The sequence below is a fragment of the Prosopis cineraria genome, unplaced genomic scaffold (genome assembly GCF_029017545.1).
Source record: "Prosopis cineraria cultivar Desert tree isolate PC_DT_omini unplaced genomic scaffold, ASM2901754v1 PC3, whole genome shotgun sequence".
NCBI classification, from domain to species: domain Eukaryota; kingdom Viridiplantae; phylum Streptophyta; class Magnoliopsida; order Fabales; family Fabaceae; genus Prosopis; species Prosopis cineraria.
In genome coordinates this window covers 39,256,077-39,327,075 of record NW_026555334.1, presented here as the reverse complement: position 1 = coordinate 39,327,075, position 70,999 = coordinate 39,256,077, and the positions used below count along the sequence as shown (strand labels likewise).

General features: G+C 32.7%; 6 protein-coding genes and 1 non-coding gene across 11 annotated transcripts; 3 read left to right on the top strand and 4 right to left on the bottom strand.

Annotated features, from left to right (window-relative positions):
• Positions 1-16,755: 16,755 nt before the first annotated feature.
• LOC129307036 (probable protein kinase At2g41970) lies at positions 16,756-20,302 on the bottom strand. 2 transcript variants are annotated; one of them, XM_054947890.1, is made up of 8 exons: positions 20,146-20,302; positions 18,630-18,843; positions 18,133-18,383; positions 17,916-18,042; positions 17,547-17,820; positions 17,315-17,447; positions 17,142-17,228; positions 16,756-17,042 (listed from the first exon to the last, which is right to left on the bottom strand). In XM_054947890.1, the coding sequence occupies exons 2-8, from the start codon at positions 18,727-18,729 to the stop codon at positions 16,917-16,919; spliced, it is 1,098 nt and encodes a 365-aa protein (XP_054803865.1). In that variant the 5' UTR covers positions 18,730-18,843; positions 20,146-20,302; the 3' UTR covers positions 16,756-16,916. The 2 variants fall into 2 exon arrangements, with proteins under 2 accessions (XP_054803865.1, XP_054803866.1); XM_054947891.1 differs by having other exon boundaries at positions 18,630-18,837.
• A 2,187-nt stretch (positions 20,303-22,489) lies between these two features.
• LOC129307088 (gamma-tubulin complex component 3) lies at positions 22,490-25,777 on the top strand. Of its 2 annotated transcripts, XM_054947952.1 has the most exons (3): positions 22,494-24,853; positions 24,967-25,405; positions 25,492-25,777. In XM_054947952.1, the coding sequence occupies exons 1-2, from the start codon at positions 22,590-22,592 to the stop codon at positions 25,250-25,252; spliced, it is 2,550 nt and encodes an 849-aa protein (XP_054803927.1). In that variant the 5' UTR covers positions 22,494-22,589; the 3' UTR covers positions 25,253-25,405; positions 25,492-25,777. The 2 variants fall into 2 exon arrangements, with proteins under 2 accessions (XP_054803928.1, XP_054803927.1); XM_054947953.1 differs by lacking the exon at positions 25,492-25,777 and having other exon boundaries at positions 22,490-24,853; positions 24,995-25,158.
• A 773-nt stretch (positions 25,778-26,550) lies between these two features.
• LOC129306176 (DNA-3-methyladenine glycosylase) lies at positions 26,551-29,388 on the bottom strand. 2 transcript variants are annotated; one of them, XM_054946603.1, is made up of 6 exons: positions 28,904-29,388; positions 28,187-28,258; positions 27,936-28,059; positions 27,487-27,557; positions 26,950-27,007; positions 26,551-26,863 (listed from the first exon to the last, which is right to left on the bottom strand). In XM_054946603.1, exons 1-6 carry the CDS (start codon positions 29,318-29,320, stop codon positions 26,697-26,699), a joined length of 909 nt encoding a protein of 302 aa, XP_054802578.1. In that variant the 5' UTR covers positions 29,321-29,388; the 3' UTR covers positions 26,551-26,696. The 2 variants fall into 2 exon arrangements, with proteins under 2 accessions (XP_054802578.1, XP_054802579.1); XM_054946604.1 differs by lacking the exon at positions 28,187-28,258.
• Positions 29,389-43,069: 13,681 nt separating this feature from the next.
• On the top strand, positions 43,070-44,775 carry LOC129306454 (uncharacterized). Its single transcript, XM_054947068.1, has 3 exons — positions 43,070-44,147; positions 44,242-44,321; positions 44,417-44,775. Exons 1-3 carry the CDS (start codon positions 43,278-43,280, stop codon positions 44,508-44,510), a joined length of 1,044 nt encoding a protein of 347 aa, XP_054803043.1. The 5' UTR covers positions 43,070-43,277; the 3' UTR covers positions 44,511-44,775.
• A 2,520-nt stretch (positions 44,776-47,295) lies between these two features.
• On the bottom strand, positions 47,296-47,377 carry TRNAS-GCU (transfer RNA serine (anticodon GCU)). Its single transcript has one exon. It is a non-coding gene; the product is annotated as a tRNA-Ser (tRNA).
• Positions 47,378-61,441: 14,064 nt separating this feature from the next.
• LOC129306537 (protein trichome birefringence-like) lies at positions 61,442-64,579 on the top strand. 2 transcript variants are annotated; one of them, XM_054947189.1, is made up of 5 exons: positions 61,442-62,783; positions 63,079-63,271; positions 63,365-63,558; positions 63,636-63,794; positions 63,870-64,007. In XM_054947189.1, exons 1-5 carry the CDS (start codon positions 61,825-61,827, stop codon positions 63,883-63,885), a joined length of 1,521 nt encoding a protein of 506 aa, XP_054803164.1. In that variant the 5' UTR covers positions 61,442-61,824; the 3' UTR covers positions 63,886-64,007. The 2 variants fall into 2 exon arrangements, with proteins under 2 accessions (XP_054803164.1, XP_054803163.1); XM_054947188.1 differs by having other exon boundaries at positions 61,450-62,783; positions 63,894-64,579.
• Positions 64,580-68,783: 4,204 nt separating this feature from the next.
• Positions 68,784-70,507, bottom strand: LOC129306538 (homeobox-leucine zipper protein HOX11-like). Its single transcript, XM_054947190.1, has 4 exons — positions 70,029-70,507; positions 69,553-69,878; positions 69,383-69,462; positions 68,784-69,285 (listed from the first exon to the last, which is right to left on the bottom strand). The coding sequence occupies exons 1-4, from the start codon at positions 70,282-70,284 to the stop codon at positions 68,973-68,975; spliced, it is 975 nt and encodes a 324-aa protein (XP_054803165.1). The 5' UTR covers positions 70,285-70,507; the 3' UTR covers positions 68,784-68,972.
• Positions 70,508-70,999: the final 492 nt, after the last annotated feature.

Sequence of the window (70,999 nt, the reverse complement as noted above, 5' to 3'; positions counted from 1 at the left end):
CTCAACTAACAGTACCCTTGTTAGTCATTAATAAATAATAAATAATTTCAAAGCTCCACCTAAATTAACAATGAGTTTTATGCCAGTAAATGATTATTTTACAAATTTAAAGGGATTTAAAGCTTACTCAAGCTAAGCCCCAAGCTTTTAGACGCTTCCTTTTTTGCTCTACTAAACTTGCCTAAAATGTTAAAGAAGAGGTGAGCACTACCATCTCAATAACTCAAAATTTAACCCTCTATACACTAGCTATAACCACATAATCATACAACAATTATACAAGTGTTCATAAGAATCATTCAATAATGATATAAGAATTTCATAAGATATATATATAACTTATAACATTCTAATATGCAATACTAATAATCTCTCTTATTATTCTATCAATTCTTATTATGCTGACTGGAACTATAGGCTTAAATACAGTTTGACCCACATGCTGAACTGGCCAAGCTTCTCCAATACTAGAGATGTACCTAGCCAAAGGTACAAAGTCTAAGCTTAAACTATGGCTCCCCTCCTCGAAGAACCCAACAAGAGGTATCACTTCCTACATTTCTCCTTTACAAACCTAGCCAAGTAAGTATTAAAAAATGAGGTTTTGAAAGAGGCCAACTACTGTGCATGTAGTGGAGGCAAATAACATGATCACTAATTCATTTATACATCAACATCATCATTTTCTCATCAACCATTCCCTAATGTATATACACATATATAACATTTATATCAGATACAAGAATGCTTGAAAGGAAATAGAAATATCTCATTCAATCAACTCAATTTATAAGCATATTTGAAAGAAATAAACTACTTTTCAATAATATACAATTTTCATAAAATAAACATTATTAATCTACATTCACAAGCATGCTTGAAAATAAATGCTAACAATAATATATAATCAAGTTACAAGCATGCTTGACAAAATTTAAATAATATATAAATTTTTTACAATTAAATTTATGATTATTCACATTCGTTATCAAACACAAAGTCACACACATGTGAAAAAACCCTGAGCTATTTGTTCTCCTTAAACTTACATGTAGTCACACAACAAATCCAAGTAGTAAGAGCTCTTAGTGAAAGTCTATAGAAGGCACCCACATATAAAAAGAATTAATATATAATGTAGAGTTAATGAGCAAATAAAACCCTAAATTCTTGCTCGAAAATTGTCTTGGACCTTGAAGTTTTAAATATGCAAAATAAATCCTAAACTTTTAAATTCATAATAAAATAAACCTTGACCATTAATTTTTTTAATATCGTTACTGTCCACGTGGATACAGTAATAGTCAAGGTTAAATTCACGAGAAAATAAACCCTAAACAGTACCTATGTAGACAGTAACAATGTTAAAAAGTTAGCGATTATGGTTTAGTTTGCTATAAATTTAAAATTTTTGAATTTATTTTATATATTTTAAGAGTTTAAGATCAAGAGCAATTTTCGAGCAATAATTTAGGGTTTTATTTGCTCGTTGACCCTATAATTTAAAACTACTAAAGAATTAACCTAAAGATATTATAAGGTTATCCTAAAGTTATTTAAGACTTGGAAAGTATCTCAAATCATTCAAAATATTTTTTTTAAGTCCATACCCCTTTTTCTATAGACTAGTTCCGCTTTATTTATATCTCTAATATTTTTGTATAACTCAAAAGAATTAATTTAAAGTCTCTATTCATCTTAAACCTTTATTTTAAGTCTCAAACCTTAGTCCTCAAACTTTATAAGAAGTTTATATCTAAAAATTAAACCTTTTAAGAACTCAAAATAGATCTATAGATATTTTTAGAGTCACTCTTTATTAACAAAAAGACCTAAAAATTCTAAATATATCACTCTTTAGATTTTTTTGTCTTTTAAAAAAAAAAAATTAAGAAAATAGATTGATAGAATGAATATTTTAAAACACTTACATTATTTTATAAATCCTCAAACCACCTTTAAAATATCGGATTATGCTGCTTCTAACTTTTCTCACGCAATGATGTACTAACTCTCTCTCACCTGCTCACTTGCGCGATCGCTAGGAAATTGTGTAGTATGCATGCGTGATGCCTAGGATAGTTATTAAATGGGGGAAGAGGAGTGGGCTGTAGGTCCACGCCCAAAGCCTCCTTTTTTTTTTATTATATACAAACACACACACATAATATTTTCACATTACAATTACAAATATCAATATATTCACACACATGTACATATTAATACACACATTTATATATATCTTTTCTTTTTTTTATTTATTTATATATATGCAATATATTTTATATTACAAATTAAAAATATAAATAAATAAATAAATAAATATTCAATGTTTTGTGCACTTGCTTTTGTGAGTGTGTGTTTGTGTATCATCATCATTATTATTAATGCTTGAAGATAGATTCATGTAATTTATTCTATTTTAGATAAATTTTCTTTTATTTTAAAAAAATTATTTTACTTACTTTCTAAATTCCTAATCTTCAATAAATGTTTAATAATTTCTTATGTTTCAAAATTCCCTTCCTATACATTAAAATTTCTTATAATTAATTTATTACATAGAAATTAAAATTTAAGATGTTACAAAACTATTTTCTAAGCACATGAGCAAAAAATGTCATTTACTGTATTTATTAACCAAGATGCAGCAACGTAAGAGCCTTAGAATAGATAATTCTAAATGTAAAGCATGACTTATGCACATTCCATATAAATAGAAATGGGGTGAAACATACTCGAAACTTAATGAAAGTTAGCTCTCATTTTTTAGGTGAGTTTAATTGGTGCATGTATCATTATAAGGAAGAAATAATGTTTGAGGAATCTTAAAAAAATTATTATCAAAATATAATGTAGTAGAAAATTCATGGTTGATGTCTATTTACAAGTTAAAAGAAAAATGGACATCATGTTGTATGAAAGACTCAAAGACTCTTGGTATGAGAAGTACAAACTTAGTGAAAGTATTAATTTATTTATAAAAAGTTGCATTAATCTTGAATTGAATATTAGTAAATTCTTCAATATCTTTGAATAAGTTGTTATGGATAAGCGATATAATGAATTATAGAGTAATTTTAACTTATGTCGGAAGTTGCCGAGGTTGATTTTGAAGAGTTTATCTATGCTGTAATAGCCTTCTCAAGTTTACAGTCCACCAATTTTTGACTTGTTCCAACATGAGTATGACTTACGTGATGTTATATGTATGAAAGAGAGGAAAGAAATAAAAATAGTTACAAATGATGATATTGTTGTAATTGATTATGCAATCACAATGGTTGATAAAAAAAGATAGTGGAGATTAACATTTAAGCTATCAAGAAAAGAGAAGGAGGCTGCCATTACTTATAATTGCAAGAAGTTTGAATAATAGGGAATATTATATTGTCATGCATTGAGGATATTGTATGACCAAGATGTGAAGCTACATCCCAAGAAATATGTTTTAAAGAGGTGGAGAAAAGAAGTAAGGTTTGGTGTAGTGCATGATAACAAGGGAAAGGAAATTGAAGTTGATTCTAAACTAAAATGCTCAAATCAATATAGGCAATTGTGCCCCATGCTCATAAAATTAGCAAGCGATGCATTTGAATATCCAAAGGCATTCTCTATGGTTCATCAAGCGGTGCTAGAACTTAGTGAGAAAGTATCTCAACTTCTTATTAATCACTCATTAAATATTATTAATAGTGAAGAGGCTGTTGATGATGATGATGATAGTAAGAATGATGGTTTAGGCATCAAATTCAAGAAGAGAGAATTAAAAAGATAAATCCAAGCTGGGTTGACAACCCAAGTAAAAAAGGGAAAAAACTTAAAACTTAAAAAAAAAAGTCTACTAATAAGCCTTCACAATGTTCAAAGGTATACTTTTTTTACTTTGAATTTTTTAATATCATAATTTTTTATGACATTTAACTAATATTGTTACAGGACACCTAAAATACATTGAAAGTGGCTAGATCATCATATATGGTAAGGCCCCCCTATGTCAGATACACATGTGCAAGTGCAATATAGGCCCCTTGTGCCAAATATGCGTGTGTAAGTATAGCATGGTCTTCCTGCGTCAAATACACTAATAACAATGCAACATGATTCACCATAACTAAGTCAAATATCATTCACAACATTGATAATGAAAAGGATGTTATATTTTAAGTTCTCAACTAAGTCCAATGTCATTAACAACATATTTCATGCTATTTTCATTTTATTTTTTATGTTTGTAGGATTCATTAAACATGATGTGAAGTCACTCAAAGCAATTGAATTTAGCCAAGTATTTAAGAAACTAAATATTATTTAAATGTATTGAAACTTCTATTACAATAGAATTACATTACATTGCTTGAATATAAATTCTACAATGTTACATATACAAATTTGAATATGAATACAAATAATAAGCTATGAAGTCTTTATTTCAGCTCAAGCTTCTTGCTTCAGTCTCCATTTTGTTCTTAGCAGTATATACTTGAGGGCTAGTCTTCTTTTTAGTCATACTAGCTCCTTGCTTTAGTGTTTGTTCTTTTGCTATAATGCTGCCTAAACACATTCTGTATGCTTGTAATCTTGCATAAGCTTGCTTCTTCCCATTTTTTAAAGCTCAAACACATTTATATATTTATAATCTGCACAATTTGCAATATGTAAAACAAAGTATTTTATCAACTCTACTATTATTGACATTATTTCCAAAAGTTAACTGATTGAATAAACATATATTAGAAAGCTAGTGTTGCTAAATAGGCAATGATTGAAACATTGTGCCTAACACACAACAAACCATTTGATGTAGAGAGTTCTAACTCATCACTAAAGAGTAGCGTGTCAAAAGAATTTTCTAAGGATAACTCACAATGACTAAGAATATAAGTTGCATACCCTCTTGAACCATGACCATACTGCAAATCTCCAAGAATTTGCTAACCAATTGAGCTTGAAAATATTATATATCAACAATAGATATATGAAAATTATTTTTTAAAGAAGCAAATTGATCAACCATTTCAATTAAGCCCTACAAACCATAAAATAAGAGAACATTAGAACCTTCTTAATCTTCAGCAACCATTCAGCAACAGGATTTTTCATATAATATAGTATGCAAATGAGGAGCTAAGTTGAGCCTTAATACATTAATATCATTGCCTAAGCATCGTTTTACCATGAAAGAAACTGTCTTCAAGCATATTATGATTTGGTAAACTTAAATGTAATAATTCAAGAATTTTAAGTAAAAATTTAGTTAAAAATTTAATATACAGTATTGTATTATTATAGTTATATTAATTTCGGGATAATTTTGATAACAAGGGAAGCTGGTGTAGTAGAAGTATGCATATAATGCACTTATTTGGTCCTAAGTTCAAACCTGATAAAGGCCAAAAGGAGAATTATTTTGCAATTTTTGACTATATGAAATTACCAAACTACCCTTCTCCTAATTTGATATATTCCTCTTCTTTCTTTTTTTCTTCATCAAATCTATGCGTGCTAGTTGGTGGGGAGAGAGCTTGAGGATTTTCCAAAAGCTTCAAACTCTCGTCCAGACTTCTGTCCTCTACTATCATCTATGTCATTCTATTGGTCGCTAGTGACTCCATGAATGCCATAATCTACATTATGGGAAAGCATAAATTGGTCGATATTACTCTCCTCTATTCTGCATCAATCTCCCTTATCCTATCGTCTATGAAACCATGCAAGTAACTCAGGCTTCCTCATCATTTTTTAGTCTGTTACTTGTGGCTGTGAGCTCACCAGCGTGCTTGCCGTTGTTGTTGTCTTATCTGCCCTTAATTAACTAAAACATGACCTCTTCCTCCTCTTCTGTTCCAAATTAGTCCCTTTCTTCTTCACCATTGGCGTGGCTATATAGGTGAATAAGAGAACTTGCTTCTTTTGTTTTGCTCGCTTTGTCAATCACTGGTTTGCTTATCTCTTCTATATGCTCAACATTGATCTTCCTCTCCTTCATTATGCAAACGCAACATTCTCTTTCTCTTCCTTGTTTGCGTGTTGTTGGTTTATTCAATGTGAGAATCTTTAATCTCTTTTCCTTAAAAAATTCTATACATGTGAGATGGTAAAAGGATGGAGTTGATGTTGCAATTTTACTTTCTTCTTGAGCCTGCTGCTATTTGTAACCTTACATGGATATATAAGAAGAGGAAGCTTGATTTTTAAATTGAAATTGGTGGTTGTATAAGGAAGGAGCTGATAGTATGGAATTGAGTTCGTAATTGAAAATGATTAAATTAGTGATATTGTAAGGTTTTAAGGAAGCTGAAATTTTAGAAGAAAATGTTAATATTAGCTTAATAACATATGCTCATATAGTGTTTGATAAAATGCCTAAGAAGAGAGTTGGCTTGGATTTTCATTTTTGAAATTTAATTGGTCTTTATGAGAAGTATGCTAGTATGAAAATTATGGACCTACAAATTAATTTATAGATTGCAAAAGAATTTAAATATGAATTTGTGTGAAACCATTTAAATTCTTAGGAATTGTAAGCTTATTAATAAATTGTTGGATGTTTTAAATCAAATTGGTAGAAGTAATGCACCTAAGGCATTTGGTGCAAAGCTTAAGAGAAAATTATGTCTCAAAGAAATAGATTGGCATGGTTAAAACAAGTTAGAGGAGACTAGTGATGTAAATAATAATACCTTGACCAACTCTAAAGCATGAATTTTTGTTTTGAAAATTTAAATGATGGTGGTTGATTGAGATTGTGTAATAAATTAAAAATTTATTAAAATATATCCTTATAGGGTGTGTAGAAGAATAGTACCCTGAAAAGAATTAAAGGAACAATATCTTTGAAAATTTAAAACTCCGATGAGTAAATGAATAGTATCCCATTTAATTATTTATTAATAATATTTTATTGAAATATCTTATTTTTATGAATTATGTTAGTTTTTTAAATTTTAGAACAATGATGAAGGACAATTACATCATGATATATGCATTTATTTTTCTCAAGAAATATATTTCTAATATTGATGAAGGCATCTTTGTTTATTAAATTTTAAAATTTCTTAGTTAAACAATTAATGCAAATTTGTACATTCGATTTGATTTATTAATTTGACATGTTTTATAAATTTAAAATAATTCATGCGAGTTTGATATTGAGAATGAAATTTTTATTTCAAAAATAATTATTTCTCTCGCATGTTTAAAACATGATTATAAAAGGACTCTATACAGAACATTGCTGCTAACGGCAATTCCATTAGCTTGTGGCACGCCGTAGTTAATACTTAGTTAGTTTGTTTCGTGGGATTTGTCCTCACATTTGTTATTCGTGAGCTTCGTACCAACATTTGGTTTTCGTGGCTTTAAGCTTCATTAAGTTATTTTACCCTTGTGGACTGTGTATCCATATTTATTTTATAGCATGAGCTGCAATTGATTACTTATCTTCGTAAACTGTATGTCCATATTTGTTTTTTATTGCATAAGTCACAATTGGTTATTTTACCCTCGTAAACTGTGTGTCCACGTTTGTTACCTATTCTGTTTAGTCCTCACAATTCTAAATTTGAACAAATTTATGCATTTGAAATTTTAATGGTTTCAGTTGTTAGTATGTTATTTTGATCCACGTATGTATAAATTATTTTTTCTTCTACCATGATGATATAAAATGTTTTCAATGTTTTCAATTTAATCTCATTTTGATGGTTATACTTAAGAATGTATAAAGTTATTAAGTACATTATATTGAATTCTTGCCCTTCTAACTAATTTATAAAATTGATTGAATTTATTATTTTAAATTCTATCTTTGGGGATGTTATTCATTAAAAAATTTATTTTAGTCTTAGATTCATTATTTGATGCTGATCCTACAGCCAACCTCTAAAGGGTAATATAGCTATATTGGGTGAAAATTTTATTTGGTACTGTTACTTTTTTTATGTAAATATTTAAGTATTATATATTTTAATTTAAAAAAAATTAGTTTCTCCACATAGATTGTTATTAAAAATTTTTTTATTTATATATTGTTTGCTAACTAGAAAGAGCTGAGCTTCTGATTTAGTTAATGTTTTGACTTAATCAATGTATTTTAGAAATTTTCAGAGATTTTATTTACAAGAGAGATTCTGTTAAAATTCCTACAAAACCATTGAAGCCTTGTTATGACAATTAATATCAAAAGTGTTATAATTTTTATATAATTTGATTATTTTTAAAAAAATGAAATGAATTTTTATTTTAAGGCTTACAAAAAAGTGTGAAGTGATGATTTGCTCATGTGTCAGTCATCCTTTATTTTCAAGTCATGGCATTAAAGAAGAGATCATTTCAATCAAGTTAATAACAAGTTGGAGTTTATCAAATGACCCATAGCTTTCAATTGATGATGTATATTCTAACATATGGACTAACTTTCTAAAATGATTTAAAGAGCATGTCTTAGAAAATATGAGTCTAGCTTGGGATTTACATGGAGAATAAATCATCATTGGAATAGTCGTCGATGCTAGTTCACTCTAAAAACTGTCACCAACATCCTTTCTTAATCACATCATTAAAATTTTCATCAATATATTTGGCACAATTTCTTAATCATAATGCCAAAAGTTAAGCTACAAAAAATAACAGAATAACAATTAATAAAAATAAAAGGCGTTAACCAAATAAATGTGTTAAAAAAGAATTTACCTAATTTAACAAGAAAGTAAATAGTCTCAGACAGAAAACACATATATTATAGCAGTGGTGCCTAAAAGGATAATAAATCCATTTTACAAAAATAAAGGGCAAAAATTACTTTACCATGCATATAGAGAAAAATAAGGTAAAGAGAAAAGGATGAAAGCCCCAAGACAAATACAAGAAATGTATATTTCCTAGAGAGCAATTAAAATCAACGTAATTAAAGTCCTGTTGATGTAAATGAAATTATGATCTACTCAACAACCTAAAGCAAACTTTATGAGGAACTATAGTAAATGACAGGTTCGTATCTTGTACAAAATTTAAAGTTCTTCAACCTCCCAATTTATGTTCAAAAAAGAAGTGTCCAATTTTTATATATAAGCAAAATTCTTCCAATTTTATTCTCAAACTCTTTACACAAATTTTTGGTACAGTATTCAAATAGTATAAGTAGTAAAAAAATGCATTATTGCAATAAAGTATCAGCCAATCTATCACTATTATAAAATGCAATTAAGGTGAAATTAATAACAACAACATTAATAGCTAAAAGCTAAAGCAGATTCACAAATATTAAAACAAGAACAGAGATCAAATATTAGCAATGCTAGATTTAGGCATTATGGTATGAATCAATACATGCCATGCTAATAAGTACATAAATCAAGCAATGCGTCGAGATCAAACTAAGAAAACAACATCATATTATGAGGAGAAGCATGGCTGGACCTAACTTGATGAACGACTGAAAGCCCCTTACAAAACAATCTTTCTAATAAAGTAATAATAGGCAAAGAATACTCCCCAATCTGAAGCATGCGCTGCTTACTAACGGCTAGTGTTGCTTGATGGACTAGCAGGTTTGTCCCTGTAACAACTCACTACAGTTCAAGGACGCTAGCAAGCATCCTTCTGAGATTAAAGCCATAGCCAACCTTGTTTGAACAACACTATATCCTCCATAATTCTCGAGCCATAACAGCTAATTTCGTGCAATGATAGAAGTTTACTCCTTGCTTCGGCCATTAAGCATGCCAACATTGAATCGACAAGGAAGGAGGAGAGTAGCACTAAGAGGGGGGAGAGGACTAAGTTAAGTGTGTGAGGATTGATAAGGATATAAACAGCTAGGATCACAACTAAAAATAAATGATGGAAATTTCACTACTAATCACAATGGTGTTGTTTTGAAGAAGTGGAGGCGAAATGCACCAAAAGGAAATGGAGACACCTTAAGCCCAAGATGAGCAAAGTCAATCAATGGTTGGCATAAAGACAAGACTAAAGACTCCATGTGTCACTTATCAATTAATGAATTATCAGTTAATATTAGGTTAATAAATGTAACATCTTAAGTTTCTCAATTGATAATTATTAATGTTTCTAAGGGTAATTTGGTTAATTTAGATAAATTATTGATTAACGAGATTTATAGGAAACTAATATAGTTTTTGAATCCTTAAACAACCTTAGAAGAGGGTTAGGTCGATGTTTGAGTGGGTCATGGTGTGGAAGGAAGTTTAAATTTTGGTAAGACTTTTTGTGCCATGTACCATGGCACACATGCAAAATTAGCACTTATCAGTTTGCAAAAACAGATCAAATATAGAAGAAAGGAAAGGGTGAACTCAAGAGCAGTGATGAAAAAGAGCTTATGGTTGGTAGGGCTTGCTTCCAACATGATTTTGGAGGCCTTACAAGCTTCATATACATTAGGCAAGCCTTCTTTTCTTCTCTCTCTCCCTCATTATGCAAAAATCTAGATATTTAGGATAATGAGTGATTTAATTTTGGTTCCCTTAGGTTTAGATTGAACCTATTGGTTTATTTAAAGTCTTAGGAAGTTAAATCAAGCTCCTAACCTTAGGTTTGTGAGTTTTATGGTGATTTGAGATTTTTATTTAGGGTTTAAACAAACTCTAAGTATAATTTAAAGATTTTGAGACAATGTGAAGAGTTGGATGTCAATTTTGGTGTATTGGGATATTTAAGAGGATGGTTAGAGTGTTTTGAAATGGTCGGTGTGGTTAGGTAAGGAATTTGGTATTATAAGCACTTAGAACCTAGTAAATTCAGGGTTTATCCGGAGTGATAATTGATAATTGTCACTTGATTGTATAGATTGAGTGTCGCTCAAGCTACCTCTTGTGTATAGAATATGTGGAGTTAATGTTAAGCCATGGCAACCCTTTTTTGTGACAAAAGGTTGAGGTAACCATATAGTTTATTGTGTTTATTAACTATTATAACTGTGTAAAAGTAAATACAAAGTGATGAACTTATTGTTTAATAATTTTGGACATGATTTGATATTGAAAAATAATTTTAGTATGAACATAAGTTTGTGAAATAGATTTCAAAAAGTCATTGATTACAATGGATATGTATGTATATATATATATATATGATGTAAAAGTAAATGTTGTGAAAATGTGAATAAGTAGTGATAAGTGTGAAAAAGCATGATCATAGGAGGTAGAAGTTCACTCAAGATATGTGAGGATATGTGTGTGAATATATGTGAGTAAAAAATTCATATGATCGAACTGGCACCATGGGACATCCAGTGCAGCATTATAAAAGACTATTACTATAGGATATTCGGGCAATCTGACAACTTCTTAGTACCCGTTAGGGTACGGTTAGGAGCCAACGACGCCTCTTTCACAAGTGTGTAAAAAGAAAAAAACCATAGTCCATAAGTGGGTTAGATTACCTCTGGCTGAATATTTCTACCATCGAAAGTGTGCTCAAATAAACAAGTGGTTGATTCAAGAGAGCTTATGATTTCATGTCAGGGAGCATTGGAGGTTTGGTAGTTAGATGATCATGTTAGTATGTAATTGTGTGGAACTATTATGAAAAGATGAATTTATCTCATAATTTGATATATGTGATATTGCCTTAGTTTTGATACTTTATCATGATTATTTGTGGTAATAAGTATTTGATGAACTTTATTAGTTATTGAGACATTTACCTCACCCCTTGGTTATATTTTACGAGTGAGGGATCTGGTAGGAACAAGAAAAAGGAAGGGGCATCTGAAGAGTGAAGAGTATAGTTGTATAACTCTTCTTTTTTTTAGATATTGCAATGAATATTGCTAATATATAATGCCAATTTAAAAACATGACATTTTTTTGGGAGATCACTTGTATGAATTTATGATAAGTGTGTATATCTTAGTTCAAGGTTGATGTGGTGGATAATATGTCTATGTTGTGCCAAGTTACAATTACGAGTGATGAATTTGAAGTGAATTATATGCCAAAATGACCAAGTTGATATATGTACTAAATTCAATCCACCCCTTTGTGTTATTGTCGAATGAGGGTTTAGTAGTTATTTTGAGTGTAATTGCTTATTTACATGATATGAATAAATTCTCATGTTGTGTGTGGTCCATTTGAGGTGATCAAAGTGTCTTTAGAGCTAATGGCATTTGGTATTATGAGTTAGACACTTTTGAATGTGTTTTGAAGTAGAAATAAACAATTTTAAGTTTAGGTTTTCATCTTTTAAATGAATGATTTTTTGAATGTAAGACTAGTGTCATTAGTTAGAAAGCTTGAAAAGTTTTGCGTGGACACTTGAATCGTCCAAATCGAATTCAGATGGCAAAACAATCCGCTCTGAAAATTGTTGCTGCAGCGAACAAGCCAGATTTTTAAAAGAATGGTTTGTTTTAGCTTGTTTTGAAGTGGTTTGATTTTCCATGCTTCCCTATTTGTACTTAATTGATTTTAACCACGGTTTGAGCTCAAACACTATTTTAAAAAGGGTTTTCTTAAGATATCATTATTTTAACTTGTTATCTTTTAAACCCTTGAGTTGTGATAACTCTTTCTTGGAATTTAACTATTCCCAATTATCACAACGATATGTAAAAATGTTGTCCTAGTAATGTCAAGTTGGATATTACAATAAGCATTTTGAATCATAAGGCATTATGCAAAAAGTACTATAGACCTAGAACTCCTAAAATGTATAAAATAGACTCTAAACTTTTAAATTTAGAGCAAATTACCCCTACCATTAACTTGTATATAATTCCATTAACTATTGATTTGTGGGGTTTAGGCAAATACTGATGTGTCATTGATTAAACACCATAGACTTTAACCTATTGAGTGAGTAGCATCTTGAATCTTAAACTTTGAAATTCAGAGTAAACTACCTTTATTGTTTATGTGTAGAACATTGACTTTTATGTAGATCAAATTAGTCTCAGCATCGTCCACTGTGGCAAATGTATCGTTGGCCGTGGCGAATGACCCAGAATTTCATAAAATTACCTTTTTGCCCTTTTTTGTAATATTTTTCAAATGATTGGTATATTATGCTTTTGTATACTATATAATTTTGATTTAATCTTATTTTAAATAATATTTATTTATTTAATGGGGAAAACTTGTGATTCTATTTGAAAAGAAGTTTAAGTATAAGATGATTTTAATTAACCGGTTAATTTAAATTTGAAATTTATTGATGAAATTATCAATTTTCGCATCTATCGTTTGTAAAATCCTCTGATATTTAAACTTCTTTTCAAATAGGATCCTAAGTTTTCATCATTAAATAAATAAATATTATTTAAAATAAAATTAAATCAGAGTTATATGAAAGCATGAGATACAATCATTCCAAAAACATTGAAAAAAAGGGAGGAGATACTATTTCACAAAATTCTAGATTGTTTGTTGTAGCCAACCATGTGTTTGCTGTGGGAGACCATGTTGAAGCTTTTGGTTTGCATAACAATCAACATTTCACACATAAATAGTAGGGATAATTTGTTTTTAATTTTAAAATTTAAGATCCAAGATGCTACTTGCATAATAATTTAGGGTCTGTATTACTCATTAACTAATGACACGTCAGCAAGAGACTGTCACATTAGCATTTGACTGGACCTCACAAAGTTAATAGTTAATGGTGTTATCTATAAGTTAATGGTAGGGTGTAATTTACTCTAGATTTAAAAATTTAGAGTTCATTTTGCACATTTTAAGAGTTTAGGGTCCATGGTATTTTTTTTTATACTTTAAAGTCTATAATGCTTATTAATCCATTAATGTTTATACATTGTATTGTTGTAGCCACGGTTATTTTTGTTTCAAGCAAAGCAAATAGCAAGTTATATCATTATAAAAGTTTAGAATCCATGAAAAAAAATTAAAAATTGAAAAGAAAAGATCTTTGTGAATAAGCTTAATATTAAAATGTAAGAAATGTTGTAGCAGAAAAAGCATGTCCTTTTTTTTTTTTAATGTAAGGCCACAAATAAACTATGCTAATTGATATGATAAATCATATTAGCAGACAAAAGATTTCTATAATCAAAAGGCACAATATTAAAAAAATAAATATTAAAATTATCAATAGAAGCTTGGTGAATCAATTAACCTACACATTTATTTGTTTTCCTAAAAATGTGGTCAAAAAGTATATGCTTTGGAGAACAAGTGAATAGAGCTCAGGTGAGGCAAGTCTTGGATGATGAAAATCTTGTCGACGTAGTTTAATTTATTTATTTATTATAATCACAGTTATTTGAATTGCATAAATGACTATTGTTATTTGTTTTAATATGCAGGGTAAGATAATGCTTGAAAAAAATTACTATTGTTTTAATGTGCAAGGTTCAACCCGCAATTTGTTATCGACAAGGCCAAATTTCACGTCACTGGGTCATATGATCATTAATGACTTTATATCGTATACTCTTTTCTATTTTTTATAAAGTATCTTTTAATTAACTCTTTGGAATCAATAAATAGTAATTAGATCATAAATTTGTTTAAAATGGAAAAAATTAACAAGTAACTCGTTTTTAATCTCATGCATCGAAAAGATAATGAATTTTTTATAAATTTATATTATATTTTTTAATAATTAATGATTTTAAATAGGAATGATATTGAAAAAAATAATTAATACCTCATCTAATGATTCGTAATAAAGATCATCTAGTGCCTAATCATAAAGATCAAATAATTAAGCATTGATTCATAACAATCAAGATGTTCACGATCTTCTAACCGGCGGAGAAAAAGAGATGGAACGAGTCAAACTCACGCTTGACATTTGTGGAGTAGAGTGAGAAGCAAGAGCCAAAAATATAGACAAAAATATAAAAGAAGAGGTGCAAATAGTAATTTGCTCTCTCATAACACAGGAATACTATATGCATAGGCATAAAGCTAAACACAGGAGGATGTAAATTAATTGAAATCGAGACTTAAGGAATGTAGAATTATTAAAATGCAAAGTCAATGTTAATTGAAAAAAAATTGTGGTCTAATATCTCCGAAATAAAAGGACCCAAAATTGTAGGGATTGTTTGGTTTCTATATTAAAACAAAAAAATTAAAAAATTATTAGGATAAGTGTTTTAGATTTAATTATTCTCAAAACTATTTTCAAAACATTTTAAAATTATTTTTATTTTTTGTTTTTAAAATATGTTACTGTTGATGCTAAAATTTAATTTTGACCCCAAACCCAACTACTTGGGCTAAAAATAATAATTTTAACCCAAGCTCACATGAGTTTTTTGAAAAAAAAAAATAGTTGCTTACTATAAAAATGAGCTGACATGCCATTTTAAAAATTTTAGCCCAAGCCCACATGATCTTTTAAAAGAAAAGTGGTTGTTTACTATGAAAATAAACTGAGACACCCCTTCAAAATTCAGTAATGATAAAGAGTTAGGAATGTTATTGAAAAAACTATAACTAATGGCTCTAAACACGCATCGAGTCATAGAAAAATTGTCACTTTATACCTATAAATGAAAGGCCACCAAACACATTCGATCTACACGCATCTTTACAAAATCTCTCTGAACACTTTAACAAACTTAAATCCAAAATTAACTTACCTAGTACAAAAACCTTAACCCGATGTCATCTTTCACTTCACCTAATAAAACTCTTTTTATCCTTCAACATATTTAACATAGCACCCTTAGCATGGCCACACATTTAGCAAAAAGCATTGAAGTTTTTCAACAACCAATAGAACACTAGCTCTTAGCGGAATAACAATAACAGTGCCAATGCTTTTCCTTTTAGTGTTTCATCTTTTATTTCTTATAATTTCTTTTTTACCATTATCAACATCATGACCCTTCTCATTATGCAAGTCTTCCAAGTTTCTCCATTCCTTATATTTTTAAGCACTTGTAACTCACCATTTGATTTAGAAGTAAGATATATCACATTTTTTGATGATCCGCTCCTTTGACACATCTGCACAAAAAAAACATGGCCAAAACAATTATATTTAGTAGATGGACTTAGTAATTTATAGTTCATTTCATAAAATTGTACCAATTCAATTAAATAAAATTTTATATGTCATTATTTTTAATGATTTTATTTTTATAAAACAATGTCTATTTAATTTTTTATTTTCTCTCTCTATTATTATTAATGTCAAAATTAATTTATATTTAATGATATTTGAATGCCATATTTTTATTGGATGAACCATGGATGAAGTGATGCATCAGGTTTGTATAAAAATTTCTTAATTTGATTATTAAAAACTACAACCACTTTGATCAATTATTATTAGAAGTTATCATCATTAACCACTAGCAGTCATCACCATCAATCAATTTTATAGTTCTAAAATGGTTTCCATATCAATACAATCAATTCTTTCTTCTCTTAAATATTGTTATTATATAACTTTTATTTTTTATCATTTTACTATACATGTTTAACTTTTTTTTATAAAAAAATGAATTGTAAAATAGTTTTTCCAAAAAATGAAAACAGAAATCAGGCCGTAAAGTCCATAAATACTCCCAGATATAATGCCTGCTGTCACAAGCGCTCGAGTCTTGAAGCAAATACCGGTTCACGTTTCTTAATCTCGAAAGAACTATACGGTCCCAAACCCAAACAAAAAAATCCATCCACTTGACCCATGGCCTGGGAAAAGAAGACGGCGATTTGTTCGCAACATTTTTTTGGGCTAGCAGTTTGTTCATAAGATCGGAGCTTTCGTCTTCCGATGAGGGAAAAAAAAAGTAATTTTAGCCATCATTAGTTCACTATTTAGTCATTGAAAACCATAATGAAGTGGAAGTCAAGGGGAGAATCATGAATAATACCATCTAGAACAATGAAAGAGCTATGATTAAAACTGAGGTTATTAAGTTACAGGTTGCACAAAATTTGATCACACTGATACTTTTGACGATGAGAACGTCAAGCGCCAGATTCAGGGCCAGCCGGCTTTGAATTGAGAAGTGGCTGCAGAGCTTTGACCACTATCGTCATGTTTGGCCGGAAGTCAGCTTCATATTGAACACAAAGCGCTGCAACCGCCGCTAACTACATTCACATCTCAAAAACCATGAAGAATCTCATTAAGTACTTTGTTTCAATTTTCTGAAGAGAAAAAGAAGGCTGACTGTTAGGAGAGGGGAGGACCTTAGCAACAGCCTTAGGCGGGTACTCATTGTTTAGCTTCTGATCCACACATTGTTTCACTTTGTCTTCACTCAGCCTTGGAGTTGCCTGTGGCAGTAAGAAACTTTAGCAGGTGGATAATTGAAATAGGGAGCCTCAGGTCACTCAAGACTGAGTGTTTGACCGTGACATACCCACGTTACAAGACTTTGTTGTCCCTTGGGCATTGTATGGTCCACTGGCTTTCTTCCTGTCAAGAGTTCCAAGAGCACCACTCCAAAACTATAGACATCGCTTTTCTGGGTAATCTGTCCAGTCATGGCATACCTAAACAAATGCGTTATTGCTTTTAGGTGTCTGTTGGATTGTGATTACTTGTTTCACTGCAAATAGGCAATCGGGAAGAAGGTAGAAATAGGGGCATACTCTGGAGCATGATAGCCAAAAGTTCCCAAGACTCTAGTTGAATGAAGCCGAGCTGCTGTGTCAGAACTCTGGTTTGTCAAGTTGAAATCGGCAATCTTGGAGTCGAAGTCATCAAACAACAAGACATTGCTAGATCTCACGTCACGATGAACTATGGACGGTTGACACTTCTCATGAAGAAACTCGAGGCCTTTTGCTGCGCCAAATGCAATTTTTACTCTCTGGTTCCAGCTTAGTGTTGGACCAGGTTCGGCCCCTTGTACTCCTTTCCTTCCTGCATCAGCCAGATTCCACTATTTAATCAATACAGAGAATTAAATTTTTGAAATAACTAATAATAAAGTTGTAGTTGCGCACTCTCTAGCCTACCATGTAAAACGTCATGCAGAGAGCCCCTGCTTGCATATTGATAAACCAAAATTCTGTTGGGATCTTCGAGACAGTATCCCATCAACTCCAAAAAATGGTCGTGCTGTAGTCTTGAAACTATAGATAACTGCATGATCCGTAGTGTCACAATACAACGTTTGAGTGCCAAAAAAATTGCTGCAATCGATTTACAATCTCAAATGAACGAGAGCCTCACCTGTGCTGTAAAATCAGAGTCAGATTCTGGAGAAGAATTGTTATCCAGCTTTTTTATGGCTGCATCCTGGCCATTTCTCAACTTGGCGTAGTAAACCCGGCCATAGGAACCTTCTCCAATCAAAGCATCGGAACCAAAGTTGCCAGTGATGCTATTTAACTCCTCCAGCGAAATAGCTGGCGCCTCAATCGATAAATCTTTCTGTGGACCGCCTGACTTGACAACATTGCTCTTTGGCTGTGTCCCCCCTCCTATATTAAAACATGGTTACTCTAAATTAGTAGTCATAACCTGGAAGAGGAAAGGCATTTCTCTGAGAGGTTTATGATATAAGATATACTGTGCTAAAGCATAATGCTTTTTCCTAATGAAATATAGACATTCAGTGCTCTCAAGGAGCGAATGATGTAAAACTGAGTCTGAACATTAGACGCACGAACCAATTAGGGGAAAAAATAGAACACTAGATAAGAAATAGAAGAACATGAGCATGATACCTCCTCCGCCACCATATGCATTGACCCCTCCAGGTGGTGCAGCGGATTGGTTTGAAGGTGGGCCAACGATCTCTTCCTCCGTGCCTCCACAGCACATCATACTTTAAAGTAGGGCTGCACAAAAGACTGGACAGGACTGGACTTTAACCTAACCCGGAGTCTGGTCCTTTTCATGAAAAGGACTGGGTTAGGTAACCCGTAGTCCGGTCTGGTCCTGTGAAAACTCGGAGATTAATAAGACTGGATTTGGTCCATAGGACTGGGAGACTGGTCCTGTTAGTCCAATACTCACTTGGCTTTTTTTTTTTCTTTTTTCTCTATGATGACCAATAATCTATTTCAACTTAACAAATTCAATTAAGATAATAAAAATACTTATAATCATAATAAATCCATAATAATTTCTAACATCAAGAAAATAATATTTTAGTTACAGTCCAAACTCCAAATGATTTAAATACATAACTTCAATAAAAAATTAGAGGAAAGACCAAAAATAGATCAGAGGAAAAAAATCAGCAAGAACAAAAGTAATAAAAATTAGCCCACAAACATGTTCCTTCAAAATTCGAACAGATCAAGATCAGAGTGCAAAGTGCAAGACAAGGGCTTGGGCTTTAGCGCACTGAAGAAATTGAGAATGAGAGCAAAGTTGAGTGAGTAGCTGAGACGCTAAGTGCTGTTGAGTAACAGTGTTGAGGTTTTTTTTTTGATCAAAGTGCAAAGTGCAAGGCAGGATTAAGACTTTTTTTTTCTAAGGCTTATTAATTAATAATTTATAAATTAATTTTAATTATATTAAAATAATTATATAGGACCAAACCGGACTACTTAGTCCAATGCTTGGTCTCTAGTCTGGTCTTGCCCCAAAAAATAAGTCCTATCTTTTTGGTCTTTTTGGTCCTATAGGACCAACATTTTACAGGACTGGACAGGACCAGATTTTCATGGGTCGGACCTGACAGAACGCGACCACGAGACTTTTACACAGCCCTACTTTAAAGTAGTCGAAGCAGGGGTCTCAGAGAGCCATTCTGAGTAAACGATGATCAATGAACAACCTGAAAGTAATAGATTAACAATTTTCCAAGCTCTCAATTCGTCTTTGGAATTGTTCGAATTGGACAGATCAAAATAAGGTAAGCCCTCATGTTGTAAACTTGGAGAAAAACGTGTGTCTGAGAACGAAAGGATTGAGGGAGGGGACGATTGTGATAAGATTGCAATAATGTTAAATCTTTTTATTCCACTAACGACGTTGCTTTTATTCTCCCATAATCATGAAATATAAATTCCCGGGCGAAAAGGCTTCCCAACCGACCATAAAATCAGAGAAGTAAATGTGGAAATTGGATACTCAAAATGTGTTTTTGCAATCATAACCATTGACAAAATTCCAACCAAACAAGAAAACAGTATCATAGAATCAAAACCTTCTCATAAATGAAATCCAAGAGCTGGTTGTCCAAAGAAAAGAGGAAATCTAAGCTAGAAAGAAGAAGAAGATTGCATAAACCTGTTCCTGATCAACCGAAAACGCTCAATGAGACCAGGTTGGAGGAGAGATGAGGACCTGGATCGCAGAGGGAGTAATAGGCCAAACCTCCGATGAGGTTTGTTTTGGGAAGGGTTATTTTTTCAATTTTCCTGGAAAGTCGGTTCGTTGAAGCAGAGTCTAACCGCTAAAACTAGAATACGGCTTTCTTCTTCCCTCGGACATTGCACGTCCTTCGCTTATTTCTACTTTAAAATTTTAATGCATCTGCTTTTGTTGCTCTAATCGGACGGTTCCCATCCCCACAGGGTGACTTCATGAGGCGGGATCCGTCCATGAGAATTCCTAATTCAACCTTGCTATTTGCCTCTGTTTCTGCTTAATTATCATGATGTAATTTTTTAACTGATTTCCCAGCATTGCGTAGAATTAGAGAATAATTAAGCTACCATATTTAGGATTTATGAACCATTTCTATGAATTTTATTTATATAATCAATTTTTTGTGCGCAAGCTATTTGAGAATAAAATTTATTGTTGATAAATTATGAATAACATTGTTTATCATAAATTTGTTTTTATAACACAGATAAATTTCAAGCCTATTGTATCTACATCCCATTGTTTTAAACTCTAAGCTTCCAGTTTGTATTTTTTTTTAAAAAAAAAAAACCTCTAAAGCTTGTTTGTTGGGTACGAAAGGGAGAGCTGAATTCTTTTTTTTTTTTTTTTGGACAATAGTGATTCATTCAACTCAAATGAGTTACACAGTTAGGGGAGTGCTGATTTTCAAGAGGAGTAAATTTCATAATTTTCATTGAATAAAATAGGCCTCTCGAAGGAAGGACTTGGGATTTTCGACTTAATTGGGGAGCTAAATCGTTGTTAGACTAAATTTTAATTATTCATGAGACCAAGTTCTAAGCTTTGTCACTTAGTGTGCTTGTATGTAATGCACAATAACATTGATATTATTATATTATTTATTTTGATCTTATTTATAATATATTTTTATAATTTTTAACTTTATCTTTATCTTTTTATTCTTATTAAATATTAAAGTACTATATTTTTAAAATATATATATATTTAATAGAGATAAATTTACAAATTTGTTTAGTTTCTAGATAGAGTTAATGAGGTTTGATTTTTTTAGTTTCAATAAAACATATTAGAAGTTACTTATAAATATTAAATAGCAACTTAATGCCTACTTTTGATCATCTAATTTTATGTAAAATTTCAATTTAATTGCTTAATTTTATTAAAAAAATTCAGTCATCTAACAATAATATTATTAATTTTAAATTATTATTTTTTATGCTAATAACTGTTATTTTAAAAAATAAATTTAACATATCAATATTTGAAAATATTATATTTTATGATTATTTGAAAATTTTAATGAAAGAATTTCTTGCAATGATGTTAGGGTTATGGATTAAAAAGACACTTTATAAAATTAAATGATTAAAATAAAATTTCATGCAAAGTTAAAAAATTAAAAATACATTTTAGTATAAATAGCATTATAGGATGGAATATAGATTTGACATTAGATATGAGTATTAAATTAAATTTTTTGGAACATTGTGCACATCTCATGAGTGGTGAACACCTTTACAGATTGAGATGCTTTTCATATTTTTTCTCAATATATTTCTTCACATCCAATCTCACCCATTCATTTAATCATTGTTTTAGTTTAATGGTGTGAAATTGCTAATTATAGCAAGAAAATAAATACAATATTTATTTAATGGTTAACATTGATAAGCATTATGGTCTTAACTTTAAAAGCATTTAAGTGATAATAGTAAATAATTTATTTATTTTGATGCGATAATTAGCTATCTCATGTTATTAAATCAAAATAATAATTAAATGAATAGTTGAGATTGGATATGAAGAGATGGATTGAGAGAAAATATGAAGATAATCCAAATCTGTACGTTTACCAGTTGTTTTAAATGATGTTTTACAATGTTATCAAGTAGTAATATTAACCAATAACTTAATTTCAAAAAAATGAATATTTAGCAATAAATATTCATGCCGTAAATTTTCCAAAAAAGCCAAAACTGGGGTAGAAAATTTTCCAAAAAAGCCAAAGCTGGGGTAGAAAGGTTTATTTATTTTTCTATTTATTTTTCGGGTACTGTTTTATTTTAATCGAATAGACATGCTTGCTTTATTGAATAAATAATTAATCTTCATTTGATTCTGTATTTTTTTTTTTATAAAGATGGAATCAACTCGATCGGAATTGCCATGGGATGAACAATAATCATCAGCGACCCATTATTACGTTTGTTTGGTTAGAGATGATCCTATTAATGCTTTTTTATGCATAAAAGTTAAAACCCTCATTTCCGCGCCCACGGAGAAAATAAAAAGAAGAGCACTCGCTTCAGTGTGAGAGTCCACAATTCTGCGAGGGGCTTTTTCAATTCACTCAATATACAATGGATGAAGAAGACCAGCAAAAGGTTGCAGATCTGGTCAGGGAGTTGGTACTTCGATTGCTGTCCCAGAATCAAACATCCGATTCAAGAAACGCAATCCCTAACTCCCACGAGTTTCAAAAGTCTCTTCGTTATGCATTTCGCATCCTCTCCAGCAGATTGATGCCCTCCGTTGCTCCAGACGCTGCCGCCATCGCGGAGTCCGTCAAGCGCCGCCTCGCCACTCAAGGTAGATCCGCTGAAGCCCTTACTTTTGCTGACCTTTACTCCAAATTTGCTTCAAAATCCGGTGTCAATAACAAATGGGCGGTAATTTATTTACTCAAAATTATATCCGAAGATCGGAAGAACTTGAAAACCCAATTAGATACTTCGGTTTTGTTGCCCAATTTGGTATTAACTGAAGGTGAGTCGGGTAAGGATTCAAGGATTTTGCATAGCCATGCTGCTCAGGATAAGGGATGGAATAACGGGGTTCTGTTGGTTACCAAGGATGCAGATAATCGTCGTGACATTGCTTTCCGGGAGTATGTAAATTTCGTTAAGGAAGAAAATGAGGTGTCCGAAGAGGTCTTGGTTAGGGATGTTTTATATGCATGTCAAGGAGTTGACGGGAAGTATGTGAAGTTTGATAATAACCTAGATGGCTATGTTTTGTCACAGTTGATTAAGGTCCCTAGAGCCACTAGGGCCATGGTGCACAAACTCTGTGAACTGGGGAAGTTGTTTAAAAAGGTTACAGGGTACATCTTGCAGATTACAGATCGACTTACAGCTGACGATGTAGGTACTGTGGGGCAGGCATTTTGTGCCGCATTGCAAGACGAGCTTGCTGAGTACTATAAGTTGCTGGCAGTGCTTGAAGTACAGTCTTCAAATCCCATTCCATTGGTATCAGACTCAGCTAGCTCATCAAATTATCTTTCATTAAGGAGGCTAGTTGTTTGGCTTGCAGAGCCAATGGTGAAAATGAGGTTAATGGCTGATTTGGTTGATAAATGTAGGGTTTTAAGGGGTGGTGCGATGACTGGCATGATTCATTTGCACGCCCAACATGGCGATCCGCTAGTTCATGAATTCATGGGGAGATTACTGCAACGAGTGTGCTCTCCACTTTATGAAATGGTGAAGCGGTGGGTTCTAGAAGGGGAATTAGAAGATTTATTCACTGAATTCTTTATTGTTAGCCAGCCAGTGAAAGCAGAATCTCTATGGAGAGAAGGTTACAGGCTCCATGCGGCCATGCTTCCTTCATTCATTTCACCTTCTCTTGCTCAGCGTATCTTGAGGACAGGCAAGTCCATAAATTTTCTTCGTGTTTGTTGTGATGATAGTGGTTGGTCTAAAGCTGCAACAGAAGCTGCCCCTGCCACAGGGGCTACAGCAAGAAGAGGTGGTTTTGGCTATGGTGAAACTGATGCTCTTGAATCCTTGGTTGACGAAGCAGCAAAAAGAATCGATAAACATTTGTTGGATGTAATATACAAGAGGTACAAATTTAAAGAACACTGTCTTGCAATTAAGAGGTACTTACTGCTTGGTCAAGGTGATTTTGTTCAATATCTGATGGATATTGTTGGGCCTGACCTTTCTGAACCTGCTAACACTATAAGCTCTTTTAAACTTGCGGGATTGCTGGAAACTGCAATTCGATCATCCAATGCTCAATATGATGACCCTGACATATTGGATAGGTTGAGGGTCAAAATTATGCCACATGAAAGTGGTGATAGGGGCTGGGATGTATTTTCACTCGAATATGATGCAAGAGTTCCGCTAGATACTGTATTTACAGAATCTGTGATGTCAAGGTACTTGAGAATTTTTAATTTTCTCTGGAAGCTTAGAAGAGTGGAACATGCACTTATTGGTGCGTGGAAGACCATGAAACCCAATTGTATTACTTCTCATTCTTTTACCAAGCTGCAAAATACTGTAAAATTGCAATTAGTTTCAACATTGAGGCGCTGCCAAGTTCTTTGGGTTGAAATGAATCACTTTGTTTCAAACTTGCAATATTATATAATGTTTGAAGTCTTGGAGGTATCATGGTCAAATTTTCTAAATGAGATGGAAGCAGCCAAGGATCTTGATGACCTACTTGCAGCACATGAGAAATATCTACATTCAATTGTAGAGAAATCTCTCCTTGGAGAGCGTTCTCAGTCCATTTACAAGTCTCTGTTTACAGTGTTTGACCTTATATTAAGATTCCGGAGTCATGCAGATCGGTTGTATGAAGGAATCAATGAGTTGCAATCAAGGTATAAGACCTTCGGTATCATCTCCATTATAATTTTTTCTGACTTTAAACAAGATTTTCCTAGTTTTACACATGCCTCTATCTTTGGTATATTTGACCACGTCTTTGATTCAGGATCATGGAATCCTCCTTTCTTGACCAGAAAAAATCACGAAAGAAAATAAACAGGACTGTGGATCATGATTCCTGGATTGCTGATGGCAGGAAAGCCCTAACTCAACGTGCTGGTGAATTTCTTCAAAGTATGGAACAAAATCTGAATGTGATTGCTGAGGAGTATTCATCATTTCAAGAGGAATTTGTTTCTCAGTTGCCTGTACAGCAGCATGTTGATCTTAAGTTCCTCTTTTTCCGTCTTGACTTCAATGAATTTTATGGGCGGTTGCGTCCAAGCATATAGGTCTATGAACACCAGGAGGTTCAGTTCAAAACATTGTTTCTGAGAAGACGAGCCATAAATATATGCTTTGCCACATGCTAGCCTCCATTGTGATTGACGGAGCAACTGTATCAGTACTTACCAAATGTTTCATTGTCCAGGAATGGATTATTGGTATGGTGGATTCTTTTCCTTTCTAATATACTATATCCATCAAAAATATTTAATTGTGGGATCTGACTCACTCTCTCTTCCTGCAGATGGTTTTCACTCCTTTCTGGTGTTTGCGTGGTAGCTTGCAATGAATGTGAATGTATTAATAGTCCGATTTGGTGTGAGAGGCGGGCAGCAGTATGCACACTAGTATCTGATATTTTATGATTTATTTGGCATTTCCAGCGGGTTTTGCATGCTAGGCAATTCAGTGATTGTACATCTGTAACATAGTTTTAGTAGCACTGGCTTGATGAAAAGAATGAGAAAAAATGTAGTCTTGGCATTACCTTCTATCTTTTCACGGTAATAATAGCTTCTCCCTGATCTTAAGTGCTAGGGTTTTGCCCGGGTGATTTAAAAAGAGAGCCATGTGTGGAGTGTGGTGAAGAATCGAAGTTACGCCTTGCTATAGGATCCTATTTGCGGGGAAAATGACCAGTTCTTCTCTGAAGAAAACAAGAATACCGTTGCAATTCAAAGTGCTTCATAAATGTTTCTGAATATATTGACAGAAAATGTAATTTGCATCGATGTAAGCTGAGACAGGGAATTGTAGAGTGGAATTCCTTGCCCTTCGGTCTTTTTAATTGTTGGCCGCATGTGAGAAATAGGCTGTTAGCAGAGTAATCTTTGTGACGTGTTTAAAGAGTAAGTTATACTATTTGGTCAAAAAATAAAACAAAAAAGCAAGTTATACTAAGCCATTCACTGTATTTCAATTTTCAATCTGGATATCTGGGTTATGATTCTGACTTTCTTTGCTCTGAGAAAGTTTTCAAACTCCTTCATTTCTTTTAACTATGGTTTAATATTTCAATACACAGATTAAAAATATACAGCAACTTTTAAATTCAGAAAAATATAATCTTCCCTTTTAATCCCTGACTTAATCTCTTCTGCTTATGGAATCATTTTCAGTTAACTTTTTCATCAATTTTATAACTAAACTTACGCGTAAATAAATTTTTTAACGTCTTTATTAACTTTGCCGCACCGATCACAATAATAAATAAAAAATTTCTTGTAATTCAAATTTAAAGAAGTAGATTCAGTTGTATATTTGCCCCCAACTGTATCGCACGCGCTTAGGTTGACATTTAGACTGTAACACCAATAAAACGTACTAATTACTAATTAGTCATAATTCAAAGATTAATGTCATTGGAAGCTCCTATTTAAGGAACAAAACCTGCTTCCTAATATCACATTGTTGCAGTTTACCAAAAAGGGGAAACATCATTGTTATGGCTTATGAGGGAGGCCTGAGGGTGTTTTTGGGAGCACTTATCCATGGGGTGCCTGCGATGGCAAATCTCCACAAAGCACTCACATGCTCTGGCGATGCGTATTCAATGCCAACCCTTGGTCCTACCAACATGCTTTCTGGCTTTGGACCATCTAACACTTCCAAACCACCTGCATCACAAAGTCACCCGTTTTCCTCGAGATATCGCTCTATCCATTTGTCAAATTTACGTTTCAGTTCAGACCTATGAGCATACCTGGTCTATAAAGGGGATGGTTGGACCATTCTGTTGAAAGACCCAGTGCCTGACCAACCTAAGATTTTGGACAGCAGTAACACAAGTCAGTTTCAAAACCAATCCTGATTTGATCATGTCACAGAAATAAACTCCCACCAAATGTCTCAGTAACAATCATGGCCAGAGGAGGATCATATGATGAAGGAACCTTAAAACAGTGAATAGTAGTTTCTGTACTTTCTTCCTTATATTTCTCCTTCCAACTTTCCGTCCAGCTAGAACCTCCGTCATCATAAGTATTTTAGTCAATTTTGCAATAGCAGATTGTGATGCATATAAAATATTTTACTGATGATTGCTACGTCGTTGAAACAACGTGTGAGATAGCATGTACAATGTGCATTTGAGATTGCTCGTTCTTGGATAATGGACAGAGTTCTAAGAACTTCTTAGAGAAGAAGGGTAAGCAGTAAGCAATTTATTAACAGAGTTGGGTTCCTCAAAGCATCTCAAACTGATTATAAGCGGGGGCAACATGAAAGATGAGAAACTAACCTTCCCAGGGCCAGTAAGAAGTACAGGTTTCTCAGTTTTCTGACCTCGGCGCTGCTGAATGACATCCAATCCTGCCATAGTCTCGAGCATAATGAAGATACATCAATGAGTAGTATAAACAAGGGCAGTTATTTGAAGGAAAATGAACCATGAATCAGAGGTTGATGTAACAAAGAAGCTAATGATATTTCAACTTTATGAAGCCCAATAGTGATCCTGAAAATTTAGCAACATATTATCTCTTTGATTATCTGTGAGTTGAAGTCTCCACGCTACTCACACACCCACAATTATGAGGTTGATAGATATTTACAAATAAAGAGTGTTATCCTAAGGTAAGTGACTAAGAATCACTTCTTCTCATCAAAGGCTAGCCTGCATGACAGATGGGCTAAACTCAATAAATGATACGACGAGTTATATAACCAGAGGTGATGACAGAGCTTTACCACTAACGGGGGCACAAGAACGAATCAAAACAGCAGCCCCAGCTCCCTCCTTGTCAGCAACAACATTCAGCATTATGTGGAGACCATAGCAAAGATAAACATACGCATGTCCACCCGGCCCAAACTACAAGTTAGAAACAAACCATTAAAAAAAGTAATCTATAAATTACTCAGAATCCTCAAATCTTCAATGAAGGCAGAGATTAAGATGGGAAAATGCATGTAAAACGAGGGCAAACGAAGCCTCTTACAACAGGGGCAGTTCTTGCTGTGATGCCAAATCGACCATGACAAGCTGAATCATTTTGTCTGTATGCTTCCACCTATCTGAGATGAATTCCTCGTTAAATACCAAATAAACTGTCCCACACCCTCAACACGCACGTAATGAGGCACAACCATTGCATGGAGCCAAGGAAAAGACAAAAAAGGAAAAAGACGCAATGCTTAGTGATTTCATTTCCTCTCTAGATGAGGTATGTGGAACTAAATGAGAGAAAAGAAGATTCAAGATTTTTTTTTTAAAAACAGGACAAAACAACTGCAGGGCTCTGCACCGAATGAAGTTCAAGATACGTTAGCTTTGGTTCAAGTAACTGCTGATTTCCTAACATCTCAGAGCAACTATTGTACAATTAGAGGTCTTCAATAAGAGTGATTCGCTGCTTTACATTCATACTTCGGAAAACTTGACTGAGAGATACTCCATATACTTGAGTTGTTTACCCCAAAAAAAGTATACAATCGACATAAAATAACTCGCTAACAATTTGAAAAAAAGCGCAGATCTTTATTGCACCAATTGAGCATGGCATGGGGGGCAACCAGACTTGTCGCAATGAGCTGTACCACAGAGTTATTTTGTCGGGCTGAAGAAAGCAAAAGAACGATGTCCACAAATATAGACGCTGTCCTACTGCAATCGAACGATGCATTGGAAAAAGAACGATGACGAGAATCTTATTTACCTCAGTAATCTGGAGAATAACATCGTCCCTGCGGATAAACTTTCCCAGCAAACGGGGGGCAAGGTCTAACGCATCAATTTGAAAGAAATCTCGTGGCAATATTTTCATTGTTCCAAAACATGTACTTGATAGTGGCAAAGCATTCAATGTAGGTTGGGGTTGGGTTTGGAGTTGAGGCTTAGATTTAGCCCTAAGCCTAGTTGATTTGGAACGCTGACTCGTCCCAACTCGGCTGTCATGGCCCGGTTTGGTCTCCGGAATGGACAAACAGGGCTTTCCTTCTCGTTTGAATCGCTGGGTTCTTGGTGTTCGCTGGCCGCGAAAACAATAGGAATCAAACAACGAATCAGGTACTGATGCAGAGGGTGACCCGCCCTGGACTTTGGCGGGCCTTGACTCCGGCTCCGGCATAGACATGGGGCGGCTCAGATCATGCCAAATGCAGTGCAAAATCTTCCGCCGTTGGAGCCCCCCGTGATTATCATTTTTCGGGCACCTCTTTTACGTTTTACCTCATTTATTTAATTTAATATATAAAAAAAAGGGAGAATTACAATTAAATCTTTCGCAAAAAAATTAATTACTATAAAATTTATTGATATTGAATTAAATTATATTAATTATAATATAGTTTAATTTAATTATTAATAAATTTTATAGTAATTAATTTTTTTAAATAGTCAATATAATTTAGTTCAATTATCAATAGACCTTATAATAATTAATTTTTTTATGTGGAACCTTATGATAATTCTCCAAAAAGAAAGAGTTAAAATTCAATTTTATCTCTGTATTTATTTTTTAAAAAAGGTTGGGCACCTTATATTTTTAAGTGAAGTAATTTTACATTTGAACTATTTTTTCAAAGAACAAAAATTCTTTCTATTAGTTAATAGTTAATTTTTTTTATTTTCTATTAACATAGCATGTGCGTTGGGCCCACATATATTCTTTGATACTAATGTGTACCTAAACTCTTATTCTAGAAGCATTGAACATCCTAAAGTCTTTTTTTAAGAGTGTTAGCCTCCTTGAAATTTTATTGAAATAAATTTAATAAATATTGTTAAAATATTAATTATTTTAACATTTAATAATTTAAATATTATTATTTAAAATATTACACCACCTAATTTAATATTTAATATTTTTAATATTTTGTAATTTTGTATAAAAAATGAAGGGAATGAATCTTCAAATTAAAAAAAAAATTCTTCTCAACTTTTCATTTTTCTCTTATTAAGTAACTTTTTTGAAGCACATTAATAAAATAAGTGATATCTTTTAAATAGATATTTTTATTGACATATTGTTAGTCCTCTTTGTCATATTTTTTGTTTTACTCCTAATACTGCAACATATGAAGAGTATTAAATTTAAGTAGTGTAATATTTTGAAAGAAGATTGTTAGTTGACCAAAAAAATTATAAAAAATGACCTAAAAATTTAAGGAACCTAACCAATATTAAAAATATAAGTAAGTTTTAACACACATAAAAAACATAACGATATTGACCCTATCTTGGAGAGTAGATTGAAGATAGATATATAAGAAAAAAGAAATTACCTATCAATTTATAAAATACTAATTTGAGTTGTTAATATTTTAAAAATAATTTATAAATTTTGAATGAATATTTATAAATAAAAATATTTAAATTATTAAATATGAAAATATTTATATTTTGATAATATTTATTAAATTTTATTTTAACAAGACTTCAAAATATTCAATATTCTTGAAAAAATTTTAGGGTGCCCAGAGTTGTTAAAAAAGAGTTTAAAGGCAATTAACATTAAAGGACATAGTTAAAGTACCTGTCATTGTGTCTGAGTTTCAAACACATGTCACGTCAGTAGAAAATGACAAAGTTAATGGTCTTCAAATAGAAGGGTGTTTTTAGACCTTGAAAAAATATTTTTTAAAAAAATTACCCCACTTAAGTATATAGTGTGCCCAGTGCTTCTAAGAAAATAAGTACAAGGAAAAAATTGAATCTTAACAAAAAAAATTATGATTTTTTAATTTTGACCTTCCACATGAAATTATGAATTGATTGATTTTTTTTTTTTGGAAAATTTGTTAAGAAAGACAGCTAAAAATTTAATTGCTAAGATGGACTTGGAAAAGATTTTCAAATGAAGTCCTTTGATATCATTAATTAGGAGGTAAAAAAGACAAGATTATCCTCACCAAATACTCTCCCTTTCCCTCCTCTCTCTCTCTCCCTTGCAATTTTTTACAGCGACATTGACATTGTTCTAGACAGCAACTCATGATTTTAATGATGATGGCGGCAAGCATTGAGGTCATGGTTTAGAAGACAGTGGGAGAGCAAGTAAAGAATGACTATCTTGGTTTGAACCCTCGGGCTTTTCTACTCCTAGAATTTGGTGAAAGATAGGGTTGGATCTAGAAAAACTTCAACAAAAGCTTTTTATTTTTAATTCCTAATGCACTTATTATGATACTTGTAATATCGCTTAAATTACTCCACTATCTTAATCATATAACCAAACATTATCATGGTAATTAGGGAGTCACTACTAACTATCTTGATCATCTCACCATGGTAAAAAGAGTTTAAATGCAATCAAAAGAGCTACCCATAATATAAAAGAAAAGGACCTATATTAAAAGTCTACTATGGTTATAAGAATTAAACAAATAATTTTGTAGCTTAAATTAAATAATAGTAAATAGATTCGACTATGATAAAATAGACTCTGCCATGGTAGAAAGGATTTAAAACTATTTAATAGCTATTAGAATATTATAAAAGATTAAACCCATGAAAACAAAGTATAAGTAACCTAGTCATTGGGACCTTAAGATGACAAGCACATCAAAACATGTTAAGGTTTAAACATACTCATATCAAAGTTTCAAAATCATTTGGAAGCATGGATAACACTCAATTTTGAAAACTATAGTGAACAAGGGTCCAAATGCCATTTCTCAAAATTTCAAGAGCATTTATTGTAATTTCTTAGCAAATTTAACCTAAATTAGTTGTATTAAATAGGGTTAATTAAATAAATTATGTGATGTGTTGTAACATCCTAAAAACTTAAACCCTATTAATTAAGCTAAATTAAGGTAATTAAGTTTATTAATGTGGTGTGTGGCTAGAGAGATTTAAAAAGTGTGTTTGATTGTGATTTCAGTCGTAAATGTGAGTCTAAAATAGAGTCGAGCTATTTGGGCAACAAAAGATGAGAAAGAACTAAAGAAGGTTCCTATATGCCACATGCTATGACGTGAGGGACATCCGTCATGGTGTACAGAGGCAAGCAATGCAAGTCTAGCCTCTTTGTGCCATTCACTTATGGCTAAAATCTTGCATAAGTCAATCACTGTTTGCTTGAAAAACTAAAAGAGGGAGTATTAGAAGACAAAGAGAGAGCAAAAACGTTTGTTAGGGCTTGCTTCCTTGAAGGTCATGGAACAATTATAAGCCATGCTACATTTAAGGTAGGAGTCCCAAACTCCTAAGCCTTTGGAGCCTTTTCTCTTTCCACATCAGAGCTAGAGCCTATAAATTATTGAAAGAAAAGGGTGAGTCTAACTACTCAGTAATCATTTTCAAGTATCAATGGTTCCCAACAACTAACAACTTACAAAACAATTAATGTGGGGTTTAAATACTCTAAATAACTCCTATTATATCCATTTTAGCCAATGAGTTTGGACTCATAGCTTATATAGATTGAAAAATGACAATAAATATGGTTGTTGGTGTGTTTTATGACCATTAATAATAGTTTAATGGTTCATTTATGACAATGTAGGTTAGTGAAACTCAGTAAACCTACTGGGTATGATTAAGAGTAAATTTTGATTTTGATTAAGAGAGAATATCAAGTTAGAATGTTGGTAAATTACTCAAAAAGGGATATTAATGAATGTGTTTGTGATTGGTTGTAGATTTATCTAAATTTTGGCACCATTCAAGCTAATTAATAAGCTTTGAAAGTTATATTTTGAGGGGTAAACCTTTGACCTCTCAAAAATTTAAGATAATTGAAAAATAATTTAGTTTGTATAGTTGTTTATTAATTAGTTATTTTTTGAATTTAATAATTTAGAACTTGCTTGGTGTTTTAAATACTCATTGATGCATATTTAGCACTATTTGAAGTTGTATTGAATTGTTGAAAGCAATATATATATTTATACATGTGTGATTAATGATGATGATTGAGCGTATGCTATTATGTGATGTTGGTATGTGGAGTATAATGGAGAAAGAGGATTATGTGAACATGTTATCATGTGATTAGTGTGCTCTGCATAGCATACAAATTGTTATTATTGCATAGTATGATTATTGGCATGAGTTTCGCCTAGAAAGAGGAGTGTATTAGTAAATCCATATGGTAATTATGGCTTACGTTGAAATCAAAAGCTTGCTCTAGTACTGACTGTTAGAATTAAGAGATAGCCATTGTCTCACTTGTTTTTCAAGGGACTAGAACCTAACTAGTCTCCAAGTAATTTATAAGGAGGCTGGGTTAGGGGTACGATATTCCATGGTTGTTAGTATTGGAAGAAACTATGATACATAAGTGAGTGAATTAATCCTGACTTGGTAGCTCTTCACAAGTGAAAGGTTACTTAATTTGAATTACGGTCGTCGGTATTAGATAGTCGCGGGTTTCATGTTGGAGATAATAGGAGGATATGAGGCTAACATTGATCATGCATTTATAGTTTCGACCACATAGTTGTTATTATTGTGGTTTAACGTGTCTTTTAGGGGTACATAGTTGTTATTGATGTACATAATTGAGATATTTCTAATGATACGCATTTTATGCCTAATCACATGGTTGTTATTTTTGTGACTGAGGCTATGTTTGATATTTATGTATATAATGATTGTGTGTTGCCATTTGTGTCTAAATTTAATTTATTTACAACTATATAGGCCAGGTTGACCTTGGTTATTGAGTGGTTATACTCACCCCTCATTTTTTAATATTTTAAGGTCTATTCATTAGATCAAGATAGGGGAGAACAATAAAAGGCATAGGATTCTAAATAAATCCTATTCGTTGGCCTCCTAGTTTTAATTATGTGTATTAAACATTGTTAATTTGCCAACTAAGATTTCATTCTATTATTTTGACTACTTGCATTATGGTTGAGAAAATGTTTAGTCTATTTTATGCCCTGAGCTATTGATATGTAATTGTAGAGCTTAAATAGAGTCGAAATACTAGTGCAAGTAAGATATGATGTATTTAGTTGTCATGGGATGAATACTTGAGATTTTATGCAAAGTTATCTCTCCCTTATGTTTTTGTGAATCAAGGGCTTGAGCGGTGAATTTATGATATATGTGTATTGGAATAGATATGGTGTGTTACACGAGTTATAAATGGTCCACTGAGTATGATCTGAAGATTGTTGTAGGTTTTTAGCACTTGTGATATGGTTTGGCATCTAGTTGTGAGTTTTTATGGAATAGGAGTGAATTTTATCAATGGCATCTGACTTTTGATTAAAAAAATAACTTGATTGTGAAACTTGTATCATTAGCTAGAGTTAGGAAAAAGCTTTTTACAGATGCCTAGATCACCTCAATCAAACATCGAGTGAAGAAATAGGACATGTCATAAGTTCATCCCAGGTGCTATCATTTAACAGCAAAATTGCTATCAAATTCATGTAATGCACTGTGGCGGACATGGCACAAGGGCAGACACACTGCGGCATGCCTACAGTAAGTCACTACGCATATGTTGCTTTTTGCACAGTTTACTATTTTAGAGTTTATATGCAAATGTTTTAATTCGTTCTTTAATTCTCATGCTTTCGCATATGTTTTAAACTCTGATTTGCGAATGTTAAATATGGATGGGATTATTTTAAGTTGTGAAAACTCAAGATATCTATTTGTGTAATTTTGTTAAACTTGATAATCCAGATTGAAGTTAAACTCGTGATTACCATAGTTTTTGAAGTTCATTGTATTAAAGTAAGAAAAGCTTACATGTGTGGTTACAGAGAGTTAATAGATATTTTGGATTGTGATTTTAGCTCCAGGATTAAGTTCGAAGTAAAGTCGAGCTACTCGAGCATGAAAAAGTGAGAAAAATAAGGAGAAAAAGCCTCTCTGCCACATGCCATGGTGCATGTGTGGTGTGCTGTAGCCCATAAGGCTAGAAAACATGAAGTGATTCTTTTTGTACAGTGTACTTTCTGCGTAATTAAGTACGTGACAGACTAAAAAAGTAGAGGGAGAAATCATAAGATTAGAAGGAGAGAATGAAGAGAATGAGGAGGGCTTTACTAGGTCTTCAATTTCAAGAAGGTTGGAGGTATTTTGAATTTACCAAATCACAAGAGTAAGTTTTCTAACGTCTTTTTCTCCGTTCGTAACCCATTTTTTAAAGTTTTTTGTTAGGATTTGATAACGGAAGATTAATTTTGATCTATCTAGGTTATAGATCCAAATTTATTAATCTAAATAAAGTTAATGTAAATTATTTTAGTGGTTGAAACCATTAATAAGGAGTTTTATGCATTAATGATAGTGGGTGATCATTCAAATATGAAAACAAACTATTAACATGGGTGTTTAAGTTGATTGGAAGCCATCAATGATAATATGAAAGTTTAATGAAGTTATGTAAGGCTAAAGAGAGTTAATGCATCTAATTTGTAAGCCTAAATGTGAGAAATAAGGGAATTAGGTATTTTAGAAATAGAAATGAGAGTTGAAAGTATATTTGTAGCAATGTTAATTGAGTTTGGACTTGATTAATTGTATATTAATCATCCAGGCACCATTTTAGGCTTGAAAAGCAAGCTTGAAACCATATATTGTGGGGTAAACCTTTAAATTTTTAAATGTTCGAGGTAACGAGAAGAAACCTATCTTGAATAATTAATTGTTAATTGAGTTTTAATGTAAAAATGTGTGTGTTTCATGTATGATTGCATTGTGAATGTGGAAACATGCCATAAACTAAATGATAGCATATAAGTCTTGTTTTGACTTGAAATGTGGAGTTAAATTCAAAGTAATTTCTAAACTTTGAATATATATTGGTATAAGAAGTGTGATGATCATATGTTAGTAAAGAAATTGATGATTGAGTGAACTAAAGAATATTTGTGAAAACGATATTAATACCCACTTAGATACATGATATCGTAAACTCAATGTGTTGATTCTGAGTAAATAAAACTATAAAATGGGTGAACATCGTATTTTGCATGATCATCTAGTGAGAATTCACCTAAAGAGAGAAGTAGAAAATACGTATGGCATCCATGGCTGCCTTCCAGTGCACAAAGGCATAGCCTTGCCTCACTATTTGTCGAGAGACTGTCCTATAGTTTGTCAAGGGATTATAATTTAGCTAACTCCACCTATTCATCGAGGAGATTAACTCAGAGTATATGACACCCTAGATATTTGAGAGTGGGGGAAGATGTGGTCTAAGAGTGAGTACTGTAATCTTTGGCCAAGTCACATCTCACAATTGGTGAGCTTGGGTATTCTAGTCACACGGGTGGAGCCCTAATTGATATTATAGTGTAGGATTTTAGTCAAAAAAATAATGAGAGTATAAGGAGGAATTGATCATGCATATGTGTTTATTTGACGTGTTGCGTGGTTATTAAATTTGTGGCAAGTCATGATAGTGAATATGACATTGTCACACGGTTGATTGAGTTGTGGCAATATGTATTGAATTTATGTGTTTGGGTAATTATCCCATGTTTGTGTGTGTTGTGATAATGTACTTTGTGAATTAAATTAAGAAATATGAAAGTGAGAATTATAACTTGTATCACATGTAATTGAATGTTTTTGAGTAATTAACTCATTCTTGTATGTTTAATTCATTTGACATACAACTGCATAGAGTATGTGTACTTTGATTATTGAGTAGTTAGACTCACCCCTCTCTTTCAATATTTTATATGCTTTAGCTTTGATGCAGAAAGAGAACAAGCTCCAGAGGCTTAGGAATCTGGGATTCCTACTGTAAAGCCTCTTACCTAGATTTATTTTGTGTAAAAGATAATATATTGCCAATTTAGATGCATTTTATTATATTTGCATCATTTGTTGTTAATGAATTTTAGATGTATTTTAAGCCTTGGAATGTTGTATGTTAGATGTTAAAATATTAATAAAGCTAAAATATAGTACAAGTGTAGGGACGTTGATTGATCATAACTATGAATGTTTGTAATAACTCAAGAATAAAAAAAAGGGGGTCCTTTTTGTAATTTTGTTCTTTATAGAATTACCAATATAACCTCCCCTGATCAGATATAATTTTCTCTTTCTTCTCTTTCTTATTTGAGTGTCGGTGCATTAGAGTATAGAGGGAGCGAGAAGAATCTGGAATTTGGATGATTGACGCTCCTCATTTCTCTGTCATCACCGACTCATCTCTGCCTTCTTCATTCCTTGCCATTACTGTTGTCTAAGGAGGGTCATGGTTGCTCTCAAATATTCATGTTCATCATCATACCTCCCATCTCTGTTTTTTTTACTTTCCTTCCTCCGCTGCTCTCCTTGTGTCATTCGCGTCTAGCTGGGATGAGGGTCGAAGTCGTCAGAGCTGGAAGGTTCTACTTGCAATTTGTTTTCCCCCCATTTCATCTGTGAACTTCATCATCTTCTTCATCGTTCCATATTCCCTATTTCTGTTGCTTCTTTGTCTGCTGTGCTGTCCGTGTGGTTCTGGGATAAGAGGTCACAAAGCATCACAGCTGATGGGTTGTTGCTGTGAACTCGTATTGGTGCTGTTGAAACTAGTCTTCCTTCCTTTTCTGTGCGTGGTGATAGTGCTGTTTTTCTCTCCCCTATTCAGCGTTCAAGAATCTCTTCTCCTCCTTTATCGGTCTGCCACCGTTCAAGCTAGCTAAATTGAGGTGAGAATTCTTTAGCCTTCCTTCTTTATAAGCTTGTGTGAGTGAGAGTGCGAGTAGATGATTGAAGTTAAAAGAAAAATTGTTCTTCTCTATGCTGTTGTCGTTGCTCTGTGTGTAGCTACGGATTTTTATTCTTCTGTTGTGTGTGTGCGCATGACGCTACAGAGGGTTAACGTGTTATGTTGTGGTTATGTGTGAGGAAGCTTAACCTTTAGGTTCTTTTTGATATGTATATATGTAAACCGATGATTAAAGTGGCAAAACCTGATTCCCCTGTTGCTATCCGTGATTGTGTGTGGGTGATTGGAGTTAAAAAAAAATGATAATACTATTTATGCATGCTCTCTGTCGCTGCTGTTATACGAGGAAGAGGACTCAAATTTGAGCTGGAAGTCCATTCTAAAGTTAGATAAAATATGTGTATATATATATGTGAGTGTGTGAGTCATAATTTTTGAAATTAAATAAATCTAAATTGGATTAAATATGGCTAGAGAAACTATTAAGGAAAAATGGGAAAAGAGTAGCTTGGACATATAACTCAAATAATTAGAATTTATGCACCTAAAGTAATTAGTGCAAAATCTATGAGAAAAATGTTTACCTCAAGAATGGGAAAGGTTATAAGTATGAAGGATAATGTTTGGTGGGAAAAGTATGTTAGTATGGAAGCTATGGAGTTATGAATGGATGATTTTGATTAAAACAAATTGGTGAGGATTAGTGATATTAATGATAACACTTAGATTAACTCTAAATATGATGTTGGTTTTGTAATTTTAAATGATGATGGTTGATTTGAAATTATGTTAAAAAATTTCATTTATTTATATTCTTATAGGGTGTGTGGAAGAAAAGGAACCTGACAAGAATTAAAAGAAAAAATATCTTGAGAAATTTGGAACTTCAACGGGTAAGTGAATAGCACCCCCATTATTTTATCAGTAAAAGTAATCTATTTAAAAAAATATTACATTTTTATATAAATCATTTTTAATAACTATGACGATTACTAAGTACTTTGTTGATTAAATTATTTGGTTTTGGAAATTATAGAATGATAATGAAGGTTAATTAAATTATGGTATATGCATGTATTTTCTTTACGAAATATATTTTTCAAGATTGATGAAAGCATCTTTGTTTATTTTACTCTGGGAATTCTTAGTTACTCAACTAATACAAGCTTGTACATTAGATATGAAATATTATTCTGGCAAGCTTTGAGATTTGAAATGATTCATGCGAGTTCGATTTTGAGAATGAGAACTGTACCTTGAAAGTAATGATTTTCTCGCATGTTTGAAAATGAATTTAAAAGGGACTTTATACAGAACACTGGTTGCTAACGGCAGTTCCGTTAGCCCTTGGGGCGCCATGGTACACCTAGCTAGCAGGATGTTTATAGGAGGTGCTAGCCCCGTGCGAAGGCCAACGCACGTGGAACGAAGGGATGGTTATTCATGAGCATTGTACTCACGTTTGATTTCGTGGCTGTGAGCCGCGTTTGGTTAGTATTACCCTCGTGGACTGGGTGTCCACGTTTGTTTCGTGGCTTCGGCTGCGTTTGGTTACTTACCCTCGTGGATTGTGTGTCCACGTTTGTTTTCATGACATAAGCCGCGTTTGATTATTTACCCTCGTAGACTGTGTGTCCACGTTTGTTACCTGTTCTGTTAAGTTCTAAAAATTCTAAAGTTTTTATTATTAATTGGTGTATTTGAAATTTCAATGAATTCAATTAGTAAGCATGTTACTTTGATTTATATTTGAATAACTTGTTTTCTTCAGGCATGAGTGAATAAAGCAATTCCAGTTTACTTGATTTTATGGTTATGATTAAAATTTATTGGCTCATGAAGTTTAATAGATTGAGTTATCACTTTGTCAATTATTTTAATAATCATTTGAGTTTATTATTTTTACTCTTTTAAATTTTATTTTTGGGGATGCTATTCACTAAAAAATATTTTTGGTCTCAAATTCATTACCTGATATTGAATCTCCTGTGGATTATTGAAAGGCTTGTCACTGAGCTGGGTGAATATTTATTGTGAGATCGTATTTTCGTTTGATGTATATATTCAATTAGGTGCTATATTTTGAGACTAAGTTTATGTGCTCCACATTAACTATAGATGTGATTCTGGTTTGTAAATTTATATCGACTGTCTGTTGTTGAGAAGTAAAATGTTATATTATTAAGTTGTCTGTAAGTGGTTATTGTAGAGATTCGGAAGGTTTTATTTACAGAGGAAAATTTTGTCAAAATCTCTACAAAAAGTTTAGGAATATTTATTTATATGAAAAATGTTACTATAATTTTCAATCTTACTTCAAATGAAAAAAAAAATTGTATTGACCGAGGCTTAAGGGATGTGTGTTTGTACATTTATCCCGTGCCGGTCACACTTAATTTTTGGAGCGCGACAATGTTGATTTTAAAATCCAATGCTGAAACTTCCTCTTTTGATTTTTGTTATTAAAGGGGTTGAAGAGTGAAAATTTGATATTAATGGGTATATATACATGTGGTGTTAGACAGTTAATCATAAGTCCTTTGAGTGTGTTTTAGGTGTTAGGAACTACTTTTAACACATGTATGGGGTTTTGGATACCACGGAATTGTGAAAAAGTGAGAAAAGTTGTGAAAATGTATTTGGACGTCCAACTTCTTTGTGTGACTTCATTTGAAAGTAAAACTTATGCCATTAGCTAGTTTATGAAAGATCTTTCTGTAAATACTTAGTTCACTTGATTTGGATGTTAGATGGAGAAATAGGACACATTAGAAGTTGCTTCAGGTTGCTGTCAAGTGATAGCAGAATTGTTGTTTGATACGTGCAACGAGCCACAGCACATGTGCAAAAGCCACGACGCATTACCCTATTTTTAATGACTTGTTATTTTTCCCCCATTTTAAGACCATATGCAGGTTATCTTCAACCATATGTGACTTTTCTTTCACGATATGAAACCACCCTTCAAGAAAATTCAATTTTTCTACCATTTATTCATACAACCATTTTGAATATCTTGAAAATTTACACTTAAGTGTCATGTTTTAGGACCATATGAAGGTATCTTCAGCCATATGCAATCCTTCTTTCATGATATACAACCCCCTTCGAGAAAATACAATTTTTCTTCTATTAATCAAATAATCATTTTGAATATCCTAAAAATTTACACATATACTTAATATATTGATATCGAAGGACCTTGTTTAGTACATTGACACTAAAGGACAATGTTTTACATATTGTCACTAAATTATTGACAGCGAAGGACCTTGTAATATATTGACAACGAAGGATCTTATGTAACATATTAATATGAAAGGACCTTGCTCAACTTTCATTTTTTTTTTAATTAAAAGGGTAATCTAGTCATTTAGATCTCAGAATTAATGCCACCAAAGGACTTAGTATTGCAAGTCCTTTTCAGCAAAATGAGATATGGTGAAGTCTTGTTTTTTTTTGGCACTTTTCTCTCTTTTTAGCCTTGAATGAATTATGAATCGATGGCTTGATATAGATAATTTATTTTTTTGGATAATATAACTTTTAATTTCTTATGCTTGCATGAAATATTAATTTAATCCTTTAAGTTTAATTTATAACATTTTAGTCCTCAACATTTTATGTGCTTAGTTAAGAAGACCTTGATGTTACGGAAAATATTAACACCTTTCAAATTTCACTGTCATGGCTAACCGAATGATGATGTGACAATCATTAAATTAATATTGTGGGAATAAAAAAATGTGGCTTGGATTAGGCAATAAAAAAATGCAACATATTTAGTATTTTAAAAATTACAAAACTAAACATTACGTCACTAATTTCCATCAAGGTCTGCTAGGTGCTAGCAAGGGCGCGAAGAAAAGAAGGACGAAGAGCATTCGCACGGATGTCTCTTCCCATCGTCTCGCCTGATTGTTGATCCTCCATCATTCCATGTTCACTATCACCGTCGCACAACTCTTTCCATTTCTTATATTAGTCATGCGCAAGCCGCCTTCACATGTCCTTCATTATAGCATCGTGCAAAATCAATCTCCCCCTCTGAAACGTTTTTAATTGCTTTAATTGAAAATTATATAGTATAAATTACAATTTTTTTAAAAGAAGATAAATTAGCCTACTAGCAAAAAAAAATTATAATTTTGAGTCCCTGTATTTTTTTTTCATTTTGTTATAAGTCCCTACACATTTTTGTGTGTTTCAGATCCCTACACTTTTATTTTTTAATATTCTAAATCTCTCTAAAATCCCTACACTTTATTCATTTAGAGAACTAAAACACCAAAAATAAAAGTATAAAAATCTATAACAAAACATAAATAAAGTGCAAAGGTTTAAATTTATATTTTTCCTTAAAAGAAATCTTGCGCCTAGAATATATAGAATTTTTTTTTGAAAAGTTAAAAGTATGATCAATTTACATTAATACATAAGGAGTTTATTATTGATATATGATGGAGTTATCATTGACAATTTGTAAATTTACAAAGGTTTTATCATTAATATACAACAATATATTATTAATAAATATAATAAATCAATCATAATATAAAATATAATAAATGTTGAGCAAATTACTTGATTTGGTCCTACAGCATGGGCTACATTTGCAAAAGCTCCTTTAAAAAATAGGAAATGAAAAATCAACACACATAAGCAATTAGGAATTGAAATTTTGGTTCATTCCATATCAACAAATTAATTTATATGTCAGCTTATTTTGAAGGCCAATTTATTTTTTAAAATTTGAGAACTAACTCGATAACTGATGAAAATATTAAGAATAAAAATAATAAAAATTAAACTTAATAAATTAAATTGATAATTTATATAAATGTAAGGAATTAAAAATTGTATTATTTTCTTTTATTATTATATTTGATTTGATGATTCATGGATAATTGATACATGACATATGATAGTGATCATGCATGAAAATCTTTTATTACACAGTGGAGCGGAGGAACATGACTTTATATATTTCATTTCCTTTTAGGATGAAGAATTAAGTAAAAGTAAGATATGATATGATATACTTTTTAGGAGCATTTAGTATTAAATTATGTGGATTTGAGATTAAAGTTAAGTTATATGGGTTAAAGTTGTCAAATCAAAATTTATAAAAAAAAAAAAAAAGGGGCAACATATTTGCCGTTGTTAACATTCGTGATTAACTGATTATTGGCAAGTTGTTAAGTATGTTGAAAGCATTAGGAGGCTAAGTGGGCCTTGGAGGGTTCTGGACAATTATTGGGGAAGAGCCTTGGTTGGGGTTCTGGATCCTTCCACATCTGGAAGGGTCCAGATTTTGACCTCGCTCTTTTTTCTGTCTTCCTTTCCACCGTGCTTTGCCCCCAACAAGCCGCGCATTCCCAACCCTCTCGGATCCTATCTTGCCTTGCCCTTCTCTCGGAGCTTGTTTCCTTCTTTCTCTTGTTTCATCATGGCAAGGTACGGCGAGGGCGACAAGCGCTGGATCGTTGAGGACAGGGCCGACGGCACCAACGTTCACAATTGGCACTGGGCTGAAACTAACTGTCTTGAATGGTCCAGAAACCTCTTCTCCAAGCTTCTCTCCGATCTCACCGTTCTTGATGGCGAGGGCAATTTGTTCATCAAGACTAAGAACGTCGACAAGGTCGATGGCGAAGCCTATGTCAATATCCGAAAGGGAAAAATCATTCCCGGCTATGAACTCAATCTCTCTTTGTCCTGGGAAGGAGAAGCCAAGGATTCCGACGGCAAATCTTTGCTCAAGGTCGATGGGACCGTGCAAGTTCCCTATATCTCTGACGAGAATGCCGATGAGGATCCTGAGCTTACGGTCACTGTCAATGACGAAGGAACCATTGGCAAGAGGCTCAAGGAGGCCATGATTTCACGGGGTAAACCTTTAATCTTGGACAAAATTAGGGTCTGGGTCGAGAGTATGGCGAAAGGTGGGCCTGTCAAAGACGACTTAGAACCCAAAAAAGTGACTCAGCAGAATCCAGCTGCCTCAACTTCCGCCGCTGCTCTCAAGCAAGAGGCTGTGGTGGAGAAAAAGGTGAAGAGTGATGGCAAGAAAGGTCGTAAAACAATCACCTTGACGGAGAAGTTTAGTTGCAGAGCAAGGGATTTATATGAGATATTGATGGATGAGAATAGGTGGAAAGGTTTCACGCAGAGCAATGCGAAGATAAGCAAGGATGTTGGTGGAGAGTTTTTCATTTTTAACGGGTCGGTGACCGGAACGAATGTGGAATTACAGGAAGCTAAACTGATTGTGCAGAAATGGAGGTTTGGGAACTGGCCTGATGGGATTCACTCAACGGTAAGTTCTGTTTTTCCTGAATTCTGAATGGTTTGGATTTCTTATGCATGAGTGACTGACAGATTAGGGTACCCGTTGGAAATGAATTTTGCAGGTTAGACTTGTGTTTGAGGAACCCGAACCAGGGGTTACGATCGTCAAGGTGACACATTCTGATGTGCCCGAGGAAGATAGGTGAGTGTTTATTTATTTATTTATATTTTTGCTGGACATTTTGTCCAGTGTTTGTGACCCCTAAAGTTGACTGATCTAATTGCTTGCAAATGCAGCTATGGGAATGCCACTGTGGTGGAGAACACAGAGAGAGGATGGCGGGATCTCATTTTCCAAAGGATACGGGCAGTTTTTGGTTTTGGACTCTAAAATTCATATGATCTTTTCCAGTATTTGAGGCATTTTGTTAGGACTAACACTGGATGTTGTGCACTGTAATACACTTGGTTTATGTTCCGTTCAAATGATACGGATCCTTTGGGTGAAACGGATCTCATTATTTCTCGTTTTATTGTATGGGTTAAATGATCTCTATGAGGTTTAAATGAGATATGTAATCATACCCACTGCCAACATTTATTGTATCTTGCATCAGCTTTAAATGTTATGGGATGAACCAGTTCTTTGTTTTCAACCGTACCACCCAACTATGCTAGGTTCCGGATAGAACCCATGAACTTGAGAACAAAAGTACATGGGTCTTAGGAGGTAATTTTTCAGGCAATGATTATTCGAGGTCGCCATGATGGTGATCCTGAGTTGGCTGAAAAGAGTGTAAGATGTGGATGAGTTGCTCATTTCTGTTGAAATGGATTTCGTGTTTTTCTTGAATGAGTACGCCCTCTGTTTCTTAAGGTCCTGCGATAGGCAGGGAGGTTGAATTAGGAAGCAGTGTGTGGGATTATTTGGATGGGAACAATTGTTACTAGAAGTTTATTTTTCAACCGCACGAGTTGTAATGCTAACGTACTAAATAGACCACCAAAACGGGAAAGATTACGGGAGCGAAGTTAAGAGTAAGAAAACTGATTTTTATCAATTCAGGTTGACCGGAATACTCAGACAGGGTGATGTACGAAATTGGCTGGACGTTATCCATGTCCAAAGATCCGGCGCATCCCTGATCCCTTTGCTGTTTTAGTTTTGGACCTTCCTGGCACCCATGATAAATTGAGCTTCCACACAATTCAGTTGAGTCTTGGGGCATGTTAGTCATATGATTGTTGGCCTGCTTGGATACTTTCTAGAATAACTTCGGTCTTGGAAACATTTATCCAAACCCCCCTCATTTTTTGAAACTCCATTTTAGATAAGCTAATTTTTCCTCTACTGGTGTGTCGATTCTGATCAATGGCGGATAAAAATCCTACCTCTCACGCCGAGTATCTTCTCTGAAGTCCCCCCCTTTGTCTGCAGCGGTGCCCCCTTTGTTTTGTAGAGCAAGATGACTCTGATTTTCGCTATTCTTCCATAAAAAAGAGGATTTGATGAGAGGAGCGTGGGGGTATAGGAAATTCATCTTGGGAGCTGTGTTGAATACAGCCTTTTCAATTTTTTTTTTATTTTTAGAATTTAAACTATGTATTTCTTTTTAATATAAAAATCATCAGTGGCCATTGAGATCCTTGGAGCATAATTAGATGCTATGGTGCCATCATGTTTCATGAATATCATAATGGATATTTAATATACATGTAATTAAATTTATTTCAAGTTAATACATTAACTTATTTTTTTACGTAGATTAATTCTATCAATATTATATTGTAAAATTGAATGTCCTTTATTATAATTTATACATTCAAAATTAATTCTGAAATTAATTATTCAAACATCTTCAATTTATTAAAATTAATTTTAAAAAATATTATTCAAATATTCTCACATTCTAATAATCATTTTTTCAATTGAAATCCAAACACATGTAATTTAATAATATTGAGATAAAGACACCTTTGTTTATTTTTTTATAAAAAAAATTTGCAACTCCTCTTGAATAACAACTGGTTATATTAGTATTTTTCAATTAAGGTTCAATTCAGAAAAAGTCAGTCGAGAGGATCCGCAATCGGTCTCTCCATGAAATATCAATGCTCTACGTTTATAGTTTTTTTTTTTTTTTTCGGGGGGGGGGAATCCTAAGTAGATTAGAAGATTTTCCATTAAAAAAAAAACAACAGATTTACTGTGACTCAATTCATAACAATACTTGTCACATGAAACGGAAACAAAGTAAATTTTAAAGAAATAATAGAGACCTTTAAGTTGTGCTTAGCAGGAGAGGAAAAGTGAAAAAAAAAAAAAAACATTCTTTTCCTTAGTTAAGGAGAGAAACATAAAGGGAGGAGGAAAATAACGTACAGGATCCATACATTTTACATTCAACTTTTATGTTTAAATATGTGAAGATTTTGGAGAAAAAATTAATTTTTAAATTTACCCATTTTTTCCTTTGCTACTTGTCACCTCCCTTTATTTTCGTCCTAATTTTCCTGCACTTTAAATTTTAAATTATTATTTTTTTATTCAATTAGTAATATATAAAATAAAAATATGTTAAATTATTATTATTATTATATATAAATATTATTTTACAAATAATAAATTTATTATTATTCACGTGAAATTAAGAATTTTTAAATATTCTTTTACAAATAATAATTTATTATTATTCACATGAAATTAAGAATTTTTAAATATTCTTTTACAAATAATAAATTTATTATTATTCACATGAAATTAAGAATTTTTTCTTTCTCCAATTTTTTCTCGCTCAGCTGAGCATAGGGAAAAAAATTACATTTATATACTTTTCTCTTTTCTTAATTTTCTCTCTTTACAATTTTTTTTCTTGAGTCAAGCACAACACTAGTAAAAGTAACAAGAGTATAATAAATTTAAATTATTTAATATAATGACAATTTCTTCCCGATCAAATTAAGTAATCAACCACGAATGGCATGTAGTTCAGGCTTATAAAAATCAAGAAACAAAAATTCGAGTTAGGCAAGAATTTTTAACATTTTCAAGCCTGTGGCTCTAAAAATTTTCAGGTTTATTAACTCACACGTCAAGCTCAGTCTAAGTTCTTGATCCACGCTTGACTCTTACAATTTTACTGTGAAAGATTTGGTTGTCATGACAAAATGAGAAGCGTCGCCTGAGAGACTCGAACTCTCGCGGGGAAACCCCATGTACTTAGCAGGCACACGCCTTAACCACTCGGCCAAAGCGACGCTGACGCGGGTTTTAACAATTTTATAGTAACATAATTGCGAATCAATTCTGGTTTCTTTCGCTCAGAATACCCATTTATTGCCATTGGACCTTTAAATATATGCCAACCCCATTCATATACGTTGAGAGAAATGAAAGTTGGGTTGAGTTTAATTTATTTTTATGTGGGTTGAAAAAATCCCAACCCTTAATAGTTAGTAAGTTAAATGTGCTAATACGTCAGTTTATTTATTTATTTTTTTAAAAAATATATTTAAATAATAAGTTTCAATTTGATGTTCTTTTATGATTCATTTTAAATATACCAAAATATTAATTTATAATATTTGTATAAAATATATAAATTAATCCAAGTAAGTAAATCATGTTTAATATGGTTTATATTCACAAAATTTTTTCTTTTTAATTTTTTAAATTTTTTAAAAAATAATATGAGTTAAATGGGTCAATTCTAACCTCTCAAAGTTAACCTATATGATTTACGAGATATATGATTCGAATTAGAAAAATCTGTTTTTATTTAGCTTAATTTTTTTACAACCTAACCCGACTCTTATAATTGAGTATTTAAGTTAACCCACGTAACTTGATTCATATTCTGACACTATGATCCGTCCCAATAAGTGTTCTATCGCCTTGCGTATTTTTCATTACCATACCCCAAAAGAAGAGATGGCAGAGGTCTGGAAAAGGATTTGATGTTAATGGAGACCAACGAGTCTTTTTCGGCCGAAACGGATGTTAGATGGGCCCAAAAAAATTCAAACCAAGAGCGTCGCCCAGAGCCTCCTTGGCGTCAATTGCTTCTCTTCTCTTCCTTTTAGTGGAAGCCCCTTCAAATGCAAACAAGAGCTCCATATCAGTTTAAAAATTGTCTTGGGTACTATGTATTATTGCATTAGAGATGGGTTTTGTGGCCAAAATTAATGACCTGGCTTTTGTCGTGCGAAATGAAATCACAGTTATGTTCTTGGAATCTTTGGGGAACTATATCAGTCGTCAGTAGATCTAACGTTACTCAACAACCAAATCCATTTTAAAGTAATGCTGGACACCATCACATGGCTGAACAAATAAATCTTACATTGTATATATGAAAGATGAATAAGGCAAACTAGTAAGATGAAACCCGACAGACCCGGAGTTTATAAATTGTAAACATATTTATTGTCGGTCATATAAGTTCACGTTGTCGTTCATATGGTTAATGACTTGTCATGGATAAGGAGGAATCACGGTTATGTTGTCAGCATGAAATTATCATGGGTTCTGTTTGGCGTTGTTGTTGATTCCGTATCACAGTTGTCGCATGTACTTCAGCTTGGTTCGATTTAAAGAGTAGAGATAGCTTCTTGTCATGGTCTCTGTTCTGCTTGCTTGTGCGTATGTGTTGTCCTGTTGTATCTGACGAACTGTAAGCTGTTAGAGAAGACTCGTTAATACAGAGAGTTGAGACCAAACTAAAAAAAAAAAAAAGAGCGATACAGATTACAGGCCTGAGAGGGTGCCTGTGCCATTTCATTACGGTTCTCTGTCTCTTTTTAAAGAAAGAAATTAAAAGAAAAGGGTTGGTGTCGATGGAGTTAATCACGGCAGAAGATGGTGCTTAGAATTCACAAGTTTTATTCAATGATCGATGCTTTGAAAGTTGGAGGTCATGGGCGGTCCTGAAACAATAAACTAAACTCTAAAACAGCAATGATTTTAAAAATAAGACCAACAACCTAAAATAACAAAATAATAATAATAATACTAAAGTAAACATTTAATCCTTTAATTTTACATAATATTTTATTTTAATTTATTAATTTTATAATGTATCTTTTTAATCTCTTAACTTCAATACTATTAGTTTTATTTCAATAAATTTTTACATTAAATTTTTAAATATTGATAAAATATTTTTAAATGTTGACATATTAAGCTTAATTTTTTTAAAATAATAATAATTGATATAAAAAATAATCATTTAAAATTAATAATTTTAGGGTTAAAGGATTAAAAAACATTTTATAAAATTAAAGGATTAAATTAAAATTTTACATAAAGTTAAAAATTAAAAATATATTTTAATTTAATAATAATAATAAAAAGAAGGGGGTCGTTGACTCCGACCACCTTGAACATTACAAGAATGAAAAAGCCCTGTCTCGGATCGCTGCACGCCGTGAGAGTGAAGTGATCACGAGAAATCGATAAAATGAGGGAGGGACCCCGCAAGCATGGTTGCTTCAAATTGCTGAAAGGCGCAATGAAAATAGAGTTAAGTTAGTGCCTGCAGCTTCGTTAATTTTGTTGAAGAAATGAATCAATCATAGATGTATGAACATCAACATTAAGTTTGTTTAAAATTACAGGACATTATAAAAAAAATTATTATCTCAACATATAAGATATTTTAAAAATATTAAAATTTTATTAAATAAGTTTATTTTAATATTACATTTTTTCTCTCTATTTAATATTAATTAAGTATAGATTTAAGGTTATTAAATGAAGGATATTTTTAAAAATTTATATTTATATTTTAAAAAATAAAATTATTAAGTGAATTTAATAAAGTTTATTGGTATATAAAATTTTATTTAAAAGTGTTTTATAATTTATAATGAAGGAAGTATATTACATTCATTTTTAAATATAATTACTCCCTCCCGTCCTCATGTAAAGTTTTAAAAAAAAATTTATGATCATAAATATAAGACAAAGTTAATATAATTAAATTTTTTTAAAATTTTATCACTTGTTTATTTATTATAATTTGAATTCCTGATAAACAATTTATTACTATCATTAATTATAAAAAATAAAAAAATTGAAAATTTATATTTTGCTTTAAAATTTTAATATTATAGTTATCATTTTTTAATAAGCGTAAAATTTGTTAACTTCAAACTATATTAAATAAACAAATGGTAAATTGAAAAAAAAAATTACTATAATCTTGCTTTACATCAAGAAGTAAAAAAAATTGTCCAAGGTTGCATATTTTAAAGAGAACAATAATAAATCAGTTATATAATCACATAACCCTCCATGCACCACGAGCTTCTACCAGGATTTAATTGATCAAAACGACTTCACCGTTGTGCATCCTGCTAGAATATGGCACCACACACATTTATAAAAAAAAAAAATTACTTTTATTTGTGTTGACACTTTAAATCGATGGAACAATTTTGTATAATACTTTGTTACGTACTTCATTGTCCTGGGTTCATTTATTCTTTTCAAAACTGTCCGGTATAACGAAATTAAACCGAACGTGAGCCTCGTTTCCTTGCATAAAATCTACCTACAAGTAACATTTGTTATGAGTTTTTTTTAATTATATAGAGTAGATTTTTTTTTTTTCAAGTCGTAGCTGGGGGTTGACAAAATAAAAAACAGGTGTTAGTTGACAGTATTTTAGAGCATTGGGAATAACTTATTACCGATCGAACATAATGTGAAAATAATTATTATAAAATATAAAACAAATAGGTAGTTGTTGCAATATTCACAAAACAATAATATACTGTTCATCATGAATAATAAATTATCAAGCCTGTCAGATATACTGAGTTTCAATTGATAACAAAAAATTTTCAAATTCCTTTATCACAGTTTATTTATATGTAAAAGATATATAAGATTTGGTAAAATAAGTATTTGATTACTACTAAAAAATTATAAAATATAAACGGTTACAAGTTTGGAATAAAAATAAAAACTAATTCGTAAACTTAAAAACCATGGGTGCAAAATGCGAGTTTCAAGTGACATCTGTGTCCTCTTTTATGATTTGGTGCTTTATTTATAATGACAGAATGATCATAACTTCTTCCTTAAAATATGAAATGTTCTTACAAATAATCAAAAATTCTGCAAAACTCATGGCACGGTCTTTAATAATTGTTTTTCATTTTTAGTAACTGACCCATTTTATTGAGATACTTAAGCACAATAATGTTATTCCTACTAGATCTGGGATCATTTGAGATCATGTCTTTATGTACCAACAGTTTACAGATTGAGTTTGCAACTGACGTAATTTTAACATGCTTATTTAGCTGTGGCTTTCCATTGAGTTTGAAGCTGGCCTCTTTGTTTAGATTGTTGATTGGCCCTAGTTCTTCAGGCACTTAGCCTACATGACTTTATGTTTTACTCAAATGCGTTAGCAAATAATGTTTTATATTTAACCCAAACATATGCACGTGCGCGCGCATATATTCTCTTAGACTCTGCACTCTTTTTTTTTTCAAATAAAAAATATTTCTTTAATATTTCCCGCACGTTTCAATAAAGTTTAAATATTGAAAAATTTGATATAATCTTTGAAAAATTTTAATCCAATGATATATGACTATAATTTTTGTAAGAGATATAATCATCTTTTATTTTCATGGCAGCCACATCCTTCTCCATACATGCAAATGTGAAAAAGTGTTATTGTGGAGAGGATTCGATCGTCAATTCCTCTGAAACAATAGAAAAGGTTTAAAACCCCTCAGATCTTTTTCCTTTTAAAAAATAATATTAGACGAACTATCCTTTCATGGCCCACGATACTCGAGTTTGGCATTGCTGTATCGAATACACTATACATGTATTACTTTTAAAAAGAAAAAGACAGAAGAATATTGTTAAAATGCTTTAATTTATTTTTGACCAGATTAAAATACTTTAATTTGAACATTGTAGAAAATAAAAATCATATGATATAATGGGTGCACGTCGTGAGACTAAAGTCAGAATTTGTGGATGGGAGCAATATGTATGGATATAATAAATTTAATTGGGGCTGCACATGTCCAATATACAGAAAGGAACGCATGATTGCTTAAAATCCCCGAAAGTCACGCTATTATTTTATATTCTCTTCATTAAAAAATATAAAATATTTTTAATTAAATTTTACTTTTAATAAATTAATTAATTATTTTTAATCTAATCTTATCTTTTTATATTTATTTTTATTAAACACCCTATAATAAATATAAAGTTATTCATCAATAGAGACATTTTAAAAAAAATAATAATTACGTCTCGAAAAATTAAAAGTATCTTATATTTTTGAACATACAACTCTTCAAAAAATACCTTACGTTTTTAAACGAAGGGAGTATATTTATAATGATTATTTTTACTGATATATAATAATTTTTAACTGCTCAATATTCTTGCATTGTATATTACTATATTTTCCACACAAATAAATAACAGTCTTTTAACTACTTTATATTATGAGTATACAAAGTAATTATTTTCAAATAATGATTTTATATATGGCCTTGAAGGGGGGGGGGGGTTTCCCAGCCTCTACGTTCTTCTTCCTTTCAATCAAGGACTCGAACAAGAACCAAGACGTGTTATTTTTCACCAATTAGATCGACAAAGAAATATAGGAAAGAGCGACTAAGAAAAGCAAATGAGGACAACAAAAATCAAACACTACTAAAAAAAAATTAGTGACGGACAATTTTCATTTCAAAATATCACTAAAGTAATGATGGATTTAGTGATAGAAAATATCTGTTATTAATTTATTTTATAATTAAATTTTTTATGAGTCCAATCATTGTCATGTTATCTTTCATATCACCTCACAAATATATATGACCCGGTATATCATTGCTACTTGAATGCCACATTACCGCCATGCCAACAATATATTTTAAATGTAATGTTGCCTTATTTTAAACACAAAACCTCTCTCTTTTCATATGTGTCTCTTGCCAATTGAGCTATAATGACTTTTCATTTTAAATATGCAAAATTTAATATATATTACTTGATTAAATATATTTTTTTTGTTAAAAAATATAAGATATTTTTAATCGAATCTCACTCTCAATAAAGTACTTCTCTACTTTTCAACTAATCCTATCTTTTCATATTTACCTATATTAAACACTCTATAATAAATATAAAATTATTATTAATAGGGTCACTTTTGAAAAAACGCAATGATTACACTTCGAAATACTAAAAATGCCTTATATTTTTAAACATTTAACTTCTCACAAAATGTTTTATATTTTTAAATAGAGGGAATATATAATTAACTTAAATTTATATTTTGTATAGATTTACTATATTATTATTTAATTATATTGACAATATATTATCATAAACACACAATAATATATATAAATATGTAATTGAATATTTCTTATTAGTTAATAAATATATTATTTAATATCAATGAATTTATATTATGAAAATAAATATTTATGTATATCATTTTATATTATCTTTGTTTTAATTAAAATATTTCATATGATAAAAATTTTATTTTATATTTAAAATTACATAAATAAAAAATGATAAATATATCATTTTATATTATATATTTTACTAATAATGAGAGAAAAATTACTTGTGTAATTATTTAATTTGATAATTTTGAATATTTTTTCCATGTAAACCTCTATGTATATTAATTTTTTTATAAAATATTCAAGGTTGTTTTACTAATTTTTTAATATAAAAAATTAGTGACAAAAATTAGTGATGGATTTAAATCAATCATTAAATTTATAAAATTTGATGAATATGTGACGAAATTCTATATCCGTTACAAATCTGTCACTAATTTATGTAATTAATTACAAGATTTGGCCTGTCACAAAATTTTCATTACTAATACCTATAATTAGTGATAAATTTGTTATTAATTTTAATTTTTCTGGTAGTGGAAGATGAAGCAGTTAAAGTACTATCTTACACTAAAACAAAAATTGAATCAAATGCTATGAAGAAGATGCAACAGATACGCAATCAAATATTATTCTCCTTCATCGTCATCGTCTCCGTTTTTCTTGATTTCTCTTTTTTATTTTACAATATCACCATTGGCATTAATCAAACACAACTCCTGTACGGGCTAAAGATCTCGATCCATACCTCTAACACTTTTTTTTTAAAAAAAAAACCAAATCAATTCAGCATTTTCGTTTTCCAAGTCGATCACTTTTTCTTGCAGCATTTTAACCCCTCTCTGCCTCTTTTTGAATGTAGATTCCATTACTCTCTGCTCTCCTTCCGACGAATCCACCGCGGACTTTATCTCCATAACTCTTATGCTAGCCTCCATCTTTTGGCTTCTCGAGGAGTATATCTTTGCCTTCATTTCTTCATTTTTCATTTTCATCTCTTTAGCATGATCTTTTTCCTTCTATGTAATTGAAAAAACCAAGGTTACCATGATTATCACTGCAAATCTACACAATCGAACTCTCAAGGTCCATCGGTGGTTAGGAGCTTGACCTTGCAAGGCGCCATAGCCATAATTTTGCAGGTTTACTTCATGCCAAACAGAGCCTAGTTTACTTGAGGAAAGGCAGTAAGGCTTATCGGAAACGGCTATCGCCAGAGGAAGGAGGTGTTGAAGAAGATAGTGCCAGAAGAGCTAGTACGGTGGCCATTGGAAGAGATTGAAGTGTGTGTGTTAGATTGAACGGTTAGAATAGAGATGAAAAATGAGCTAGCCTGATTGGACTTGGCCTTTATGGACTGGAGCCCATATGGGTCAAACTCTTAAACTCAATTTTTTTTAAAAAAATTGATTTTTAAAATTCAACTTTTATTCAAATAGTTTAGGACCAAACACATAAACCTTTTATTATCATTTTCTTGTTTTTTAAAAAGTTAAATTTTCAATTATAACATTTTATATATTTTTAAAATACAAATCATAATATTAAAAAATTAAAAATAAATAATAAAAAAATTAAATCTTAAAGAATAAACATATATTTTAAAGTTTAAATTTAATTTAAAAGATAAAAATATTTTACTTTTTTAGAGTTAAAATGAAAAAGGGCCACCCAAACCCATTTTTTTAAGGTCTATTAAGGTTGGGTTTTAAAACATAATTTTTTTAAAAATTGACATTTTTTAAGCTCGAACTTTTATAGGTTGTTCATCAAACCCGATCTTTATTCCTGACTTTAAGTTAGAATAAGTTGTGTGTGAGAGGGGATTGAGTGAAACAGAAGTCAAAAGTGTGTAGGGAGATGGGTTAGAGAGAGAGAGAGAGCATGTGGCATGGGATAAAAAATCAATAATTTGAAGGCAATGATATCTTCAATCTATATTTTATGTAAAATTAAATCAGAAGACTATAAAATGGTTAATTAAGATAACCTCTTTATTGCAGGCATAAATGGATGGAATGGGGGAGAGAGCATACCATTTTGGAAAACTCCCTAGCCATAAATGGCAAAGAAACCCAAATCAAAAATTGTAGAAGTTGTCTAAGTGGTGTGATTGGGAATATTCTGATGTGTTGTGAAGGGAAGATCAGTGGTAGAGTTGCGAATCCCACTTGCAACAATGAGTAAGTCACGCTTATGCCAACTCCAACCCTAGCAAGTGAAGATGATGTGGCAAGAGGATCTGCTTCTTCTTCTTTTTTAATGTCAAGTGGCTGCCAAATGGCATTTGAAGTCTAATTAATGGTTAACTTTGATAATAAGACATAATTGCTCTCTTTTTATAAGTTTCAGAGAAACATTACTACAAAAAAAACGTAGGATATCTAAGTGTCCCCAAAGGGGAAATTCATTTTAACCCTTTTTGCCCTAATATATATATATATATATATAATAATCACTTCTATTAGTAAAAAAACTATTTTTAATTAGAATAAAATTGTTAAATCTATCTCATATCAAGCTCTCAAGTATCCATTTGAGGTGGGGTAATTCACAACTTGAAACCCTAAATCAAATGCAAACGGTAACATAAGCCTTTTGTTTTTTGAGTTAAGGTACAAATCTTTCCTCAAAGTATTACTCGAGGAGTATCAAGTATTTTTAACTAAGGAAAAGGGCAATGTTGCCCTTAATCTTTTAAAAAGAGGGTAATGTCACCCAACTTTATTAGTCACCAATGGTTGACTGTTAGTTGATTATGAGAAAATTATTTTAATTTAATAAAGATTACCTGGCTGTCATGTCATTTTTGAAATTGAATCCACCATCACTCTCAGGTCTCTGCTCTCTCATTCTCTTCACTCCCTCCTACTAATAGTTCAACCTTTGACACCTCATCTCGTCCTCTACCAGTGCTTCTTTAATCTTCATCCTCGCATCCTTGCTGAATCAGAGATTGGTCCTTCATCAATTGACCTCACCTCGTTTGTGTTCAACCTCATTCATTGACGCTACTCATAGTCGCACCTGGAAGATATGAACTTATAGCTAGAAATTTCTTGCTCAAATCGTGTTGCTGGAAGGGTCGGTGTCCCTATGGTTGTGAATATACATATTTTGATTGTTGATTTTATTTTCTGTGTTTCAAGGCCTAATTTTTAAATCTAGCATTTTGTTTTATTTTGTTATTAATTTTTTAGATCCATGCGTTGTCACTGCCTCCTCCTCCTTGTTTATGCTAATGGTTCTTTGACTATGTTTTAGATTTTTTGGATCAATGGTTTTTTTTAAGATTTGTTAATTTTTCAGATATCTTATTAAAATTAGATTAGAGTACTGATTGAGTTGATTTCTCATTTTTAAATTCATCTGAGTCAGGGACATGATCTCTAAATCTTATATACCCTCCCCCCGATCGATCTTTGGCTGCAGGAGGTGAGGCAGAGTGAGAGCAAGAAGAGAGTGAGCATAATAACAAAATCGGCAAGGATGCTGAGGAGAAAAGGCTCAAGCAAGAAGGATGTGGAAGAGAAGAAATTGTCAAAATATTCTCTCTCCTTCAAACAGTTGCTTTGTGAAGTTCATGGAATCTAGTAATTTTAAAATTTAGTAGTGTGATAATTCCATTCTTCCACTCCAAAAGGGATGCAATTTGGTAATTTGTGTTTTAAATTTTCGTGAATGAGGAGCCTTGAAAGTTGAGACTAGATATTGCCATCAAAGCAAAAAAAAAAAAAATTTGAGGTGGATGCAACTTAGCATGCCACATAAGCACAATTAAGTCAACTAACGATCAACCATTTAAGTCTATCAAAATGAGATAACATTGCTCTATTTTTAAAACGTTGAAGGCAACATAACACTTTTTATTATTTTAAAATACTGAATGCTCGATATTTTAAGAACAGATTTGCACTTTTTTTTTTTAATGGAATTAAACGGCTGCTAAGTGTTTACTAATCCTGCCAATTGGCCCCAAACACGTACCGGCTTTTCATTGTTTGGAAAGCCCATGCTTGAACGAACACGTGGTGGGTTGTTGTTTCGCCGCGTGGGGAACCAGGTTCTGTGTATTGATGACAATTTGCTGTTTGTTTGACAGTAATCTTAGACTAGCTTGTACTAATTGGTTGGTCGTCCAATGTGAACGAAGCACGTAAAGTCAACACAATTGTTGGCTTTTGTCATGTTCCCTCGCCCTGTCGGTAATTCTACTCAACGCCACGTGTATTCATTTCATGCCCTCTTTTATTCGCCCATATCTCGTCCATTTAACTTCATCTCCGAAGTCTCACGCCCACACTTCAATCTCAATTATTAGTTTCCTGTTTTTCTCCAAAAAAAAAAAAAAGTTTCATGTTTTAGAAAGCTTATTTTACTAAGCCTTGTTACTGGAATATTATGATAAACAGAAATGCAACTAATGCTTTTTTCTTTTTATTTCGAAGGAATAATCAGCAGCCGAACAATTAGACGTGGCATTGCAAGAGTGGAGAGGCAGTGGGTCCCACCCCACATTGTGAGGGCGGGGGGAGCCAGGAGCCATCCAACAAAGGAGAGAAGCCATGCCTTGAAACTTGAAAGAGCCAGATGAAACAAAATGAATCTCCTGCCGCTGCCATGCATTTTGAGATAATAAAACTGTGCTTTTTTAAAAATTTGATATACATGAATACTTCTCTCATTTTTTGGTCCTACTTATGGGATATAGAGTTAAAATTAATTTTATTTCTATTTACATAACTTTTCACTATTTTATATGTTTATTTTTTATTTTTCTGCCCTTATTCAATATCAAAAAAAATTATTAATTTTTTTTACTTTTATTAAAGATAAAAGTGAAAACATATTAAATTTTAATGAGATTTAAACTTTTTCTTTTCTTCAAAAAACATATTAGAAATGATTTATATATAGAATAGATAAATACTTTATATATTTAATCTGGGGTGCTAATTAAATTTAGGAGGGAGGAGCAATGAATGTTATTTTTAAATTGTAAGTTGATACTTCGAAGTCAATACTTTAATACTATTTTTAATAAATTAAATTTTATTAAATATGGTGACATTAATTTTTTTATTTCTAATATATTTCTATGATATGTTTTTAAATTCAAAGATTAGATTTTTCTTAAAAAATAAGTTTTAGATATGATAAAAGGATAAAAATTATATTTTTTAATTATAAAGATGTAAGAATATAATCTTTTAGCATATAAACCTTGAGTATAGAACTATTAGAAAAAACAAGACGATAGGCAATTAGGTAGAGGTGAAATTAAAATATAATTAATAATTTTATTTTACTTAGTATTACTATAAATAACTATATATATATATATGCTAGGTTGAATGTTTTTAAAATTAAAATTATATTTCTAATTTTTTTATTTTTTTTATAAATATACTTGTACGTATCAGAAACGTATAGTATCTTATATTTTTTAAAATAAAAATATTGATATATTGGATACGTCCGATACGCATATCAGCATTTGTGCAATATAGACTACAGTGAGGCCCTCACTTTCCTTGCCCTTCTACATTTTGTTGATCTTATTTGCTTTTCAATCTTTTCCATCCCATGAGATTGTAAAATAGACATAGTATTAGCTTGGCAAGGATTCACAAAATAGGTACCATGGAATGCGTTGTTTGGATATATTTCCTGAAATATTTGGTGTTATAGATGCAGGATAATGTTCCTTGATAAATGAGGGGAAGGTAGGGGATTAGAAATTGCAACGCTTCACAAGATAAGGACAGATTTTAAACGATTGAATCCATCTCATAGCCTACGAACGAGGGGAATTACTATAACAAGTGGTTCCCACTTGAAAGAGGTAAGATTAGACTCGATGTTGACAGCTTCTATGAGATTGGCTTGGGCAAGTGCGGTGAAGTTATCCTTGACAGCAATGCAAACTAGGCACCGGGCTTCAAATTAAATGTCGGGAATTTTCCACCAATTATTACTGAAGTGATTACTATTCTACAGTAACTTAATTTGTGCCAGATAAATGGTATTCCAAGGTAATAAATTTTGGAAATGGCAAGTTAGTACTTTATAAAGACACTAATGTCAAATTAAAAACTTTAATATTAAAACATAATAGAATGAATATTAAAATTTGAGAACATTAGTGTTGAAAAAAATCTAATTTAACATTGATGTTTTTATAAAGTCCTTATTTGTCATTCTCTTGAGAATTTTTACTGATTGTATTCAAGCAATTAACCTGATCCTCAGAAACAATTATGACTTTGGTATTATTGAGCAAGCTAGGCCCTTTTTGTACAGGGGTAGAAGGCAATAAATTTTTGTGCTCATTGCTTGACTGCTAATGCCTCTAACTGCAATGGTGATTTTCACTCTTTTAATTAACCACATTTTTTTTTATTTTGTGATAGGGGCAATGGTTGATGAGAAGTTGTTGACATAGCTTCTCTTATTTGTATCCGCTGTTGTGAGGAATGAATCACCTCTTTAGCCAAAAAGAAAAATAGACACAGCATTAAAAAGTTAAGCTAACTTGCCAAAATGAAGAGGTAAATTGTTGAATTAATGCATAAAACGGTTCGATAAAATGCTTGCTTATAATCAGTTTAATCACAATTCAATTGCCAATTTTCACCATTAACTATTAAAGTATCGATCTATTTAATAATCAGTTCCGATATTTGGAATTTGGTACCTTTTTATAGGAACAAATAGAATGGCGACACTAAGACAAGGGAAGAAATGTTCATAGAAATGAATGCGATTAATTGTTCGACTGGGATTATTAGACGTGGACAGAGTAGAAAAAGAAAACTCGGGGTGGGAAATTCAGGTACAGCTCCAAAAACGTTGAGGTGGACGCGAATCAAGAAATGCATTTGGTCTCAATTGACACGTACGGAGAGTTTTCCTGTTACGGTATCACGGAATATATATATACATATATCGGGTTAAAGTGAATTTTTATCTTAAAAGTATTTTTCAAAAAATCCCTAACATTTTAATATTTTTATTAAAATAATTTTATTCTTAAAGTTATTAAAATAAAATATTTTTATTTTTTTATCAAATTTTCTAACAATCAACATTAAAATTTTAATAAAAAAGATAAAAATATTTTATTTTATAACTTTAAAAGTAAAATTATTCAAATAAAACGTTAAAGTATGGGTGCTTCTTAAAAAATACTTTAAGAATAAAAATACACCTTAATTCATATATATACACAAATCAAAATCTCATCCCTTATTAAAATAATTATTTATATTTAAATTAATCATATATTTTTATATTTATTTTTATTTAATAAGTTGTTTGATCTTAAATAAATATAAAATAATTTATTTAATAGAAGTATTTAAAAAAAAAGACAACAATACCTTATATTTTTCAAGAAGGGAGTAATTTTTTTTGGAAAAAAACGGAATACATATAGTACTTTTATTTGTATTTATTTTTGATGTTGAAGTTTATTTATTTTTTGACTACCCAGCTGTAGATAAAAATTACATACTGTTGATGCAATTTATAATTCTAATACAACTTAATAAAAATAACAATGTACCATTTCATTCCATCATAAAATTTTTTTATAACTTTCGCCACACAACTAATGAGTAATAAGAACATTTGCATCTTTTAAAAAAAATTAATAACAACAAAATCAGAAAATATTATAGATATGTTAACATTTAAAAAAGTCATAAATTTAACATAAAAAACTCAATAATACATAAACTTGTAGTCCTTCCTCATCTGGTATGACGCAAATAAAAAAAAAAAACAGAGATGTCATGAAAAAGAAAACCATTATTGGACAACAAATATTCTAAAAATAAAAAACAATAAAGTTGTATAAATAATTAAATATATTGAATTTGAAGTGTCATTTTGTGATTCCTGTCGAAACGCTGCCAGGGTGGTTCGCTTGGAATAACCTTTTTAATGGAAGCGCCACACACGGAGGCGACGGACATGAAAGTTAGAAAATCTGGTAAAGCATGGTCATACATGATGCACATAACCTCTCTTTCCCTTTTCTGTATCTCCGTCTCCCATATTATTACGATCGTGACTGCCAACAATGGAAAATCGCCTTCCTCCACTCACACCTCCCAACTCACAATTTTCTCTAAACCAAACTAACCCACCTTCTCTCTCTAGAACCTTTGCTTTTTCCCTTTTCTCACCATTCATCTCTCCCGCTCTCTCTTTTCACGACCCTGACAAAAACATATTCTCCATCCTCCCTCTTTCTCTGTTCAAGATAGGGACCATAACACGGCCAACCCTCTCCAGCCATGGCTGATGCCACCAAGTACCTTCCCGTCGGTGGAGGGAACCTCATCTCAGACCTTATGAGCTTCCTTGCTTATTTCAAGACCAGAAGATCAGTGCCCTTCGCCTATGGCTTCACGCTCGCTTTTGTTGCTTTCACTTTTTTCTTAGCTTTCTCTCCTTCCCCAAATGCTTCTTCCCCTCCGTTCACCAATATATTAACTTCAAGTTCTACGCCTGCTCCATATAAATCTCAATTCAATTCCCTTTTCTCCTACTTCTTGCCCAATATTTCATCTCCCGATCAACCCCAAAGATTCCCTCTCTATATCAACACCACTTCTAGATCTATTAATGTCACTTCTTCATCTCCTGTCTCAACTTCCAAACCATCCTCTTCCAAAAACCACAGTCCTTTTATTTCTTCCCAAAATAAATTTCCGGCCACGAATCAGACCGCACTTCCCTCATCTAATTCTACTAAGACGTCAAGTAATCGGACATCAGTTTTGCCAGTGAAGCTGCCTCTCATTGTGAATAAGGAGCCATCCGGCGCTGTCAATCATACTCGGAGTCCTGTGAGGTCTGATGAAAGTAAAGCTGCGAAAGGAAATCAAACCACAAATGTCGCCGCCTCGCCAAAAGTTTTGGTGTCTCCTCCTCTTCAAAGTGTACCCGTGAGCCCCAAGAAGAATTTGAGTTCAGTTGAGGGAGTGAAGGGTGTTGCATCGAATAATTATACGGCTTCCTTGGCGAAGAAGCAGAGCAATTCTACTATTCCGGGACAGAAGAATGAGTTGATTGAGTCTCTGATGAAATGTGATTTATTTGACGGGGAATGGATTAAGGATGATTCATATCCTCTTTACAAACCCGGTTCTTGCAGTCTGATTGATGAGCAGTTCGATTGTATTCAGAATGGCAGGCCTGATAAAGACTATCTGAAATACAAGTGGAAGCCTAAGGGTTGCAGTCTTCCGAGGTGTGTGAATTTGATGGTATTTTGTTGTCTTGTCGTTCGTTTCGAACCAAATCCGTTAGGTTTTCTGTTATTCTGTAACGGATTTGGCGGTTGTTTGGTATTGAGGTTTCCTCTCGGGAATGTTTGTATTCATAAAAGTTCCAAAAAAATTGCCCAACTTGCGCCGGTGATTTACTTCGCCAATTGATTTGTTTGTGTTCTGCTTTGCCCTGTCTTCTTCGCATCCTTTGATATATTTGACAGTCTTCTGAAGTTGCGATTTAGGGAAGTAACGCTTAAATATCTACAAATACAGGTTGGACGGCCATCGTCTTCTAAATATGCTGAGAGGGAAACGCTTGGTTTTTGTAGGCGATTCCCTGAACAGGAATATGTGGGAATCTCTAATTTGCATACTGAGACACTCTGTCGAGAATAAAAGCAGAGTTTATGAAGCAAACGGCAGGGTCCAATTCCGAGGGGAAGCCTCCTATTCTTTTGTATTCGAAGTCAGTATTCTTAAATTTCCATTTCTTTTTTTCTGGTTTGTGAGATATTTTCGTTCCTCTCACGTTGTTCATTTGTGTTTCATGGGCGAGTAGGATTATAACTTCACCGTAGAGCTTTTCGTATCTCCATTCTTAGTTCAGGAATGGGAAACGGCGAACAAGAATGGCTCAAAGAAGCAAACGCTTCGTCTGGATCTGGTTGGGAAGTCTTCTGATGAATACAAAGACGCAGATATTATGATCTTCAACACTGGCCACTGGTGGACACATGAAAAAACTTCGAGAGGGTAAAAGCATTCCTATTTCCTTTTCTCTGTTTCATCAATTTCAACCCGTCTCCTCCTGATTCTGTTGTATTCTGCAGGAAGGACTATTACCAAGAAGGTAGCCATGTCTATGAGGAACTAAACGTTCTGGAGGCATTTCGAAGAGCAATAACGACATGGAGCAGATGGGTTGATGCCAACGTGAATCCATCGAAGTCTATGGTCTTGTTCAGAGGCTATTCTGCTTCCCATTTCAGGTAAGGCGACGCCACTGATTAGGATTGCATTATTAGCGTTAGTCCGCGGAACTCGAAGACTGATGATAAACATAGGTGTGTTTTGTTGTGAAATCACAGTGGGGGGCAATGGAATTCTGGAGGGCAGTGTGACAGTGAAACGGTGCCAATCGAGAACGAGAAATACCTGACAGAATACCCAGCAAAGCTGAGGGTTCTGGAAAATGTGATCAGATACATGAAAACGCATGTGACGTATCTGAATGTTACGAGAATGACGGATTTTCGAAAGGATGGTCATCCGTCCATTTATAGGAAGCAAAACCTATCGCCAGAGGAAAGGAGATCACCATTAAGATTTCAGGACTGCAGTCACTGGTGCCTTCCCGGCGTTCCTGATACTTGGAATGAGATTCTCTATGCCGAGCTTCTAATCAGACAATATCAGAATCAGAAACACAACAATAGATCTTAGGTTTATCCGCCAAATGCATATTTATATTCGATGAGTTGAGCTTGTGCAGAGACAGATACAATACATTGGGCTTTGGTCCTATCTGTTTCCTGGCCATGGTATAGCGATAGGCTGCTGCTTCTTTCTTTTTGTGATGTTGAAAAATGATTATGTTACGTGAATGTTAGAATATAGCAGAGGTAATAGTTGATGAGGAAAGAGGAGACCCCAGTGGGGTGTCTTCTCGGGTCATTGTAAATTAATAATCCCTCTCAATTCTACGCACCTACTTAAGACGGTACTGTAAAGATTGAGAATGATGCTGTTTTAAATTCAAATTATTCTGTGAAAATTGGTCAAAAGTAATGAAATTGATTGAAAATTAATTACAATAAATAAAAATAGGTACCCCCCCTGAATCAAATTATTTTTTAAAAAAAAATTGGTGAGCGATGCTTTAACATGTGAGATATTTTTTTTTTATATGATTCAAAATTTGTAATAAAATAAGTATATGATTATAAGCAATAATATTAGTTCACGATAATTTGGTAGCTTTCTTTGAATGACTCAACTCTTGTGACTATTTTCATGCTCGATGTTGGAGAAGCAGTGAACGATGGTCAGAATCAGTAGGCAAACGGCTATTAATTAGGGAAAATATCATTTAAGGATTATTGAGAGTATTTAATATCAATTAAGGATAAAAATTTTTTGAAATATTACTGCAGGATGAGAGAACTAATTTAAAAATAATTTTAAATTGCAAAAAACTATAACACCTCTGACTTTCTTTTTTTAATTGACAAGTAGTTAATTATGAATTAACAAGTACCTATTCGCTTTTTAATAAGAAGTTATTCATCAATTAAAGAATTATAAAAAACTTGATTGTGGGAATGAATAATTGTAGGTCATATTTCAATAATTAGTCAATTGTTAATTAACAAAAAGTTATTCACTAATTGACAAATTCAATAATACAAAAGAACTTGATTGTAAGAAAGGATAAGTATAGATCATGCTTTAATAAATAATTATTCGTTAATTAATAAGTATTCATTTATATTTAATAAAAAACTGTTCACTAATTGATAAGTTTTTCAAAAAAATAAGGATATTATAATCCTTTTTCATATAAATTTGTTTTCAAATTAGTTTCCTAATTCCACAATAATATTTCAAAATATTTTAATCTGTATTTGATATTAAATTGCTTATATAGACCTTGAATGATATTTTCCCTATTAATTATGGATTGGAGGCCATGGAGTGAGTGACCATGTTCTTGGAACTTTTAGTATTTCAAATGTTATTATATGTTCGTAGTAATTAGAAGCTAGACAAAGACTGTGGCCTTTCGTTTCATTTTTTATTCCATTTTCCTTTTCCAACCGACAATGTCCTGTTAATATGGAGAATCTGAAATTTTATAGATCAATGGACTGTGTTTCTATTAGTCATGTGAACTCTTTAGACAAGTTGAAGGCTTCGGCAATTCACTGTTGACGTCTTTCGGAAAGGGATCTTCATTTTATAATGTCCCATTCCCACCTGTCATCGTAACACTTACAAGTAATCAAGGGCATATGATCAGGTTTTACTATTTTAAATTAATTAAGCATTTTGTTTTTTTTTCCCTGCCCTTTCTTCATCTTGACGTTTCTTATTTATGCAAATAGGAAGGAAAAATCGATGCCTAGAGTTCTCTCTCTCTCTCTCTCTCTCTCTGCTTTTTTTTTTTGGCCTTGGTTGATGGTGTGGGCAAAATGTTAAACGATGTTGTAAACATTTCATTATTTATCATACGGAATGGTTCGTAACGAAGGGGGAAAAACGAATAAATCGTTATTTGATTTCTTTTTTGGTAATTCATAGAACTCTCTCTCTCCTTTTTGGCTATGTCACGAACCACTAGCTGCAATTTAGTAATTTATTATTGTTGTCAATAATTATTTCACTTAACTGGTCGGTGTATTTTATTTTTTCAGCTACATAAGCCAGTTCGTGCACTTAGTCAAAACTAAGCGTTTCACATTGTAATTTTTAAATCACATGCATGAACTCCGTTAATGCCAGGGGTTTTATAAAACGCAGCAACCATATCATCGATCGGCTTCTCGGCCTCCCCTTGATTAATAAAATCAAATCAAATATGGTTAAACATAACGTATTCTGAGGAGAGCTTCCATTTTAATATTAAGTATATTATAACTACAGGCTATACTACCTTTGTCATGGACCCCGAATTTGTAACCAGGAGCACGCATGTAAGGTTTTAAGCCTTGCTTTGTATTATCAACAATTAGAGTCGGGCTTTCTATTCTAAAGAAGTTCGCATAATATGAAATACAGTTTTTATTTTTTATTAATATTGATTACATTGATGTGAAAACTTAGAGGTTTTATCCACTTATCCTAAGAAAAAGAATAAAAATCCTTCACCTCGTTGAAGTCATTAATTTAACAAGAGGAAATAGTCTGGCCCAAAAAATTGGGTACTAAAGTTTGGGGCCAGGTCTGATCCATGAGCCCAACACTTCATAGGCCCACCAATTCAGTTGTATCATTCTACAACATTACGCATCTAGGCTCTCGAAAGAGCCCATCAGAGCTGGCCTTCCTATCTTTTGGACGTTCCATTCCTGTAATATTTTCAGCCATATCACTCTTAAATTAACTCTGCGTTGACTGCCCACCAGGTCCCTGATACTAGAAAACAAATGATGAGAGGGTGTCTCGAGAATTCTCCATGTTGAAGGTTAAAGATGAGAAGCAGGAAGACGCATCACGTAAAAGTAGACAAGGGATGTTTCATGGGGTGGGCGTGATTGGCGTCAATGTGAAATAAGAGGAAGACCCAAGTTAATTTGACCAAACATGTTTTGCCAACAACGCAACACCCTTAATTGCATCGGATCCTGCTCGAGCCTGCTCCTCTCTTCAATTCCTTCACGCTAATCGCGTGCTCTTTTATGTATGATGTTGGGCATGAATCAGTGCGTTGCTAAAACCATAGTACATCACAAAATTGAACTTCCAGAGAATTAATGACAAGAATTTAATATTGGAAGAAGGGTATCGGGAATCCCCATGATAATGTGCAAGAATATATTAAAACTTGGTTTATCAGGACCGCGTGGCGCAATCAGCGCGCTCGCAAGTGATTAACCTAATGAACGTAGCAGTAATAATGCGCATATCAGTCTGAGAGTCCATGACATGCAATGACTAGGTTCCCTGCACTCAAGCCTCAAGGGCTGGAATGCATTGGCGAATGTCATTTTTATTTTTAATTCGACTTAAATTAAATTGTTTGAATACATTAATTTGAAGCGAGACATATGGTTGAGGGCTAATAATTTTTAGTTTTTACATAATGTAGCTGGTGATTCTATTCCTTTAATTACAGAGGACTTCTAGTTTTCTGTTTTGCTGTTTTGTTTTGTTTTTTTCATTCATTCTTATTAAAAAAAAAAAAGAAGGGAAACATATGGTTGAGGGCTAATAATTTTTTTTGGGGGGGGGGGGGTTCATATTTAATTTGTTGCACCCAATGAGCTGGGAATCAGATGCGAACAGTGGGTTTGAAGGCGAGTAGGCCTGGCAGAGGATCTGGAGAATTCAATTGTGAGTACAATCCAAATCCAAAAGGATATTTGATGGTTCGGGTTAGTGTGTTTCCAGCTCAAGACTCAAGTACTGATCTCTAGCAGACACAGACGCTACAGCCTCATCTGCAGCGAAAAGGCATCTCTCTCTGGACAAACTAGATCTCAATGTATCTCATTTCTGACACATTCCTATGTGACTTCTCACTGTTTAGCTGCATCTAGGCTTCCCTCGGCTTTCTTTACTCAGATTCCCCATTAATCCATCCCTTCGAGCCTCTCTATCTCTGTTAAGTGTTGACTGGAGTTTTCGCCTTCTGCATCATTCACTCTAATCACTTTAAATTCATGCCACTGTTCTTCATCTTTAAGAAATTTAACATCATGACGGTATTCTTCATTTTGAATTCACATGGACCCCCCCCTCCTTATCCTGTGGGATTTTCATGTGTGAACCAAATTTCGTGCTGTTACTGTGACCTTACAAGGGAATTTACCCGGGACCCCGCAGATATGCCAAACTTGATGTTCATTTCTCCGTTCAAGTGTTCCATGACATTCAATCCTTTCCTCAAGAAAAGATAAATTAAAATTATATGACAGCAAAATTAGACATAACTCTTCACGCTAAATTATAATAGTCACAGTACCAAAGATATGAAAGAGAAGAAACTCGTTTAATCAAATATGACGTCTTGTTTTGTTTTGTTTAGGTAAATAAGAAACAGATTATCATTCCCGAGTACGCCAGCAAACTCGAGAAAGCTCGTGCTTGGAAAATGCATTCCTCACTTATTATACTATTATTAGAGTTAGTTGGGATGATATTCAAATTTCAAACGACCAATAGTACTATTACCGTTTGTTACCATTCCTTTAAAACTTTTAAGAAGTCAAACGATGGAACCTGGATAACAATAACACCAATGAAGGGCACAGTTCACCCAAGATAAAAGCCATTTGTATTTTGTCATTTTGATCCACAAAAAACAAAAAGATCCTCGAACCAGAAACCCCACAAAAAGAAAAGGCAAAACTATACAGATGGAAGAGATGGCGAGGGGAACGCATTGTCTTCTTCCTTCCACTATAATATGATAAAGAAATATGCGAGACAAAAAGAGAAAGGGAGAATCACAATGCGATCATGAGGAAGGAGTCACAGTTCTGGGGTTGGTAAGACAAGAGTTGCGAGGCTTGAGAGGCGTTACTGGGGGCCGTGACGGAGGTTAATGCGGACGCAGACGATGATGAGTTGGTGGCCACCCTTTCGCAGGAGGGACACATTGTTAGAGTCGTAGCTGGAAGCTGCATGTAAAATGGCTGGGACGTCTTTAAAGCCCTCAGCTCCTGCAGTTCCTTCTGCAACCTCCTATTCTCTTCCGTCAACGTCTCACAGCATCTCTTTAGATACTCGCAATCTACTTCCGTCTGCTTCAACTTTGTCCTGTACATTTCAATAAACCCAACCAATTCGTATTGCTATTTCTCCTCCGTATACAACATAAAATGAATGGTAAGATTAAGGAACCGGGTATTTCTACCTTGCCCTCCTGTTCTGAAACCAAACTTCTACTTGTCGGGGACGAAGGTTTAATTGTTTTGCCAGAACAAGTTTCTGCTTCTGCGGATTAAGAATTAAGAAAATCAGGAACACAATAACGCAGAACAATTTACCCAAGAAACCCAAAGGACGAGGGATTTAAGGACTAACAGGATTAAGTGTAGTGTGTTCTTTGAAACTCTCTTCAAGAAAAGCGGATTGTTCCTTGGAGAGCCTGAGTTTCTTGCGAGTCGACCCGTTTTCATCATCGTCACTGGCCCTAGAGCTGGTTCTCTCACCCTCGCCCTCGTGCTCTCTCTTGTTTTTACTGCCAGCATTACCATTCCTTGTGTAGAAGTCCATGTGAAATGACGAAACGCTGTTAGGAGACGACGACAGTGGAGTACCGTCGTCCGCCTCCTCCGCTACCGCAGCAGGTAAACGATTGACGTCCAGGGCCTTCGCTCCTCCATCCGGCGAGAAACGTTGGGATCCCACTGTCATCCACAATAAAAAGATTCGTTAGAAAATCCTCACCAAAGACGGTCAGATTCGCTGAGAAATGAGAAAATGGTGCGAGTGAGATTAAAATAAAAAAAAAATGAAAGAAAACATAGGAGCGAAGAAGGGGAGGAGGTGGTATTTACGAGAATCGGAGAGCCAAGGAATCCGAAGATGGGAAGGAGGGAGGGGCCGGGGAACGGGAGTGAAAGGAAGAAGGTCGAGCTGAAGAGGCGGATCTGAGGATGCTCTTCTCTCATCTTGGACTTCCTCGGAGGTATTGTCGGCGAGAACTTGGCCAAGTGACATGCTGAAACCAGCTTCCTTGTTAGGCATTCTCGGGGCCTTGTCCAGTATAGGGAAGCCCTTTGGTGCGTCTCCCAAGCTCAAAGCCAGCTCCATCTCGGGCGAGATAGAGACAAGTCAGGATGGTTTTCTGGTGTAAAAATAATGTAGCCGCAGCCCGCAAGCTCAAGGCTTTGAAAGCAGAAGGCGACCTAAGAATGTAGCGGTCACGCTCTCGTTCAATGCAAGACGAAGAAAGTGACGAGGTTAGAAAGTGGAAATTGCAGAATCCTTTTCTCCGCCAACGACCCCTTTTTATTTCTGCTCCTTCGGCATGTGGGAGTAAAGATTGACCGACAAATCCAGGTTGACAAACGCACGTGAATCTATTTAAATACACAAACCCTTCTTCGCTTATTTCGTACACTTCCCTGTTTACACAACCCTTCGCTATAACCATGCCTTACTTGGGATATTAATATCGGGTGAGAGAGATAATCAATAGGGGGATTTTTTAAATCTTCCATAGATGAGATATCAGGCCAGGTTGGCCTTCCTAGTTTGAGACGTCTATTTTTGTCTCTTTATTTTGTTAAATTATTATGCTCTCTCTTGTCATGTCATATATATTTATACTTTCTCTCTTAAAAAATATAAAATATTTTTAAAAATTAGATATTAAAAAATATAAAAATATTTTTTATTGATGAATGATTTTATATTTATTGTAGGATGTTTAATAGGTATAAATATAAAAAAATAAAATTAATATAAAAATAAGTAATTATTTTATTGAGAATGATATTCGGTTAAAAATATCTTATATTTTAAA

What these genes read in the sequence shown, in the direction of transcription:
- LOC129306537 (XM_054947188.1), top strand. Translation starts at nt 61,825, where the DNA reads ATGGCTGATGCCACCAAGTACCTTCCCGTCGGTGGAGGGAACCTCATC. An exon ending in AAGGGTTGCAGTCTTCCGAG is followed by an intron (nt 62,784 to 63,078) that starts GTGTGTGAATTT and finishes CTACAAATACAG; the next exon opens with GTTGGACGGCCATCGTCTTC. An exon ending in TATTCTGCTTCCCATTTCAG is followed by an intron (nt 63,795 to 63,893) that starts GTAAGGCGACGC and finishes GTGAAATCACAG; the next exon opens with TGGGGGGCAATGGAATTCTG.
- LOC129306176 (XM_054946603.1), bottom strand. Translation starts at nt 29,320, where the DNA reads ATGTCTATGCCGGAGCCGGAGTCAAGGCCCGCCAAAGTCCAGGGCGGG. An exon ending in TTATTCTCCAGATTACTGAG is followed by an intron (nt 28,259 to 28,903) that starts GTAAATAAGATT and finishes CATCTCAGATAG; the next exon opens with GTGGAAGCATACAGACAAAA. An exon ending in TTCTTGTGCCCCCGTTAGTG is followed by an intron (nt 27,558 to 27,935) that starts GTAAAGCTCTGT and finishes AGACTATGGCAG; the next exon opens with GATTGGATGTCATTCAGCAG.
- LOC129307036 (XM_054947890.1), bottom strand. Translation starts at nt 18,729, where the DNA reads ATGATGTGCTGTGGAGGCACGGAGGAAGAGATCGTTGGCCCACCTTCA. An exon ending in TTTGGCTATCATGCTCCAGA is followed by an intron (nt 17,448 to 17,546) that starts GTATGCCCCTAT and finishes GCATTTGTTTAG; the next exon opens with GTATGCCATGACTGGACAGA. An exon ending in CGCCTAAGGCTGTTGCTAAG is followed by an intron (nt 17,043 to 17,141) that starts GTCCTCCCCTCT and finishes ATGTGAATGTAG; the next exon opens with TTAGCGGCGGTTGCAGCGCT.
- LOC129307088 (XM_054947952.1), top strand. Translation starts at nt 22,590, where the DNA reads ATGGATGAAGAAGACCAGCAAAAGGTTGCAGATCTGGTCAGGGAGTTG. An exon ending in ATCAATGAGTTGCAATCAAG is followed by an intron (nt 24,854 to 24,966) that starts GTATAAGACCTT and finishes TCTTTGATTCAG; the next exon opens with GATCATGGAATCCTCCTTTC.
- LOC129306538 (XM_054947190.1), bottom strand. Translation starts at nt 70,284, where the DNA reads ATGGAGCTGGCTTTGAGCTTGGGAGACGCACCAAAGGGCTTCCCTATA. An exon ending in TCCTTGGCTCTCCGATTCTC is followed by an intron (nt 69,879 to 70,028) that starts GTAAATACCACC and finishes TGTGGATGACAG; the next exon opens with TGGGATCCCAACGTTTCTCG. An exon ending in AACACACTACACTTAATCCT is followed by an intron (nt 69,463 to 69,552) that starts GTTAGTCCTTAA and finishes CTTAATCCGCAG; the next exon opens with AAGCAGAAACTTGTTCTGGC.
- LOC129306454 (XM_054947068.1), top strand. Translation starts at nt 43,278, where the DNA reads ATGGCAAGGTACGGCGAGGGCGACAAGCGCTGGATCGTTGAGGACAGG. An exon ending in CTGATGGGATTCACTCAACG is followed by an intron (nt 44,148 to 44,241) that starts GTAAGTTCTGTT and finishes TGAATTTTGCAG; the next exon opens with GTTAGACTTGTGTTTGAGGA. An exon ending in GATGTGCCCGAGGAAGATAG is followed by an intron (nt 44,322 to 44,416) that starts GTGAGTGTTTAT and finishes TTGCAAATGCAG; the next exon opens with CTATGGGAATGCCACTGTGG.